General features: G+C 38.4%; 1 pseudogene; it reads left to right on the top strand.

The window, feature by feature from the left end:
• Positions 1-24,600: 24,600 nt before the first annotated feature.
• Positions 24,601-57,813, top strand: LOC123610328 (annotated as a pseudogene).
• The last annotated feature ends 14,276 nt before the right edge of the window (positions 57,814-72,089 follow it).

Here is a 72,089-nt window from a genome sequence, read left to right as displayed (position 1 = left end):
TATATCAATTCCTAATCCCTCTTCTTTAGGAAATCAGCGACTATTAATCAGTGTGGCCAAGAAAATAATTGTTTCCACTGTGGACAATCTGATTTTTCTCCTTCTACATATTGCTGATAAAATTTCAGGTATCTCATAGATTCTTATGCCATATATGTCTATTGTCTCTGTGCCATGACTGGTAAGATAGCAGAACATAAATCCTTGGTATGGTCTATTCCCATACCTGTGGAGGGCTTCGTATTCCACTCATTTGCAGCTTTTTACAGCAGCTTTATCCACTTGCCAAAGAATGCTCAGCCCATGCTCAGGGGAGTCTGGAGATGGCAGAGAGATGAATGTCTCAAGAGCAGCTCCCAACCACTAACAAAGGGGAAGTTTGTAAATAAACAGCACAGTTTCTTCACTCCTCAGGGGAACAAATCAGAGCTGTGTCCTGCACAATCCAACAGGACTGAGCCCTGCTTTGTCACTGTGGGTAATCTTCTCCTTAGAACATTGGCTTCCTTCTCTTCTCTGCCTCACTTCCCGACTGGTGCTACCCGGGAACACTTCCCCCCTGAAATCCAGCCCTTATGCCTAAAGTAGATAATAGGCCACTTTAGAAATAGTGTTCACTAGTTGATACCATGGAGCCTTGTTTCCTCCACTATGCATAGAAGAACACCAACTCCTAAGTCACACTGCACTAGGATTGGCTTCTGTTTATTTCCTCTGTCCATCAGTTCTCCCCAACTTGTGAGTGCTGTGACAAGGTCTGCACTCTGCATACTGTGGCAAAATTAGGGGCATTTAAAAAATCTTGAGGCAAGAAGAGACATTATCCTGTCTGTGTCCAAGATGAAAATGGATTCCCTTCTACCCTGACCACTGGGGGAGCCTTTGCAGCTCCAATTACTCCTTCCTCTCCAAGCTGCCATCCATCTCTAAGGTTACTATTTAATCACACCATGTCATTGAGTATTTATCATCTTTTTCTTCTGGTAAGCTACACACACACACACACACACACACACACTTTTATTTAATAAATGTATTCATTTCTTACTGCTGCTATACAAATTATCATAAATTTAGTGGCTTAAAACAAAATGACTATCTTACAACTCTGGAGATCAGAAACCTGAAATGAGTCTCACAAGGCTAAAATCAAATTGTTGCCTGGGCTGCATTTCTTCTGGAGACATTAAGTGAAAACCAGTTTTCTTGCCTTTCCCAGCTTCCAGAGGCTACTGACTTCCCTCCTTCCTTGGCCCCATTCCTCTGTCTTCAAAGCCAGCATTGTAAGGCTGAATTCTTATGTTGCCATCTTTCTGATTCTTTCTCTTCTGTTTCCCTATTCCACTTATAAGAACTCTTAGGATTAAATTGGGCCCGCCTGGTATCTCAAGGTCAGCTGACTAGCAACTTTAATTCCATCTGTGACCTTAATTGCCCTTGCCATATAACCTAGCATCATCACACTTTCTGGGGATTAAGATGTAGACATCTTTTGGGAGGGAAGGTAATATTGTACCTATCACAGTAAGTTTTTAAACATGCTAATTATGTTATCTACTGCTATTAGGCTTAAATTAAATTACTCTAGATATTACATATAAGGATTACCTCACTCACTCTAAGAATAACATCTCCTCAAACACTGAATACTCTCCTTGTGAGCTGACAGTACCAGTAGCTGCCATCATTGAGAACTTGTGATGTGTCAAGTATCTGATACACTAAGTGATGATTAACAGCTACAGCATGGCCTTCAGAATCATACTGGTCTGGATCTGAATCAGTGCTTTGCCACCTACTAAGTGGATTTGACTCAGAACAAGTTGATTAACCCCTCTGAATCTTGTTCTATTGAGTGTTAAAGAAACAATACACCTCTTTCACAGTGATGAGTTGGTCACTTTATTAGTTTAATAGCAGATACCAGAATTCCTCATTGAAAGGGCTGTCATTGTTGGGAAAAAATGAGAATATTTGGTTATATATAGAATCACCACAAAATTCATTTTAATCTGTCCAAAATTACACCGAAATGACAGATTAAATAATTAGCATGTATTAACCCATAACATAGAGAATGAGAGAGAAGGAAACAATGAGAGGAATTATTTCAACAATATTTGAAAAAGAAAAAGTAGATGGAGGAGTGATAAGTGACATGTCAGATACAGAAAGTTAAAGCCTACATCACATCACAGGACACCAAAACAGAAACCAGCCAGTGAACCTGACAATACACCTGCAAGCTCAGCTTCCAAAATCAGCACTACAAGAACAGGAATGAGTTGGAATGAACATGGAGAAACAGTTAAAGGCCTACACTCATAGCAAGTGGAGATACGGGACTTTCCCACCCAGATTCCCTTTCTTTCTCTGTGCACCCAGGCAACCTCAGCAATGTGAGAGGCAGGATATGTTTTCCTCTGGAGAAATGGGAGTCAATAAGGCCCCTACTGGGAACAACAGACACACTGAAAAAGGGGTGATTCGTGATACTGAAAAGGCAGGAATTATATATAAGTTCACATACTCAACTATAGGTTTCTCAGAACTCCATCCCTATCAGGAATTAAACTACAGAATTTTTGTGTAGAGTAACTAAACTTACACACACTAACGTTTGGGTGACACTCAATAAAATAACTGGCTCTATGCTAAAGGCCATGAGATGACAAGTCTATCCACCCTTAAACAGAACTTCTGATTGGAATTTTGGTGACATAATTTTTAATATAAATGAAACACCAAAAATTACCAGACGTTTGAGAAAAATCTCCAAAGTGAAAGATCAAAACAAACAGAAACAAACAAACAAGAGGATAAAGGCAATGATGAAGAAAGTTAACCCCACAGATAAATGTTGAGAAACACTGGTCTTTCTATAAAACTAGAAAATGATGCACTGAAAACAGAACTGTCCTACAATTAAAAAAAGAGCTCCTGAAAATTAAAGATATTATAACAGATTTTTTTAATCAAAAGTGGAGATGGAAGTTAAAGTTGAGAAATACAGGAAAATAAGCTAAAATGTAAAAATAAGATAAAATATAAAAAAGACATAATAACAAAAAGAGAACTTCACTCTACTTTCCAGCATCTAACAGAAGTTCCAGAAAACCTGAATATAGAAATTATCAAAAAAATAATATTAGACTTCTCTGAACTGAAAGAAATAATCTTCCAGAAAGAGAGTGTTCAGGAATACCCAGAAAAGTAAGCAAAAAACGTCATTAGAAATTTTATCAAGAGGTAAGAGAAGATTCTAAAAGCTTATAGGATAACACACACACACACACACACACACACACACACACTCACTCACACACACATCCTTGTAATATAATAGGCATCACAGGACATCAGCAACACTAGATACTCAATCACAGTGAAATCAAATATCTAACTTCTTATGCAAAATTATTCTTATCTAGTATTCCATACTAATTGTATCAGTCTTAAATGCAAACAAGAAAAGGCACACTGTAGGCTAAGAAAAATTAATTTTCTAAAGTACAGAAGAAAGTTCACTGAATCATTGGCAGGCTAGAAAAATAAGCTCAAGATCACAGCCCCAGTACCAAGGTCCAGAACCACAATGCAGAACCACTGTGATAGGGAAACTGTTCTATTTTATCCCTCCACCAACCATGCACTGGGATTCACTGCAACTACTCCTGCCACCAGCACTGATGACACCACCACCCCTGAATACCACATGCCTCTGAACTTTGACCAGCAAAATGGTTGCTTCCTATAAAACCCAAAGCTACTTGCTTCTGAAAGGAAACTTTGTACTGGTTTATCTCATAACATAACTACACCTATAGTTTCAAAGGAGAATGGCGAAAGGAGTATTCTGGCCTGTACCTTGGAAAGACAGAATTTACAAGGTAAAGAATCATGAAAATACAGGGAGATGTTTGAGTGATACTCAATTGGCCACTATTCCAATCAAATGGTAGATGCACACTATTCTAGTTAAACTGTCAATCAAATGTGAAGGTAGCATAAATACATTTTCAGACATGCAAGGATTCAAATAAACTGCTATGTACCCTTTGTCAGAGAGATGCTGGAAGGTGAGCTTCAGCAAAATAAGGGAATAAGCCAATAAACAGGAATACATGGCATCCTAGACATAGGACCAAACACTGAAGAAGACCAAAGGAAGCTCCAGGCTGGACATCTGTCCATGAGGCCTAGAGGGTAACCGGTTGAAGTTGAAGAAGGTAGAAGAAGGTTGATGGGGTTTTCACATGAAAAAATTTAAGGTAAGGAAATTAATTTGTTATCTTTTATATTTTAACATGTGAAAAAATATTAGTGTTGACAGCTTTATTGGAACTTTTTAAAAAATGGAAAATGGAGAATGTAACAAAATAATAAAAATAGTAAAATAATACAGGCACCTGGGTGGTTCAGTCGGATAAGTGTCTGACTTCAGCTTAGATCATGATCTCATAGTTTGTGAGTTTGAGCCCCTGGAACCTGGAACCTGCTTTGGATGCTGTGTCTCCCTCTCTCTCTGCATCTCCCCCACTCATGCTCTGTCCCTCTCTTTCTCAAAAATAAATAAACATTAAAAAAAATTTTTTTAATAGTAAATAATAGAGTAACTGGGAAAGAAGAAGCATAGTATACTATTAGTCTCAACAGTAAATCGTATTTCACTACTCAATAATGTGGAAACTGAGTGGTGAGTTAATTAAATATGTGCTAAACTATACCTTGAGAACAGCATGAGGGAACACATATGTATGTGGGGGGTGGGGAGTCTGTATTAAGAATGATAAATCCTGGGGCGCCTGGGTGGCTCAGTCAGTTGAGCGTCCGACTTCAGCTCAGGTCATGATCTCACGGTTTGTGAGTTCAAGCCCCGTGTGTGGCTCTGTGCTGACAGCTCAGAGCCTGGAGCCTGCTTCGACTTCTGTGTCTCCCTCTCTCTCTCTCTCTCTGCCCCTCCCCGCCCCTGCTCACATTCTGCTTTCTCTCTCTCTTAAAAATAAACATTAAAAAAATGTTAAAGAGTGACAAATCCTGAATTACAAAACAGGAAGTCTAAATAACGCTGATTGATAAATTAAGAAATACTAATACAAATATAAATATTTATAAACAGTTGAAAATTGTAGAATAAACCTGTAAAAGAGAAGAAGTTGATATATTAGGAGAGCAGGACTTGAGAATGAGGAAGTATAGGAGACTACATTTTATTCAAAATACACTCTTTAGACCTATTTGACTTTTAACTATGTGAATGCAGTACATTGATAAATATAGGATTATTTTCAAAAAAGAAATCTACCTTGGCAACTAATAACATAGGAAGTGGGATCTCAAGAGTCTGAATATCATATACCTAAACTAAAAAAAGGATATTTAGTTTTGCATGATAGAAGACAATGAATTTGAAGTTCCCCGAAAATTCTAAGCAGAAAGTAAGTAAAAAGAAGGAGGTAGGGGAGAGAAATTATTGGCAGTAGCCAGCAAAAAGGTGAAATTTCTCACCACACATTATAGAATTCTTTCATACTACAAAACCATCAGGACTCATAAATGATTGGTGTGAGTAATCTCTGCAAGGAGACTGAAGAAGAACTTGTCGTTCTTTCAAACATAGTTTGTATCCAATGAAGAAAGATCCAGTGGGTTGAGTTAACGCTTAGAGAATACTCCTTGAAAGTCAGCGGAAAACCTAGAAGGATTTTAGATTTACAGATTTGATTTTTCTTGGAACTTAAGCAAGGTACCCAACTAATAACTGATTTATTATGAATCACACATAAAACAATGTATCTGATAAGCTTATCACACTGCGGGCACATAGCAAGCATTTTGTTTAACATAAATGCTATATATAATCTCCTATAATCTTCACAACAACCCTTTAAGGTATGCAATAATAATTCCATGCTTCCCAATGAGAAAAAAAAAACTCAGAGATGATTTTTTCATGATCACACAGGCAGTTCATTGTCAAAGGTCTTTGTACAATGACAACAGAATTATCCAGTTCTTCCTCAGGTAGAGGTAGAACCGCACATGCTAAACAGATCATTGGCAACTTACTCTCTGTGTACTATTTTTAAATGAGTATGGCAAAAAGATGAGGAAATATACTCCCTTTTGCTTTGAAACCTCAGATGCTCTAAACTAACCTTAAACAGATTGACTAGGAAAAAACTGGTAGGAGTGGAAATGATCGTGATAATGTAGAGAAATTTTTAAACATGTCCATATTTTATGTAGGAGAGTTGTTTTGTTTTGTTTTCTAACGACAGCTTTTTGTGGGAGGTAACTTATATCTTTACCCTGTTTTAAGAAACTCACTGCCCAAATCACTTAATGTATTAGATCATGAATGTTATTCTGATTCCGTTAAGAACACTAGATCTTCAACTACAGAAATAGAAATTCTGAAATACCAACTAAAATTAACAAATTAAAAAACTGTCATTCAAGTATATTATTTAGAAAGATGCCAGAAAATGTCATTTGGACATGACTCATCAGTACCATCAATCATTGACAGACATGTTGAATAGGTTATACCCTGACAGAATCTTTTGGTGTCTACTGTCCCAATTTACTGAATTTTTCTACTAAATACTGCCAAAGAAAGGAGTCTGTTGGAAACTATTTGCCCTGTGTCTCAGAAATCACTCTTTTCTTCATTTTTTTTTTTTACAAACCATTCATCTTTGCAATGATGTATTCTAAAACTTTGCATAGGATCAATGTCAACAATCTTTTGGACTCTAAACCACAAACGCTTCCAAGAATTAACCAGGGCATAAAATTGGAGAACACAGCAAAAGCAGGTGGAAACTGTGATAAACTATATGTCCCATAAAAGTATTCAGATTCAATAACTTCTTCTGTACCAGACAACAGATTTTGTGCTAGTTTCATTTGTCCTATTGCTACCCTGTGACTTCTAATTGAAAATGTCCCCATTTGCCATCAACATCATTTTCAAAATCAGAGTTGTTATTGGCCTCTTCAGTTCCCGCTGAGTCCTCAAAGGTCACCTACAAAAATTCAGTAAAACCTCTTCATTCCTTGAAGGTGTGCTAAGCCCCAATTACATCCCAGGGGCTATGTTAGTCACCAGGGGAACAGCAGGAAGTCCATCAGACATAGAATCTGGATAGAAAATTAATAACTGATATGACCACACAAATAAATATATGCTTACAGATCATAAAATACACTCTTAAACAGGGTGCTATGAGAATATAACAGGAACATTGATCTATTTGAGATTGTCTTAATCTTCAAGGGCATATTTCATCTAGTAGGAGACCCGAGCTCATTTAGATCTGTTAGGTGCTGTCTCATAATATATTCACCCATATAGATTTAAATTCCCCTGTAACCAATGTTTGTTTTACCGTCTTATGGTCTGAAGATCACTCTATTTGACAGAGAAGACAAAAGCAAAACAAAAACTGAGAGTTTCTGCTTCTCCATATTACTCATCAATATTGTAACGTTGGCCTTAATACACATGTGGTTTCTTCACTGATCTTTTGCCTCAAACACAGCTTTTTAAAAATGCATTTCTGACAGTCTGTAGGCTTGCTCTAGTCTCAGGTCAATTTGGATTTTAAACTTTTGGATACAATTTTTAACAAGCAGCTTAGCTTAGTAAAAAGACAGCTTTGGTTCAGATTTGAATCCTTAAGCACTAACACGTTGTTTTAATATAACAAAATTATTTTGTATCTCTAAGTCTCAGTTTCCTCATTTCAAAAGTGAAAATAATAATTCCTACTCTGCAATTCTATAGTGAGGATCAAATTAGATCACAGAAGCAAAATACCTAGTACAATGCCTGGCACAGAACAAGGAACCACCAAAAAATTGATGGCTATTATTTTTACAGGTCCATGCTATACACAGTGTTTGTTCTCACCTACATTGTGGGTTTCTCAGGGATGGAGACTGAGCCTTATACTTTTTTTTTTCTCTCCCATATAATGTCCATGCACAAGGTGCCTAGCAAGTAGAGCAGGTAGGTATGTCAACCATTAATAACACTGGTGGAAACTTAAAAGGAATTCCACAATTGACAATATTCTTTAGTTTAGCAGGGAAGAATAACTTTTATCTTGTGAATACTAAATTGCATGCTCCTTTTCCAGTTTAAACACATAGTTTGTTTACAACTAATTGTCACCTTAGTGGCTTCTGCTCCAATAGATGTTCATACACTGTGTTTATATATTTACACTTCTAATATCATGGCCCTGTTCCCATAGAATACATACCCTGCATGGCAAAAGCTTATCTCCCTACACCAAACAACCCTCTGCCTGGATGTTTTACTACATCAATCAAAGTGTTCAGTTATTTCGATGCCTGCTGAGCAAAGGTAAATTTCCTCAAACACCATTAGAATGAGGTATAGAAGAGAGAATCTAGTCCTACATATTACAGACTGTTTGTCTATGGCAATGAATTCCTAACTCTAGGTGGGTCTATCAAAGAAGAAAGAAGAGAGCTCTTACTATTATCCAGTTATTAAAGTACTCCTGTAAATATGTGTAACTGTTAAAGGGGAGCCTCACTTTACAAAATAGAAAAGTAAACAGTCTCTATTTTATCAATCAGATAAGTTCTAACAGTTTGGTCTAGCAAATATTTCTCTTGAGGTGCCAGAATAAGACTATGTTCCATATACTAACTAAACTAAACTTGTCTGGGGCTCTATCTTAATAATAGAGATGAGTCCATTCAGCCCCATCCCCTGCCATACCACTTCTGTGCTGACACCAAGAGCTCTGGTGTAGTGGACCCTGTGGGTGTTCTGCTCATCTCCCTCCAGTCCCCTTCACAGTCCCTGTGTGCCCCACCCAGGACTGCTATGCCCCTTTGCATCTAGAACCATGCCTGGGACTCTCTTTGGGGAATCATACATTGCTAGTTTATACTACTACTATTAGACTTAAAATATTTAAGTGCAATTTTAAATGTTACTTATTAAAAAAATTATATTTTAAATTTAAGTGCTAGATATACATTTAACCTTCTAATCCAGAGACTATCCACAATGGTGCCAGAAAAGAGGCTCCCCTACCCTCAGAATAATAGTGACAAGAGCTCCATCAGTGATTTGAACTATCATACGTTCCTACAATATGGCCTTTTGGATCAATGCTACAGATTCCTCAGTAGTACTTGGATCTGAAACCGTAGAAAATCTATACATACAAACATATATACAAATATTTAACACCTCATGTAACTCTAATGTCCACACCAGTGACCATTTTATAGAAGGAACTCCATACATGTGAGACAAATTAAAGAATAAGTGACCAAATGAGTACACAAATAAAATAATGAATTTAACGGCTTCTGTTGAGTATCTTCCATGTGTCAAGAACTGGACAAGGTTCTAGGGATACCATGATCAACAAAAACATTCATAAACCCCATCCTCATGGAGTTTACATTCTAGTGAGGCAGAAATACAGATTCCTCACACATGTGCATGCACACACACACACACACACACACACACACACACACACAAACATACAAACATGGAGAACCAACCGAGTTCTAGAAGGGGATAATGGTTTATATGGACAAGGAAGATCCAATATGGAATCCACCAGCAAAGACAAGAGTGAGCAAAGCTTCTGCCTAGTTTGGAGCTTGCCCTAGTGGTTCCTGGAGCTATGGACACCAATTCATATACACGTATCATTGATAGCTCAAGGATGGGCAGTATTCCCACAAGTGTATATCAAAACAGATGGCTTTACAAAGAAATTCTATTTTCAATAAAGTCTTCAAAGTCATTGTATAGTGAATATTCACACAAAGTAAAGAATCTTCTCTAATTAATTTTGATAATTATCTTTATGGTTTACTTAGAATAAGATGAATCTGCAATGTGATTAAATAATAATGTAGCAAACTGTTAGAACCAAGAATGGCAGGAAAGCTCATAATGAGCTTCAGCAAACGTTGGGAGAATTTGGCTCCCTCCCCAAGAGGCATTTCCTCCTCACTCTTTTGAAACTATGAGAGCTTCTGCACACTGTGGAATAACATGCTAGTATTAACCTGAATATGTTATTTTATAGAATTATGATAATTTTTCTGAAAGAATAAAAATGGTTTAATTCTATTAACTATTTGCTTACTTTAGTAAAAACAGCATTTAGTATGATGCTATGGGAAATTACTTCAACTCCCCTGCAGCTGCACTGGCAAAGCCTATCAACAATTTTACTCATTCTTAGAGAATTTCCTAAATTCAATAGAGTCAGGATTGCTAAAGTAAAGACACCGTGAGTACCATACACAGTAACAGCTCTACTGCTGCAGAAGAAGTGGCTTTGGCAACTCTGTTAAAAACTTACTGAAAAAAAAATTATGAAGATAGAAAATAGCAAATACCACATGCTAAGGAATGAGCTTTACATCTGAAAGCTGTATATTGTTGCTGCAATAATTTCTTACATTTTAGACAAAGGTTGTTCAGATGTCTTGATCCTAAAGCATGAAAACACTGCCATCAACCTGCTGTCAGTCTTCATGGAGATCTGGGTAACAGCTTATTTTCGACATGTCAAAGATAGGTATTACTCATATCTCTTAAAAAAAAGGAGAAGGTACAAGAAAATCTTTAGCCAGCTTTGACATCTTGATTACAGACTGGCTTGTATGGTCCTCTAGTGTCTCTATCACTCACTGAGTCTTCAAACATGAAGACACTATATGTGACAGGCAGTGTGGCATGGTATAGAGAGCACAAGCATCAGATTCAGAAAACTCTGGTTTAAGTTCTGGCTTGGCCACAAAGAAGGTATGCAACATTGAGCACTTAACATTTTGAATATGACTTTCCTCACCTATGAAAGGGAGTAAGAATACATACGTTACACATGGTTAAGAGGGCTAAATGTTATTACGCACGTAAAATTCCTTGCATGGCTGCATGGAAGGTGTTTAATAAATGTTCAAATAAATACATGGTTGCCTTCATCTCACTAAGGAATGAAGAATGGAGATTTGTACAATTGCGGTGACTCCTTGGGGTATAACACTCACCAAGTTCTTCCAACTTCCCTCCTCTTACTTACTTCCAAGTTAGAGAATATTTGGGATCCTCCCCATCTCTGTGGGGATCTGTTTTAACATCAATCCAGCTGTCCAGCTGTTCATAGCCTTTCACATGTCCCATCTACTCTTCCCTTTAGAATCCCATGTACCTCCAGATTAATCCCCATAAAGTTCTATTACATTCTTAATTATTCTACACCCGTAGTGACTACCAAATGTCCACAGAAAATATTAAAATACCAAGCTAGGACACTGAAGACCCTCCATTCTCAATGTGCATGTGTTCATGGAATAAAAATAGAAAATCTATCATTAAAATGACTATAAAAATCTAATACCAATTACAAACCACAGTGCAATATGTTATGCTGAAATATATTGAGAATCAGTTATACAAACATATAGCTAGTCAGTACCAGATGTCTTTGAATCCTGCTCTGTTAAAACTGCTAGAATGTCGGGGCGCCTGGGTGGCGCAGTCGGTTAAGCGTCCGACTTCAGCCAGGTCACGATCTCGTGGTCCGTGAGTTCGAGCCCCGCATCAGGCTCTGGGCTGATGGCTCAGAGCCTGGAGCCTGTTTCCGATTCTGTGTCTCCCTCTCTCTCTGCCCCTCCCCCGTTCATGCTCTGTCTCTCTCTGTCCCAAAAATAAATAAACGTTGAAAAGAAAAAAACTGCTAGAATGTCTCTAAAATATTATGAGCATTTTGTTCCTTTATAGCAAGTAGAGAGGTTATGCTGGGCTGCACAGCAAGGTGGTCTGAAGAATTTAGTGACTTGTAGAGTCTCAGGTAGGTGGAAAAATACCAATAATAATACCAACTATTCAGTAATGCCTATCTCTGCCTAATTTCCCTAGAAAGACTAACTGAAAAATTCATTGCCAACATCTTACTGAGAAGAGCAATTCCAGAGAATAAAAGAAAAAGGTATAAATGAGGGAAAGAACATATAAGGGAGTACATTATTGAAATGCCCATTGCTTTGTAGCAAGGTCTGTTGATTATTTTGTCTCCCTAGATGGCTTTAAAGAGATGTGAAGGACTAACGTGTTTCCAAACAGTCCAGTGAAAAAGGAAAAGGAAGTAATTTATTTGCTGGCTCCTTTTTATCCTGGTTCATGCCCCCTAAATAGTCAATGTTCACACCATGAAGAATTGATTCCCTACATCTTGGTGGGTGGTAGGTAACAACTGAAAGGTTTGCTAAGGATGCCATAGGATCCAAGCCCCTCAACTCAGTGCTTTGTGGCCAGAGTTGGTGAGAGAAGCCAGATTCCTGTTTGAGGTGATGGAGGCAGACTCACTGAGGCCTCATGGAGATGGTAACTAAAATAATGGAATTTTACTAAAACAGGTAGCTAAATGAAATCCATGGTGATGGGCCATAGGATCTCCTCTGTGTCTGTTCAGAATTCATTGGACTTTTTTGTGATAATGTTCATGAATGATAAAAGTGGGAGAAACCACGGGAAAAGTCTTCAGACCACTCAGCAGATTCTTGCCTATAAAAGGAAAGAAGGAAGAAAACAGGCTTAGGTCAGGAGAGCCTCAGGCTGTAATGCAGGTCCATAAAGCCCAAGCCAATCTGATAGGATTCACTGTAGAAAAGACTACTCAGTAGAGGAGTTCATAGACAAACGGCCAGATCCTAATACCCCTACCATGTTCAGTGATGTGCTAAGAGCCACTTGGGAAAAATGCCTGAATGCCATGAAAGATCTCAAAAGTTCTATAGTTGGATGCATGTCTTACAGCCAAAGAATAAATTCCTTTTTGAAGAGAGAAACAAGCACTGCATCTCGATGACCCCACACCCACAGAGACATTGTTTCAAGAGCCCTGGACTGAGCAAATTGAGAGTCTGATGAGACTGATTCTCTAATTGTAAAATTCAATCCATAGTTTTCTTGTTTCAACTTTATTTTTTAATGTGTATTTATTTTTGAGAGAGAGAGAGACAGACAGATTACAGACAGACAGAGAATGAGAGGGGGAGGGACAAAGAGGGAGATCAGAATCCAAGGCAGGTTCCAGGCTCCAAGCTGTCAGTATAGACTCCATTGCAGGGCCCAAACCCACGAACTGTGAGATCATGACCTGAGCCAAAGTTGGATGCTTAACTGACTGAACCACCCAGATGCCCCATCTTGTTTTAACTTTCTGATTTGGGAACTGTTGACCAACCCTTCCTAGTGAACCCTGTCTGGTATCCAGTAAGTATAGTACTTCATAGCAGTAAATGTGGCAGGGAAAAATGGCCAAAGTCATTTACAGGCAATATCAAAACAATATTCAGAGGTATTCACAGATGTCTATAACCGAAGAACCAAAAGTTTCTCATTCTCTTTGCACCAGATCAGTAACACACAGCATGTGACAGGAAAGTGTTCCAAGATGACCAATGGTGATGATTACAGCAAAAACTGATTGATGGAAAAAGGAAAAAAAAAGCATCCATTTGTATAGCCAGTCTGTACAGTAACTGAGAAGGACCAAAGAAGACAGCAAATACTTAGGATATACAACAGGAAGGGAGAAAATACAAGTAGGACAAATGCAAGGGATGTAAGTCCATGCAAAGGAATGAACCTTTATATATAAATAATGAATGTTTGTGCTGAGTAGCAAGAAAAAAACCTTCCTGATCTAGAAGAATCTTATAAAATTCTATTTAAAAGTGTACTAGAAAGAAGCCCAGGTTACAGTAAACAATTTTGTACCATCCCATAGGGGAGTCAACTTATTGGATTTTTCCCATTTCTCGTTTATCTCCTTGTATGTCTATACCACAACCTTCCAGAGACTTTATTAGTGCTCTTGGCAACTCTAGGCTCAAATGAATAACTAATGATTTCCCTGTGGAAGGATCAAATGTCCTTGGAGAATAGGCTGAACTGGAATTTTTTAGGCAACTACCACATTATCTCCTAAAGTGGCAGCTGGTCTGTTGGAAAGAAGTACAGGAAGGCCCCAACCAAAGAAAAAGCTGTGTTCTAAAAGCTGCTGAGTGAAAACTCATAATTCAGTTCCCCGTGGAAAGACTTAAAAATAATTAACCATCATTAGAAAAGTACTACCTGGATCGAGCTTGTTTAACCCCTTCTGTACCAAAAGTGCAGTGGTAATAATTTAACTAAGTCTAACTTCCTATTCACTTGTACCATTCCTCAGTACTTGCTTCCAAACAGCACACCTGTATCTTTTGGATAAATTCCTAGTAGCACTATTGCTGGGTCGTAGGGTAATTCTATTTTTAATTTTTTGAGGAACTTCCACACTGTTTTCCAGAGTGGCTGCAGCGGTTTGTATTACCACCAGCAGTGCAAGAGGGTTCCCCTTTCTCCACATCCTCGCCATCTGTTGTTTCCTAAGTTGTTCATTTCAGCCTGACAGGTGTGAGGTGGTATTTCATTGTGGTTTTGATTTGTATTTCTCTGATCATGAGTGATGTTGAGCATCTTTTAAAAGACTCTTAGGACAAGAAGATTAGCTTTCTAAGTGCACAAGGCATAAAGGATCATAGTCAACTTACCAAGGTCTTTGGTTTTAGGGGAAGGTTATAGCTGTCCCAATGGTGAATCTGACTAAGCTTCAATATGATGAAAGATCATATTCCAAGGACACCCTTCCTTTTCAGATAATTGCTAAAAGTAAAAATAATATGGCAGCTTAATAATGTAGTCTAGATCACAACACCATATAGTACATAGAAAAGAGAAAAAAAAAACAAGAGCTCTCAAACCATACAGACCTAGGATGGATTTCCAGTTTACTTATTTCATAGTTTCATGGGCTTGGAAAACTCATTTAGCCTTAATGAATTTTTCTAACTTTATAAGAAAATGTGAGATAATAACATCCACATACGTTTGTTGGTAAGCATAAATAACCTTATCATATACTGCCTGACACAAAATATGCGCTCAAAAGGAGTAGCTGTTATTATTATTTATTCCCCTCCAGACAAGTTGGCTTACAACATTTGTCTTGCCTTGAAGAGTCGTTTCTATACTGAGTTGACTTTTTTGGCCCAGTAGCCCAGAATCTACAGCTGCCAGTGGCCAAAGGGACAGGCAGCTCCTCCATTTCAGGGTAACAGAACCCATGGAGTAGAAGGGACAATAGTCCCCGTCTTATGCTTGCTCAAGCTTTAGCACCACACTCCCCCCCCCCCACACACACACACATACACAAATACATATCTTTATATGCAACTATTCTGCTGCTTCCTCCTTTTCATCCATCACTGTTTCTAACCCAACACTGGTGTGGCCAATTCCAAGACCAACTCTATTCTCAGGGGATCTTTTTATTTGAGGCACCGCTGTGCATTACAAGAGGGGAAGCATTTTAGTACTTGATTACATGCTGCTTTCAACAGAGTCATTTTGTGTAAGCTACAATTAAACATTTACAATTCATTTAAGAGCAGTAAAAGGGACATGGTTTTAAAACATAATTGTGATGTTGGCTTTGCAGAGTGTTTCTTTATATCTAAATATTTGTAATCATGCAGTGTTGATATCTGTGTAGAAGTTACCACTGGAAGAAGAAAATACTCTATAATTTAATAAGAAGACATTTTGAAGTTTTTGCTATTGCCAAGTTATAAACAATATTTAAAAGATTTTACTATAAGGATTTAGAGTTGTCCATACTTTGAATTGCGATAATTTTGATTCTATGTGTAAATGGTAACAATCAACATCATATTTTCCTAAAAGGACTTTCACCTTCTGACTATAAACTAATGAAATCTGTATAGCAACAGCTTAGTCACTTTGTAGTTAATTAACTATCTCTCAATATAACAATCTAAAAATCTGCCCTTAAAGTGCAAGATTTAATAGTTTTCACAAATTTTTCTAAATCCATCTGCCAACGAAGTTTCCATACTTCTGATTATGTTCCTCACTTCCACATCTGGCACTTCAGTGTACTAGACAAGAGATCCTCAAATATTTTCAAGATGGGAAAGAAAGCCAGCATGGTAAGACATAAAGACAACAACAGGGTTAATAGTCAAAACACATGGGTTCTATTTCCTACTTGCTACATGTTGAATGTTGTTCCCCCTAAATTCCATATGTTGGGTATCTCTAATGCCCAGTGTGATGATGTGAGCAAGTGGGGCCTTTGGGAAGTTATTAAGTCATGAGGGCAGAGTCCTCATGAATGGGCTTAGTGTATTTATAAAAGAGGCCCTAGAGAGATCCCTTCCTTCTTCAACCATGTGAAAATACAAGAAGACTGTGACCCAGAAGAGACTCTTACCCAACCATGCTGGCAACCTGATCTTGGACTTCCAGCCTCCAGAACTGTGAGAAATGAATTTCTGTTGTCTAGTCTGTGATATTTTGTTATAGCAGTCCAAGTGGACTAAGACACTAGTCTTGAATTTACCAGCTTTTGACCTTAAACTAGACACTTCACCTTTCTGAGCCACTTTTTCTTTATTTAAACTTTAGAATATGGCCATGGTAAACTATGAGATCTATACGAGTTATAAATTCCTGTGACCCAGATTTCCTGACACATTATGTTGAGGTAAAGAATTGTTCCACCCACTGCCTTGTCTTTTTGTCTTGGTTTGCTTGCCATATAGTGGGAACAGATTTATTTGTAAATGACATTTTATAAATGTATATTGTAAGGGTACAAATATAGATTTCACTTTTGATAATAGGTATAAATCAGAAACAAGTGTTGAAGTCTAGTATTACAGAACCAGTTCCCTAGCTAATACCCATAGGCCAAGGTAATTTAATTTAATAATCATAAAAGAAGATAGTCTTTTTGTTAAATATATAAATAAATGTAATATGAAATGTATTATATTAATATATGTAATACAAATAATAATATTGAAGGTAGAACAATTCAGAAGTTTCCCTTACTCAACCTCAGGTATCAATTAGGTTAAATATTTTCTTTTTTGTTTGTTTCTTTGTTTGTTTGCTTTGTTTTATTTTATTTTATTTTATTTTATTTTATTTTATTTTATTTTTTAATTTACATCGAAATTAGTTAGCATATAGTGCAACAATGATTTCAGGAGCAGATTCCTTAATTCTCCTTACCCATTTAGCCCATCCCCCTTCCCACCACCCCTCCAGTAACCCTGTTTGTTCTCCGTATTTAAAAGTCTCTTCTGTTTTGTCCCCCTCCCTGTTTTTATATTATTTTTGTTTACCTTCCCTTATGTTCATCTGTTCTGTGTCTTAAAGTCCTCATATGAGTGAAGTCATGTTTGTCCTTCTCTGACTAATTTTTCTTAGCATAATACCCTCTAGTTCCATCCACATAGTTGCAAATGGCAAACTTCATTCTTTTTTGATTGCCAAGTAATACTCCATTGTATACATATACCACATCTCCTTTATCCATTCATCCATCAGTGGACCTTTGGACTCTTTCCATACTTTGGCTATTGTTGATAGTGCTGCTATAAACATGGGGGTGCACGTGTCCCTTCGAAACAGCACACCTGTATCCCTTGGATAAATGCCTAGTAGTGCAATTGCTGGGTCGTAGGGTAGTTCTATTTTTAGTTTTTTGAGGAACCTCCATACTGTTTTCCAGAGTGGCTATACCAGCTTGCATTCCCACCAACAATGCAAAAAAGATCCTCTTTCTCTACAGCCTCGCCAACATCTGTTGTTGCCTGAGTTGTTAATGTTAGCCATTCTGACAGGTATAAGGTGGTATCTCATTGTGGTTTTGATTTGTATTTCCCTGATGATGAGTGATGTTGAGCATTTTTTCATGTGTTGGTTTTCCATCTGGATGTCTTCTTTGGAGAAATGTCTATTCATGTCTTTTGCCCATTTATTCACTGGTTTAATTGTTTTTTGGGTGTTGAGTTTGGTAAGTTCTTTATACATTTTGGATACTAACCCTTTATCTGATGTGTCATTTGCAAATATCTTCTCCCATTCTGTCAGTTGCCTTGGGTTAAATATTTTCTTTTAAGAGCTTGCAAGACTCATCAACTAGGACACAAACTGGAATTCTACTGTGAAGTATGTTCATCTTCAAAATTACATTAATATTTGAAAGCATTTTTGAAATTTATCTGGCATTATTGCTTTCCGATTATTAAATGGACCATACCATATGACATTGCAGACTAGAATGTGCTAACTAGCATTAGGCATGTGTCTGAGACCATCTCAAAACACATTTGGTCAACATCCACCCATCATATTTTAAGATGGCTGTAGCTCACTGCATAAATGAGAAAATAACTATTCTAAGTATTTTTCAACATGGGTGGTAGCCGTTGATGCTGTTATCATAGCAGTAATCAACATGAGCATCTTTACATGGGTGAAAATGAACTTATACTCAGATGTTATAGAAAAAAAATTTTAATGGCAATAAGGGGCTTATGTTCATAAATCCTTGTTCTGGTTTTGGTTTTGGTTTGGGTTTGGGTTTAGGTTTGGGTTTAGGTTTCGGTTTGAGTTTTGGTTTCAGAAAAGCCATACCCTAATTCCTAACCTGGTATTAAGACCCTCCAAAAGTACACCTCACACTTTTTCAATTTCATTTCCAAATATTAATCTCCATTCTGTCCCTCCTTATCTCTCTATTGGCCTTTTCTTTCTCCACACTTTTGTTCATGGTGTCTTCACTTCCTTTCTCTTAACCAAATTCTATCCATTATTTAATACCCAGTTTAAATTCTTCCTCTTCTATAAAATGGTACTAAAATATTTTAGCCCAATATTCACCCTCTTCTATTCCATCTGACATTATGACTTTATCTTACTACTTTTAGAATTAATTATTCACTACCTTATGAGAGATCTATTAATATTAAAGCTAGCTTCTTAGAGTTTTATTGTTTTCCTTTGCCCGTAATTACTGGAACTTTTCTGAGTGACTCTGTGTGTATGTGTGTATGTGTTTTGACAGGAAATTCAAACAAAACATAAATAAGGGAAGGAAAGAGGTAAAATGAAACTTTTTCATTATGTAATTGTTTATATTTATTTCTTTTTTATTTTTTGTAATGTATCATTGCTCATGTTTTGCTCCCTCACTTTGAATGAGAAAAATATATCTTTTTGGGTTTTTTTGAAGTTCCTGGTAACACATAACACAGCAATTCATCCCTACTGGGCAATCAACACTTTTGTTTAACTTAGCAGATACACAAAAACCAAACTACGATTAACACATACAAGCCTAGTGTTAGAGTTGATATTGGGGAAAAAATGAAAAACAAAAATAATAACAACAATGAAAATGTGCATTGCTTTAGTCTGTCATATTTCTCTTGCCTTAAACCCACGTTCAAAGACCTAGGAAAACCTCTTCTTTAGATAGTCAAATAAATACCAACCAAGAAGACTATGCAAGCACATTTCCAGAAAGAAAAAAAAAAACAGTTTTAACAGAAAAAGTAACTGACAAACATAAAAATGAGGAGTAGCCAAAAAGCCCACAATGTTCCCATGTCTTTAAATGTCTCACAAGTATCTCCTTGGGTCAGTCCCCAAGGAAGCTGCTTGAGTCTGTCTCCAAGATCTGTTGTACCTCCTTCAGAGAGGCAGCCCTTGGTGTTCAGCTCACATCTTTGCTGATGTCACCCTTGCCTGTACTCTCTCTATCCAAAAATAATCTTTGGATATTCCTGTGTAAGAATACTGATGGAAGAAGATGAACATTCCTGATCAGTGCTTACAGTTCCCCTTCAGATCCCCTATCTCAGACTGCAGATCTTCCATCTTAATGTGTGTCCTGTTTGGAGAGTTATTGCCTCTGCATTAAAATTTTCATTCACAATGAGGTCGTTCTGTTACTTCCTTGCATTGCCTTGTAGTTCAAATTATGCCTGAGCTGCAATAATAACCTAAAACTCTCTGTCCTGGGGTCCTTCCATTCTCTAAGCATTAGGCATTGGTTTCTTAAACTACTGCTAAATCCTGTCCCCCACATTCACAAACACGCTGAAGGGGATGGGGCTGGGGGCTGGCGACTACATCTCCAGTAACTTTCATTAAGCTCCATATGGGAGCAATCCAATGAGCCTAAGTGAGGTGAGGCACTTTCTTCAGCAACTCCTAGACTGACAATTTTGGACTGTCCCATGACAGCATGGAAGTGCACACACAACATGGGCATCCAAGGGACCAATAAGACAGAAAGAAGTGCTAATTCAGAATGGCCACAGAAAATATGGCTAGATAGAGAATCCAAATCAGAGATAGGGAGGAAGAGAAAGGATCACTGCTGGCAAGACAGCACCAGGACAGTCTGATGAGGTTTATTAAAAAAAAAAAAAAAATATATATATATATATATATATATATATTTTATTGGGGCACCTGGGTGGCTCAGTCAGTTGAGCGTCCGACTTTGGCTCAGGTTATGATTTCATGGTTCGTGAGTTCAAGACCCATATTGGGCTCTGTGCTGACAGCTCAGAGCCTGGAGCCTGCTTTGGATTCTGTGTCTCTCTCTCTGTCCCTCCCCCACTCACGCTCTGTCTCTCTCAAAAATAAACATTAAGGGGCGCCTGGGTGGCGCAGTCGGTTAAGCGTCCGACTTCAGCCAGGTCACGATCTCGCGGTCCGTGAGTTCGAGCCCCGCGTCGGGCTCTGTGCTGATAGCTCAGAGCCTGGAGCCTGTTTCCGATTCTGTGTCTCCCTCTCTCTCTGCCCCTCCCCCGTTCATGCTCTGTCTCTCTCTGTCCCAAAAATAAATAAACGTTGAAAAAAAAAAAATTTTTTAAAATAAACATTAAAAAAAATGTTTTAAAAAAACCTTATCAATCATAAAGGTACAGTACTTGAAAGATAAATGCTCACTATTCATATGATGAACTTACAAACAGTAACTATTTGTATGGCACTTTTTTTTTTTAGAGTGCGAATGTGTGCAAGCAGGGAAGGGGCAGAGGGAGCAAGAGAGAGAGAATCTTAAGCAGGCTCCACACTCAGTGGGGAGCCCAACACAGGGCTTGATCTCACAACTGTGAGATCATGACCTGAGCCAAAATCAAGAGTTGGACATTTAACCAACTGAGCCACCCATGTGCCCCTGTATGGCATTTTATAATATGCACTCATGGATTTCTCACAACTTATGAAGTCAACTGTATTATCATTGCCATGTATCATGAGAAAAGATGGGAGTGCAGTGGGAATGAGTGGCCTGGGCAAGGTCTCACAGAATGCAAGGGGAAAGGGAGGTTACTAATCTATTCTTTCTTCTTGTTCTTCGTAGTGTCAGCTGGACTCCTGCCTCATTCCCAAGAATTTTGGCCCAGTTCTGACATCTAAGCTTCAACCCTTATCCTAGGATCAAGTCCCTACCTTAACATCTGTGTAGACTCCAGCCTCTAGGATGTCCCCCCAGGGACTGGTGCCTGATGCCTGGATTGCAACCTTAGTGGCTGAGCCTCCTACCCTAGGCAGACCTCCCTGATTCACTCTTTCTACAACTTCCTGGAAGCCACCCCAACTCCCCTGGACACATTGGTATTCACAGGCCACCCATCTCCTCCCCTCTTCATCCTTTACACCACCCAGTACTGTTTACCTCATCTAACATGTTGTCTCAGAACCTGTGCAGTAGTGTGGAATGTTTTTTTCTTGTTTTTGTATAAGAACAAAGAGTCCCAAGTACTTGCAATGACATGCATCTCTCTGTCTGCCCCAAATGAGAACTGTATGTTCTGTTACCCAGTCTTCTGATGGTAGCTGAGCCATGCCCTGTCTCATCTGGAAATATCGCAATGGTGACATTAAAGCTTTCCTCTTAAAATTCCAGTTCCGAGGCAAGGTCCACTCCGAGCCACTTCAAAGCAATAAAAAAGTGAATCATCGGAGACTTTTTCAATGGCAAAGGTGTTCACCCCATAGTGCAATCCCTTATGATTTTGAACAATTCTTTTCATAACATTATTTCTCTCTGAGTAAATTTAGAATTTGCCTGATAATAATGTGGTAGGTGCTGGAGGATACTACAAATATCACAGAACAACCTTTAATAAGACATAAAAATTCTCAATATGTGTTGATACTGGTTTCCCCTAAGAACAGATATTTCACAAGAAAAAGGGCAAAGCCGCCAGCTAATCTTTAGATTAGAAGTAGGTACTAGGAGTGTTCCAGCAACTGCACAAAAAGATATCAAAGCTAGCACTTTGTCTTTTGATGAAGTATTGCCCTTTTCCCCAAGTAATATCTAATTATTAATGCTCTGCCCGAGAATAGTAACATCCGTGCCCATGTGCTCATTGTCAGGGGCCTGGAGTACAGAGCAGACACTGGCAAATAATTATAAGAGCTTCTCTATCTCATGAATAAGGAAAAGGTTATTAGCAGGGATATTGTTATTAGGGTGCCATTTCCAGGTGTGCTAAATAAAAGTAGCTCTCAACCCAACAGCCACCTCTTCTAATAAATTGATGTGAGCACAACTGAGCAAATGGTGTGGTTAAAAAAGAGATGGGACATCTGAAAACTAAAATCTGAACCTAATTAATTCTATTGCTTACATTGTTATTGGTATGTACTTGCTTTAAAAATATCTCTATGCCTCAGTCTCCTCACCTGCAGAGTAGGTCCATCAGTACTGCTCAATTTCTTTTTATGAGGATCAAAGGAGTAAAAGTGTACATAACGCATCAAACAATATAAAGCGTTATGCAAACATAAGTAGTTACTCTTCTTATTGACACTCTAAGATAGGGTCTACAAAAAAAGCACAGCTAGATAGGGAATTGCTAGCAGTGAGCAGTATAACTATACTCTTCCCAGAAGTCCCAGGGGTAGCACAGGGGTGACACATAATGATTCAGATAACTTCCTGTCCAAAGACACCTCAACCACAACCGGGATCTCTGGGTAGTAGAGATGTGTCACATTTAAAATATATATATTTAAGCCCCATAAACAATGTCTATCAGAATTAAAGAGCTTGGAGTTTCTTTGTTTGTTTTTTTTTTTTTTTTAAGATTTTATCAAGTAATCTCTACACCCAAGGTGGGACTCAAACTTACAACCCCAAAATCAGGAGTTCCATGCTCCACCAACTGTCAGCCAGGCGCCCCTGAAATTTGTTTTAATAAAATATAAATATGAATGAAATTCATGTATTTCTTTTACCTCTTACCAAATAAATGTACCTGAATGGCTAGAGGCAGAAATATTTTTTTCTGCCATAAAGACAGAAGTTTTTACCTTTTTTTTTTTTTTTAATTTTTTTTTCAACGTTTATTTATTTTTGGGACAGAGAGAGAGCATGAACGGGGGAGGGGCAGAGAGAGAGGGAGACACAGAATTGGAAACAGGCTCCAGGCCCTGAGCCATCGCCCAGAGCCCGACGCGGGGCTCGAACTCACGGACCGCGAGATCGTGACCTAGCTGAAGTCGGACGCTTAACCGACTGCGCCACCCAGGCGCCCCTGAAGTTTTTACCTTTTTTAACTTCTTACTTTCCTGTTTATTTCATTTGAACCAATAAACACAATAAGCATCTAGACTGAGTAATACATTTGAAGGGAAACCATACATGTAATGCATAGATGTCTATCCAAAGACATTCAAATGATCTAATGAAGCAAAGTCAGCTTGTTAGTTCCTCTCGGTCATCACAGACACCTCTATACAGTCACTTATAGTGGCACCTTTTAACCTCAAAGTTATGAACACTTCCAGATATTGTATCAACTGAAGATTGCAGTCTGCCTGTAAGAAAATAATCAGTGAGGATTCAGTCACTTAATGGGCACCTGTTCTATGCCAGGCAGAGTGCCAATCCTTGAGAAGAGAGAAATGAACAATATAGTCAGGTTTCCTGATTGCACATAATCTCCTAACAGATCAATTCATAAGGTTCATCCTCCATCAGCGCCACCATTGTGTGTGCAGTAAGAGATGGAGACAAGCGTGTGGCACGTGGAGGCTGCTTCCAGCATCTTGGCTTTGGTGATTCCAACTATGGCCCTGCTTCCATCTCTTCTCCAGTTCCTAAAGCTTCCCTTCCAAGATGGTCTGCTTTCTGTGTCTGGAAGATCATGTCTCCAGAGATCTATTTCAAACCTTTTTTTCTCATGTAAAAATATCCATGAGTACAAGTGCAAGAGAAAAAGGAACAGGAGAAGGCCTTTCCTGCCTGCTGGGAAAGATGCAGAGGAAATCAGATTTTTTTTCATTTTTTCCATTCATTAAAACAAGAGTTATTGACCATCTAAGGCATTTCCAGACTTATGGAAATGCTAGAGACACAAAGATGGCAAATCTTTATGCTGAAAATCTTTCTGCTGGCAAATCTTTCCACTTTCTGCTGGAAAGCAAGTCTCAGTTCAGTGGCAGGATGCAGATATATAAATTAATAAGTATACTACCTCTGGACAAACAGTACAGTTAACGTGTACGAGGATCATGGGATCATGGAGGAGAATTTTATGGAATGAAGGGATAAGCCTTACTAGACTTTGCAGGGAAGATGGAAAACGGAAAGCCAACAGGGAGGAGACAGGAGTTCCAGGACAAAAAACATGTGCAAAGAAAGGGACACAGTCATGAAAGTCAATGGCACAACCAGGGCCTCCAAATACTCAACATGGCTGTGTGGGACGGAGAGGCCAGAAAGAGGCTGGGAAGGTGAGTGGAGCCATTACTTGAAAGATTTGAACAGTAGAATAATATGGGGTTTGGACTGTATTATCTGAGGAAAATAATTTAAAGCAAAGAAGTGACTAGTTCAAACCTTAGTTTGGGTAAGATTCTTCTGAAGATTGTGTGGACAATGTTTGGACTGTAAAATAGAAAACAGATTTGGTTAAGGATTTATTATATGAATAGAAACAATGACATAGGTGAGAAAATAAAAAGAATAAATGTACTTGCAAGGCATTTCAGAGATAAAATCAACAGTTCCTCAAGGCAAAGTGAATATGGGGAGTGAGCAGGAGGCAGAAATCAATAACTCACAGATTTCTCTCTAAGACAACTGATTAAGTTGCAACACCATTAACTGAGATAGGAAGAAAAGCATTTCCGGGAAAGGAAGTGGTAAAGAAAAAATAATATGAATTTGGTTAAAAGTTCATCGAGTTTGAAGTACCTAAGACCATCTACCTGCCATTTAAGAGCAGTTGGAGGGGCGCCTGGGTGGCTCAGTCGGTTAAGCGGCCGACTTCGGCTCAGGTCATGATCTCACGGTCCGTGAGTTCGAGCCCCGCGTCGGGCTCTGTGCTGACAGCTCAGAGCCTGGAGCCTGTTTCAGATTCTGTGTCTCCCTCTCTCTGACCCTCCCCCGTTCATGCTCTGTCTCTCTCTGTCTCAAAAATAAATAAACGTTAAAAAAAAAAAAAAAAGCAGTTGGAATTACAGGTCTGGGGATCTGGAGAATACCAGCTAAAAATATTAACTGTAGCCATCATTCACATAAATATTTCATGATGGAAGCCAGGGGAGTGAATGAAATCATCTAGGAAAATATAAGACAGCAAGAAAAAAAATTTCCAGGGAACCCCAAATGAGCAGCAAGGTGAATGAGGAGTAGGGGGAACTTATTCCATAGTCATAGCCAAGACCAGTGGGGTCATAAGGATAGGAGTATTCCATGTCACAAGACCATTCTCCAAGAAGCCAAAAATCCTCCCAAGGAAAAAGGTAAACTGAACAAAAAGCAGGCTGCAGGATGTTATGTTTCTTTCTTTCTCTAATCGTTTCATCCAAAGAAATTTTAAATGCACATCTATTTTGTTTGTCTTTAAAATACTTATTCTTTGATTCCTTTGTCAAATAGAAACCGCACAGTTCCACGGTACTGATATAAGCCACCATCTAGTGGCCCAATCTGGTAGCTGCATGCTTGTGCACTTGGGGGTGAAGGGAACAATTCTCCAGGTAGTTTCCTGGCAGTTGTAAGGATTATGTTCAGGGAAAAGTAGGTATCAGTCTGTAATGGAGAACATGAAGGAGCAGGTTTTCTCTATTTTTTTCTGAGTATGAATTATAGAAAATTATAAACAATTTACATATTTTTAATGTTGTTCCTTTGAGCACTATAGGGAACTATGGAATAAGCCACAGCTTCTGCAGGGTTATCAGGCTTTAGATGATATGGCAATACTTGATTAGACTGATGGAAACATGATCAGTAGCCATAACCAGTTTTTAAAATCCAAAATCTTGGGTGCCTGGGTGGCTCAGTCAGTTAGGTGTTTGACTCTTGATATCGGCTCAGGTTGTAGGTGACAGATTGAGCTCTTCAATGGGCTCCACGTTTCTTTCTCTCTGCCTTTCTCTCCTCTCTCTCTCTCTCTCAAAAATAAAATAAACTTAAAAAAAATAAAAATAAAAAAATAAAATCCAAAATCTTTATCACATCCTCCAAATCCTTACAGGATCTAGCCCCTGGCCCTCTCCCTCCAGCCTCATCACTTTCCACTTTGATCCTTGATCATTAAAATGCAGCCATGGTAGCCTCCTTGCTATTATTACTTGAAACTAAATTCATTCCTGCCTCAGGGCCTTTGCACTTACTGTTTCAGCTCTTCCACCAATTCTACCACCTTCTCTTTCTCATCTTAGGTCTCTGTTTAAATACTTCATTCTCAGAGAATGACAACTGTAACTCTAAAACCCTCTCTAAAACCCTCTCCCCCCAGTAATTTTATTCTTGGCACTTACCACTATGTGAATTGTATCATCTGACCTATTTGCTCAAAGATAAAATCTTCAAATCTACAATGCGAATTCCATGAGGAAAGGAATTTTATGTTTAATGTTTGCTAGCACCTAGAGGACTGCTATCACATAAAAGGTGTTCAACAGTTGAGAACTGAATGAATTAACCCAGAGGGTGCCTGGGCAGTGTTTGGGTAAAAGGTGTTGTCGGGCAGATTAAAATCTACATACAATCATATGATGGCAAGATTGAGGCCAAAGATTATGATCTATAAGCAAGAGGGCCCAGCATATTATGAATAAATCCTGCATAAAGTTTGATAACCAAATGGGACCATAGTAGAGACAGCAGAGACCATGAACTTGAGACTTAATCAACAGTCAGGAATCAGGGTTCAAATAATAGATTGGGGGCGGGGAGGGTTAGCCTAGAGACTCCAAGCTTCATAGATAACAGGTCTTCAACTCCCTAGAAGCAATTTCCTGATCACTCAAAGACCTGAATAATGTTAACAAGGACTTATGGAATACATACTTTTTAAATTCAATAATGTAGAAACATCCTCTGAGATGACAGGTATGAAGGGCTACGTAAAAATGGGGAGTCCTCCACAGAACAGATGAACATAAGGGAAGGGAAGCAAAAATAATATAAAAACAGGGAGGGGACAAAACATAAGACACTCAAATATGGAAAATAAACAAAGGGTTACTGGAGGGGCTGTGGGGGGGATGGGCTAAATGGATAAGGGGCATTAAGGGATCTATGAATCTGAAATCTGAAATCATTGTTGCACTATACGCTAACTAATTTGGGTGTAAATAAAAAAAAAGTATTAAAAAAATGGAGAGTCCTCTGGGATACACTGCCATCATATCTGATTCCATATGTCTGTGGAACTCTGCAACTGTATTTTCAATACATCGGGTAAGTCTGATGTGGATACCCTGGAGATATATATTTTTAAAAATATACTTGGGGCGCCTGGGTGGCGCAGTCGGTTAAGCGTCCGACTTCAGCCAGGTCACGATCTCGCGGTCCGTGAGTTCGAGCCCCGCGTCGGGCTCTGGGCTGATGGCTCAGAGCCTGGAGCCTGTTTCCGATTCTGTGTCTCCCTCTCTCTCTGCCCCTCGCCCATTCATGCTCTGTCTCTCTCTGTCCCAAAAATAAATAAACGTTGAAAAAAAAAAACAAAAACGAAAACAAAAAAAAAATATACTTGCTCTTGTCGTTTACTATTCACAAAACACTTTTACACATTATCTTCTGTGAGTCTCACCTATAACTCTGCTGAGAAAGAGGCAGAGCCAGTTTTTATTTTCACTTATTATATTTTTTTAAGTTTTTTTTTAATGTTTATTTATATTTGAGAGAGTGAGAGAGACAAATAGAAACGATCCAAAGAGGGCTCTGCGCTGACAGCAAAGAGCCCAATGTGGGGCTCAAACTCAAAGAAAGATCATAACCTGAGCCAAAGTCAGATGCCTTAACCAACTGAGCCACCCAAGTGCCCCTCACTTACTATATTTTAAAAGCTTTATTATAGAATACTTCAAATACATGTGGAAAATATCATAATGAACTTCCATGTACCTACCACCCAACTTCAACAGTTATCAACTTAGTCAATTCCTTGTTCCATACAAACATGTACAGTATATTAAGTTCTAATCAAATCTCAGAAATATCTGAGATCAGTGTGGATCAGAGGAGAGATTATAATTTTTGTTTTATTCATAGGATCCTGCCTCACAGAGATGATGATTTGTCTAAGATTATATACCTGGTCTTAGAACTAAGGCCAGAACTTAGTTACTTACAGTGTGACAGTGAGGGAGGGGATGCTAAGTATACTAACAGCTCTATCCTTCACTAAACTTTGAGGTGTACGACGATTCTTTCGTTTTCTTGTGTGTGTGCATGTGTTTTAAAAGATGGTAGGCAGGGGCGCCTGGGTGGCGCAGTCGGTTAAGCGTCCGGCTTCAGCCAGGTCACAATCTCGCGGTCCGTGAGTTCGAGCCCCGCGTCAGGCTCTGGGCTGATGGCTCAGAGCCTGGAGCCTGTTTCCGATTCTGTGTCTCCCTCTCTCTCTGCCCCTCCCCCGTTCATGCTCTGTCTCTCTCTGTCCCAAAAATGAATAAACGTTGAAAAAAAAAAATTTTTTTTAAAAATAAATAAAAGATGGTAGGCAGCTATCTCTTTAGAATGACTTCTGCTCAGTCAAATCTGGGGGCCCCTGCAGGTCTTCGATTCTAGTGCAACTAAATGCTATCCCAACCAACACAAACCCCAGTGTGCTCGGAGACCTTATGTTATGAGCAAATGGCTGTGAAGATGCACCAGAGAAAAGCAGTTAGCCAAGGGCAAGTGAGCTGTAGCTGGCCTTACAACCAACTGCACTGTCAAGAAAACAAATGCAACTGAACCACGAGTTCCCATTTGATAGTGTGGCTGGCAAAACAGGGCTCCGCCTTGGGCTATTGAGACAATGACAAGTGAAATGTTGGTTGATCCCCCATTTATTTTATCTTTAAAGTGTTTGCCAATACTGGAACAGCCCTGGTTGTTTTGGACTGCCATGCCTCCAGCAGTACTGCAATTCCCTTCACTGTGCTAGGAGTCCCGTATGATCTCAGTTACATTGTTTCCTACCTTTCCCAGTAATGACCCAATTAGGAGACTGTCTAAAAGTGAGTAGGCAAAGATTCAGATTGGCTAAATTGCAGGTATTACAGTGAATCCATCTGGAAAATATGGCATGGGAGCTCTTAGTGTCCTCCTTAATAAGCACATGGTTAGATTCTGTCAGGGCATTTTTGTAGTTCTAGAATTCCCTTTTTGGTCAGGTCCTCTCAAATGTACAGACGTTTGTAGTGGCCAAAGCAAAGACATATGTGCTCCTTGGTGAAAGTCTTCCCAAAACAGTCCACAAATGAACACTGCTATGCCAAGAAAAATGAAAGCACTTAGAAGAATATTTAGCACTTCTGATGCAAAGCATTTTGTAATTCTCCATTTGCCAAACCTCTCTTGAGAGGAGGTCAGTAATTTTCTCATTATCCTGCTAAGGAAAATAAGTCAGCTGTTCTTCCCAAAGTAACACATGGTCAATCAATATCTGGAATTAGAACACAACCATTCTCCATCCAGGGATCATGCTCAGCCAACAAAACATTTGGGTGTAAGAGTATTGTAAGCTTTGGAGGCAACCAAAACGATGAAATCATTCCCTGATGAGAGGATATGCATAATATGTGTAAAGTCAAGATAAGACAGGAATTCTCCACCACATTTTAAGCCAGACATTTGTTCATTTGAGCTATATAGGGTTCTTAATAATCACGAATTGAAGGAAATGAAGTGTACTATGTAAAAGAGAGGGGAAAAGAGACTAGAAAATATTATGTCAGAAATTTCAAAGTAAAAATAGATTCTGAAATACATAAAACTAGTTTAGTCATTCTTTAACAGCTCTCCCTGTCTTAGAAAATAGAGGTTTCAGAATACCTCGTACAAAAACATCTTACTAAAATATGACAATAAATGTCATACCATAAATTTAGTCTCCAAAGAGAATATATCAAATAAATAAAAGCATGCTACTTTGTTGCTCTGATTCAGAATATCAAGATTGTCAAGATATTAAGTTAGAGATATGAAAAAAATTTCTATTCTTATTTGCCATTCAGGTTAAGAAAAATACATATATACCCCTACAACCATCACCACGACCACCACCACCACCACCACCACCACCACACACACACACACACACACACACACACACACACACACTAAACAACACCTTTAGAATCATTCCTGACATCACCACACTACTGTTACCCTTGAATGAGTCTATATCCTTTCTTTGCCTTGTGTGTTGTCAATCTAATGGATTTCTGCTGTAATTTCACCCATTAAAATCTTATCTTCTTTGCAATTTTTAACATTTCATATGCATTTTTATTAGAAACTAACTGAATACTAAACAAAAAACCCAAAAAATAATATTTCAAAAACAATCATACTCTCTTCCTTTTAGCCTAAAAAAAAGTCAAGTCCTCCAAACCCAAATCATACACATTAAATATGCACAGCTTCTTGTACATAAAGTAATTTAAAAATATTTAAACATCATACACAGTTCAAAAATAAATTTAAAAAGTTTTAAAAATCACGTGGCCTCTCTTAGTTGCAGGGTGTGGTAGGACGAAGGTTTATTTCATGCGAACCCTCTAATAACTTCTTGTGTTATTCTAAAACAAACTCATATCACCTAATTCATCATTTTCAAAAGATTCATATTATTTTTAGAAATTACCAAGTTGATTTTGGTGGGGGGATCTTTTCAGTTATTTGGGGTTGAGAGATAATCTGTGTGTCTTACTTAATATTTCTTGATGAATAACTGGCCCAAATTTAAACTGGTTATCTCAACAGTATCTAGGTCATCTCATGAGCAATTAACTTAGACCACTCCCTATCAAAAAAAAAATAAAAATCTTGGTTAATGGTTTCCGTCTTAGTAGCCGGGAATCTCATATCCAAGAATGATCTGTGAGTAGCAAAAATAAGAGATGAATTTTTTTTTTTTTGCCTCTGAAAACTAAGCACTGTCTCCTTCGAGATTTGCTCTCTGCTTGCTTAAAGAAGGTGGCTCCGTGCATGCTAAACTAAGTGCCATTCTTCTAGATTCTAGAAGACTTAGTTGACATGATCAGGTATGCAAATAAATCCTGGCTCTGCAGCTGCTTTCCTCATTTTTACTAATCTCAATAGAGATTGACTCTGAGGCCTCAGCACCAAACAAGAGGCAATCCAAAGACTGCTGAGGAATTATTTCACAAGGCATATATTCTACAAATATAGGCTGATAATTGCATTCCCTTTGTAAATACACCCGCAAAGTGGCTAGATGTTGTCTGCCGATTTTCTTTTTTCTTTCAATATGGTCTGCGAAGTTGTTTGATGACAGGGAAATTGCTACGGGAGATTCTAAATCTGTCCCTAGGTATCAATGATGGGTTATAAACACATGAATCACAGGCCCTACTGCTTAAAAACATGTATGAAATAAACTGTCTATCTTCAGTTATCTCTGCTCTAAATTTACCTAGAGTGAAATCCTCACAACATGGAGAGATCGGGCAGTTCAGAATTTACCCTCCAAAGTGAATATACCAAATTAATAAGAGCTCACTTTGTTCCTTTACGCTGACCTAGAATAGCAAAATTTGTAAGACATGAAGTTAATACAAGGAAGTAAATGAAAAATCCTTCTCTTTTTATTTACCATTTTGTTTCAGAGCAACATAGAAGAGTTAAGCAGTCTCTTTGGGGCTGAGCACTAAATAAACACAGCACTTTGTCGTATGCAGTGCCTGCCTAGGCCATGGGCCAAATCACGTTCTCTGAAAATAACTCCCATGAATACAGTGAGGTAGGCTCCTGGCAGCTCTGTTTTACCACATGACCCTGATGTCTCTCATCCCTGCCCATAGCTATCTGGGACAAAGGTGGACATCGATTCAAACTGCTCAGCTTTTCTCTCCTGAGATTCCTGATTTGGCCAAAGAGGAAGCCACCCACAGTTCATGGAACTATAACATAGAAACATGTGAGCTGTGAGGTGACCTATTTTGCCATGTGATGGACAAGGAGAGACCAGAGCACAAGAGAGAAGCAGTCAAAACCCAGAGCTCTGCACTGATCCTGATGGCTTTCGTTTTCCTGCCTCCTGGCTTCTGAAGTCTGGCTTCATACCTGCCTTTAATTTTCATGCATTATCCCTACTTTCTTATAATAACCCTCATTTTTTTTTCTTAATCTAGCTTCAGTTGGTTTCTGATACCCTTACCTATCACAAAGGAGGTCAATGTATATTAAAAAGAAAAAAGTCCTTAAATACATATAAACCACACGGAATTGAACTAGGCCACCTTCACTAAGCCACATCATTTGGGAATTGCAGATTCCTCCTTTATCTCCACCCACAATACTTTTTCACTTTCAGGCAATCCTTAGTTCCCATTTTATATTACAGGGAATAAATTAGGAAATTCGCATTAGATTCTCAGTACTTCACTGTGCATAGAGGAACAGAGTTGGCCTATCTTATTCTTCATGAGGGACGAAGTAAACACAAAGATTTCTATTAGCTGATGAACCTGCTTTGTGTTTATGCTTTCTCTCCCTGTTTTTATTATTTTTCTCAGTCCTTAAATGCTCACTAGAACTCCCACATTGCACATTGATTTGGAGAGAAAGCTTGTTATAGGATGCATTACTATTTTTTCTTAAGTCTAAACAAATAAATTGACCTTCACAATAGGAGATTTTAAAAACCTTTTCTTTCCTTTGGAACATATCTGCATATCTGTACCATGCTGGCACTCAGTAAATGTTAAAAATCTATCATAGATATTATACTACAGTAATGCTCATTAATAAAAATAAAATCTGAATCAAAAGAAGCAAAAGTGAGATGGCAGAGCTGACCCAAGGGCCCTGGTCTCCTCAGTATCTTGCTCTCCTGACACCTAGGCCAGTGCCTTCTTGTTACCCTCAGGGTGCTGCACTCAGTCTCCTGGAATATGTATTAACACTGCAGCTTCCAGAAAGGCTTCTTCCTGCCCTCTCTCCCATTAAATCTTGCAGTTTCTCAGTTCTAACTATTTTTATTGTTATGCCCCACTTAGCCCACCAATGATTTAAGGACACTTATGAAAGTGTGTTTATAAAACATATTTTTTAATTAATTGTTAGATCCAAGAAAATACACTTAACTGCAAGAATTACACCTCTCCTGCAATTTCCCCATAGACCAAGGAGAAAGACAGCAACTTTTCTAAAATATCTCATCAGATCTTTAAAAGCAGCTACACAAACCTTCAAATGAAAGAGAACAAAAATGTCTCTCTTAAGCTCTGTGTTATTTTGGGCCTTTATTACTTGAAGCTTAACTTATCTCTCCCAATATCAGAGGCTGGTCTCTCACAAGATCCATCTTCTATTCCTCTGCAACACATTTATCCAAATCTGAGCCATCCAATCTGGTACAATGTCATGGAACCTCTACCATGGCAACCCAGGCTGGACACTCGAATAGTTCGGTGGATGTGGTCTTTCCAAGTCTGGTTCCTTCTGAGTACAATCTGATGCTCTGATGCTATGTTCTTCTGATATCTAATAAATAAGGGTTAGAACACACACATATACAAACACATGGTCTTCCCCCAAAAAAGTCAGAATTCAATCTAAACTGAAATCAACAAATATTTATTGAATAGTTTTTATGTGGCAAGCACTGCCCAAACACACTTTATTCATCTTTTTCATTATTCTGTACACTCATCTTTTCAGATTGGTACTATTTTCTTATTATCCTCCATAGATGACCTACATTCCCAGGGTCATCTCATTGTCCACAATGGCAACTAGAAACTTTGATAATACATTTATATCCGAACAGACAGGAGAAGCAACAAACAAGAGCGTACCCACTTCCTTATGAAGTGCATGTAAGATGCATGCACTACTGCTCACATCACATGGGTATACTCACAGCAAGGAAATCTGGGAAAGTGATCTTTATTATAGGCAGATATATATCTCGCTAACTACCAAAGATTCTACTACTGAGGAACAAGATGAAACAAAGAGCAGATAACTAGCAGTCTTTGCAATGGGAGTCATGTCTCAAAATTGATCCTGATGAGGAAATGATGCGGAAAAGCAACTAACACCTGAATGACTCAGAGGATGATGGAAATACTTCTCCCTTTACTGGTACATACATTAAGATGGCAAACCTGGACATGAGTAAGAGGAGCCTGATGCTTGGGTTACACACGCATAGAAGGTTAAGGCTTACAAGAAAGTTATAAGGGAAAAAAGCAGCCTAAAGTTTCCATCACTACTAAACTAGTCATACCTATGGTTCCCCTTTCTCATAAGGAAACAAAAACAGTTTATCTAAGTGAACCAAGTTGTTTCCTGTTGCTGAGGCTTGGGACATAAGAACAAATCTCCTGGTGGACACTGATACAGGAGACACTGAGACATGTGACATCAAGTCCTTCCCAGTCTACACAATTTTCAGTGGAAGGAAATTATGTTAACTGTATTTAGCTAAGGTATAAATAAAAGGTAACTTATCTTAATGTATTATAATCTCCCCAAATATTTATATGTTGAGAGATAAATGTGGTATTACATCTAATAGGAAGATATTTTTCATATGTGATACAACAAAAGAGTTCCCTGGGTGCTCTTCAAATTATACCCTTTGTGATGCACATCAAGTCATTAAAGTCACTATAGATCCAGAACAAGAACTTCCTCCTCATATTCTTACTGTCAACTGAAATGATACCCACCCTTAAAGATCCAGTTCAAGTTTCACCTCCCCCAAAGCCTTATTTGACTTCATTAGCTTTCATTTACCTTCCTCTTCTCTGAAATTCCCATTATACTTAACAGCCTGTGTCAGATAATTTAACAGTTAATTATATGTTGCCTGCTAATGTTTCATGTGTGCTAAGATCCTAGAGGACATAGGTGTCTTGTGTTTCTCTGCAAACCCCCATGGCCTCTAGAGTATTGAGTACTAATAAATATGTGTTGTATATTTTATTTGCCTTTTGTTTAGAGCCTAGAATAGTTACCGAAGTGATGTGTACCTAAACCTAGTTAGGGTGGGTTCATCTGCTGAGTATCATGGAAAGAGGGAGGTAGGATCGCCAGGAAGTGGAAAAAAAAAGTGTGTGTGTGTGCACATGTGTGCATTCACATGCACATTCCCTTTAATATGAATAATAAATAGCAAAAGACTCAGCTAAAGATTATTACTGGCATTGTGTGTGTATGTAGACATTTAGAATATATACAGTTTGAACAAGTGACCATTTATGTTTTATAATTTGGAAGGTACTTCTTAGCTGCTATGAAAAAACAAAACAAAATTCCAGTCCCATTAGGCTTAAAGTTTCATCATTAGCACCACAAAGTTTGAATAACAAAGCAAGAACAGGTTACGTGGGGGAAGATGGCGGCGTAGGAGGATGCTGGGCTCACCGCACGTCCTGCTGATCACTTAGATTCCACCCACACCTGCCTAAATAACCCAGAAGACTAGCAGAATGGACTCTCTGGAGCCAAGCATAGACAAGAGGCCCATGGAAGAGGGTAGGAAGGGCAGAGAGGCGGTGCACGCTACAGGGACTGGCAGGAGGGAGCCGGGGTGGAAGGGCAGCCTGCCGGCCAAGCAGAGCCCCCGAGTCTGGCTTGCAAAAGCAGAGGGCCGGACGGAGTGTGTTCTGACAGCAAGTGGGACTTAACATCTGGGAGGTTATAAGTTAACAGCTCTGCTTAGAGAACAGGAGGGCTTGAGGACAACGGGACGAAAAGTTGTTGAGCCCCGGACGACAGAGCTCAGCTTGGCGGGGAACAAAGGTGCTCGCCAGTGCCATCTCCCTCACCCATCCCCCAGACAAAATCCCAAAGGGAACCAGTTCCTGTCAGGGAACGTGCTTGCACCACGCAAACACCCAACGCTGTGCTTCTGTGGATCCATCCCTCCGGCGGGTCTGACTCCCTCCTGGCCCCTCCCGAAGTGGATCTCCAAAGGAAAAGCAAGCTGAGCCTACCCCTCCCACCCCTGTGCACCTTGCCGATCCACCCCAACTAATACACCAGATCCCCAGCACCACAAGCCTGGCAGTGTGCAAGTAGCCCAGATGGGCCACGCCACCCCACAGTGAATCCCGCCCCTAAGAGAGGGAAAGAGAAGGCACACACCGGTCTGACTGTGGCCCCAGCGGTGGGCTGGGGGCAGACATAAGGTCTGACTGTGGCACCGCCCACCAATGCAAGTTATTCAAGATAGCACAGGGGATGTGCCCCGCAGTCCCACACCACTCCAGGGACTATCCAAAATGACGAAACAGAAGAAATCCCCTCAAAAAAATGTCCAGGAAGTAACGACAGCTAACGAACTGATCAAAAATGATTTAAACAATATAACAGAAAGGAAATTTAGAATCATAGTCATAAAATTAATCGCTGGGCTTGAAAACAGTATAAAGGACAGCAGAGAATCTATTGCTACAGAGATCAAGGGACTAAGGAACAGCCAGGAGGAGCTAAAAAATGCTATTAATGAGCTGCAAAATAATATGGAGATGACCACGGCCTGGATTGAAGAGGCAGAGGAGAGAATAGGTGAACTAGAAGATAAAATTATGGAAAAAGAAGAAGCTGAGAAAAAGAGAGATAAAAAAAATCCAGGAGTATGAGGGGAAAATTAGAGAACTAAGTGATGCACTAAAGAGAAATAATCTACACATAATTGGTGTTCCAGAGGAGGAAGAGAGAGGGAAAGGTGCTGAAGGTATACTTGAAGAAATAATAGCTGAGAACTTCCCTGATCTGGGGAAGGAAAAAGGCATTGAAACCAAGAGGCACAGAGAACCCCCTTTAGTCATAACTTGAATCGATCTTCTCATGACATATCACAGTGAAACTGGCAAAATACAAGGATAAAGAGAAAATTCTGAAAGCAGCTAGGGATAAAAGTGCTCTACCATATAAAGAGAGACTTATAAGACTCCCGACCCATCTCTCTACTGAAACTTGGCAGGCCAGAAAGGAATGGCAGGAGATCTTCAATGTGATGAACAGAAAAAATATGCAGCCGAGAATCCTTTATCCAGAAGTCTGTCATTTAGAATAGAAGGAGAGATAAAGGTCTTCCCAAACAAACAAAAACTGAAGGAATTCATCACCACTAAACTAGCCCTACAAGAGATCCTAAGGGGGATCCTGTGAGACAAAGTACCAGAGACATCGCTATAAGCATGAAACCTATGGACATCACAATGACTCTAAACCCGTATCTTTCTATAATAACACTGAATGTAAATGGATTAAATGCGCCAACCAAAAGATACAGGGTATCAGAATGGATAAAAAAAACAAGACCCATCTATTTGCTGTCTACAAGAGACTCATTTTAGACCTGAGGACACCTTCAGATTGAGAGTGAGAGGATGGAAAACTATTTATCATGCCACTGGAAGTCAAAAGAAAGCTGGAGTAGCCATACTTACATCAGACAAACTAGACTTTAAATTAAAGGCTGTAACAAGAGAAGAAGAAGGGCATTATATAATAATTACAGGCTCTATCCATCAGGAAGAGCTAACAATTATAAATGTCTATGCACCGAATACGGGAGTCCCCAAATATATAAAACAATTACTCACAAACATAAGCAACCTTATTGATAAGAATGTGGTAATTGCAGGGGACTTTAACACTCCACTTACAGCAATGGAGAGATCATCTAGACACATGGTCAATAAAGAAACAAGGGCACTGAATGATACATTGGATCAGATGGACTTGACAGATATATTTAGAACTCTGCATCCCAAAGCAACAGAATATACTTTCTTATCGAGTGCACATGGAACATTCTCCAAGATAGATCACATACTGGGTCACAAAACAGCCCTTCATAAGTATACAAGAATTGAAAGCATACCATGCATGCTTTCAGACCACAATGCTATGAAGCTTGAAATCAACCACAGGAAAAAGTCTGGAAAACCTCCAAAAGCATGGGGGTTAAAGACCACCCTACTAAAGAATGAATTGGCCAACGAGGCAATTAGAGAAGAAATTAAAAAATATATGGAAACAAATGAAAATGAAAATACAACAATCCAAACGCTTTGGGATGCAGCAAAGGGAGTCCTGAGAGGAAAATACGTTGCAATCCAGGCCTATCTCAAGAAACAAGAAAAATCCCAAATACAAAATCTAAAAGCACACCTAAAGGAAACAGAAGCAGAACAAAGCAGAAGCAAAGACAGCCTAAACCCAGCAGAAGAAGAGAAATAATAAAGATCAGAGCAGAAATAAACAATATAGAATCTAAAAAAACTGTAGAGCAGATCAACGAAACCGAGAGTTGGTTTTTTGAAAAAATAAACAAAATTGATAAACCTCTTGCCAGGCTTCTCAAAAAGAAAAGGGAGATGACCCAAATAGATAAAATCATGAATGAAAGTGGAATTATTACAACCAATCCCTCAGAGATACAAGCAGTTATCAGGTAATACTATGAAAAATTATATGCCAACAAACTGGACAACCTGGAAGAAATGGACAAATTCCTAAACACCCACACACTTCCAAAACTCAATCAGGAGGAAATAGAAAGCTTGAACAGACCCATAACCAGCGAAGAAATTGAATCGGCTATCAAAAATCTCCCAACAAATAAGAGTCCAGGACCAGATGGCTTCCCAGGGGAGTTTTACCAGACGTTTAAAGAAGAGATAATACCTATCCTTCTCAAGCTATTCCAAGAAATAGAAAGGGAAGGAAAACTTCCAGACTCATTCTATGAAGCCAGCATTACTTTGATGCCTAAACCAGGCAGAGACCCAGTAAAAAAAGAGAACTACAGGCCAATATCCCTGATGAATATGGATGCAAAAATTCTCAATAAGATACTAGCAAATCGAATTCAACGGCATATAAAAAGAATTATTCACCATGATCAAGTGGGATTCATTCCTGGGATGTAGGGCTAGTACAACATTCGCAAATCAATCAACGTGATACATCACATTAATAAAAAAAAAAAGAGAAGAACCATATGATCCTGTCAATCGATGCAGAAAAGGTCTTTGACAAAATCCAGCACCCTTTCTTAATAAAAACCCTTGAGAAAGTCGGGATAGAAGGAACATACTTAAACATCATAAAAGCCATTTATGAAAAGCCCACAGCTAACATCATCCTCAATGGGGAAAAACTGACAGCTTTTTCCCTGAGATCAGGAACACGACAGGGATGCCCACTCTCACCACTGTTGTTTAACATAGTGTTGGAAGTTCTAGCATCAGCAATCAGACAACAAAAGGAAATCAAAGGCATCAAAATTGGCAAAGATGAAGTCAAGCTTTCGCTTTTTGCAGATGACATGATATTATACATGGAAAATCCGATAGACTCCACCAAAAGTCTGCTAGAACTGATACATGAATTCAGCAAAGTTGCAGGATACAAAATCAACGTACAGAAATCAGTTGCATTCTTATACACTAACAATGAAGCAACAGAAAGACAAATAAAGAAACTGATCCCATTCACAATTGCACCAAGAATCATAAAATACCTAGGGATAAATCTAACCAAAGATGTAAAGGATCTGTATGCTGAAAACTATAGAAAGCTTATGAAGGAAATTGAAGAAGATATAAAGAAATGGAAAAACATTCCGTGGTCATGGATTTGAAGAATAAATATTGTCAAAATGTCAATACTACCCAAAGCTATCTACACATTCAATGCAATCCCAATCAAAATTGCACCAGCATTCTTCTCAAAACTAGAACAAGCAATCCTAAAATTCATATGGAACCACAAAAGGCCCCGAATAGCCAAAGGAATTTTGAAGAAGACCAAAGCAGGAGGCATCACAATCCCAGACTTTAGCCTCTACCACAAATCTGTAATCATCAAGACAGCATGGTATTGGCACAAAAACAGACACATAGACCAATGAATAGAATAGAAACCCAAGAACTAGACCCGCAAACGTATGGCCAACAAATGTTTGACAAAGCAGGAAAGAACATCCAATGGAAAAAAGACAGTCTCTTTAACAAATGGTGCTGGGAGAACTGGACAGCAACATGCAGAAGAATGAAACTAGACCACTTTCTCACACCATTCACAAAAATAAACTCAAAATGGATAAGGACCTGAAGGTGAGACAGGAAACCATCAAAACCCTAGAGGAGAAAACAGGAAAAGACCTCTCTGACCTCAGCCGTAGCAATTTCTTACTTGACACATCCCCAAAGGCAAGGGAACTAAAAGCAAAAATGAACTACTGGGACCTTATGAAGATAAAAAGCTTCTGCACTGCCAAGGAAACAACCAACCAAAACTAAAAGGCAACCAACGGAGTGGGAAGGAAAAGATATTTGCAAATGACATATCAGACAAAGGGCTAGTATCCAAAATCTATAAAGAGCTCACCAAACTCCACACCCGAAAAACAAATAATCCAGTGAAGAAATGGGCAGAAAACATGAATAGACACTTCTCTAAAGAAGACATCCGGATGGCCAACAGGCACATGAAAAGACTCAATGTCGCTCCTCATCAGGGAAATACAAATCAAAACCACACTCAGATATCACCTCACGCCAGTCAGAGTGGCCAAAATGAACAAATCAGGAGACTGTAGATGCTGAAGAGGATGTGGAGAAACGGGAACCCTCTTGCACTGTTTGTAGGAATGCAAACTGGTGCAGCCGCTCTAGAAAACAGTGTGGAGGTTCCTCAAAAAATTAAAAATAGACCTACCCTATGACCCAGCAATAGCACTGCTAGGAATTTACCCAAGGGATACAGGAGTACTGATGCATAGGGGCACTTGTACCCCATTGTTTATAGCAGCACTCCCAACAATAGCCAAAATATGGAAAGAGCCTACATGTCCATCAAGTGACAAATGGATAAAGAAATTGTGGCTTATATACACAATGGAGTACTACGTGGCAATGAGAAAGAATGAAATATGGCCCTTTGTAGCAACGTGGATGGAACTGGAGAGTGTTGTGCTAAGTGAAATAAGCCATACAGAGAAAGACAGATACCATATGGTTTCACTCTTATGTGGATCCTGAGAAACTTAACAGAAACCCATGGGGGAGGGGAAGGAAAAAAAAAAGAGGTTAGAGTGGGAGAGAGCCAAAGCATAAGAGACTCTTAAAAATTGAGAACAAACTGAGGGTTGATGGGGGGTGAGAGGGAGGGGAGGGTGGGTGATGGGTATTGAGGAGGGCACCTTTTAGGATGAGTACTGAGCATTGTATGGAAAGCAATTTGACAATAAATTTCATATATTGAAAAAAAAAGAAAACAAAAACATTGTCTCTCTCCAAAAGTCCAAGGAAATTCATGTTATTTTGAAACTATCCTTAGCTCTCTCTGGAAGGTGACAGATTATTAGAATAACAGGCAAATGAAAGTAAGGCCAGACTGCTGTAAGGGAGTGCCAGGGAGGAACTGGTTTCAAAAATGAATCCTGCCTTCCTCAAGACATATTTTGAACCAATTCCATAAGGTAAAACATGGTATAAGACTAAAGTAGAAACACTTCCCAGCACCAAGAAGAAACTCTGCATCCTTGGCATTCCCTTACCCCAGAAGCCAACCCTGCTACCCCTCTACAGAATCTCAAGGTGAATAGGAGCAGAGTATGAACACCACAGCTCCAGTTCGAACCTTTCACTTCACACATTAACAACTTATTCTCTGATTTTACAGGTCAGAAGGTAACTCAGTAGAAACACCAAAAGTAAATCACGGTTCTTTTCATTCTCAGTCAAATGCTTTTTCCACTGTGTTCTTGATTCCTGAGAGCACAAGTGACCTCCATTACATTCAGGGTATACACGAGTGCAGAAGTGTAAGTGTCTGCAGTTTGGCCCTCCATCTTCCACGGGCACAATGGTCAACTCTTGAGAGGCAGATTTGCATAGACATTAGCAAAGGGAGCAGTAGCTTTGAATCCTGCCATTCAAATTCTGAGTTCAAATTCTAGCTACCTCTACTTCTAGTTGTACGATTTGGGACAACTTACCTAAACTCTGGTTTTGGGTTTCCAACCTGCAAATGGGAAAAATAGCATAGAGTTATTGCAAGGTATGTATTGCGAGGTAATCTATGTAAAGGATTTCTGGCAGTATAGTAAATAGAATCTAAGCATATACTAACTGTTCTCTTTAACCATAGAGATACATGAAAAGAGTATCAAGTATAACTAAACTTCAAAAATCTTTAAATTAATATATCCCAGCTTCCCTAATGAGCAATGTCTGTGTAAATGAGTACTGAGTATTGAGCACTGAGTACTGAGTATTAAGCATTAACTTTTAGAGATTAAGAAATTTAAATCTCTTGGCATGACTTTCATTTCAGAGGCATACAGCTAGGGAGAAATGAGTGACCAGACAGACTCCCACCACCAAAAAAAAAACATGCTTTATATACCAATGTCTTGCCAACTCTGATCGGTATCCCAATTAGAAAAGTTGGTCTGTATCAGTGGGAAAACTTCTGAAAAGCCCACAAAGTTTTCTTTCTGTAGGGCATTAAGGATTAAAATGCCCATCTGTCCCAAAGCAGATACTTCTTCTTCTGTCTTGCGATTTCTAAACAATGAAAATGATACCAGTAACAATGACCTCAATGCCAAGGTCTTCCCCTATTAAAATTGGTGGAAATGAAGTGGTACCATTCATCATCCCTAGGCAAAAAGGACAGTGGGTACCCTGAGGGTGTGGGGGTTATTTTCTTCAGTTTAAAGGTGGCAGGTGGCAGCAAAATGGGTCCAGTTAAAGTTGCAAGTCAGAAGGGCACCCCCTCACAGAGGAACAGTGAGTTAGCAGTACAGGAAATAGTGAGTGGTCCAGGTTCAGAAGTGGCCATCATAAGGGAGCCACCTTAGAGTGATGGGCAAGAGCTATTCACCTAGATTCTGGTGTACCCTCTGTATAGGAGGTCTTATAGGATCATGTGTGTTTATTCCAAAACCTACTATGACTGTCATTTATAGCTTTTATCAAACTCATCATTAATAGCCAAATGGTAAAAGAAATCTTATGGAGATTCTAAATGCTTATAATAATAAATACTCTCATAAGATAAGGTTTTGTTTTTTGTTTTTGTTTTTTGAGATCTCATCTCTCATTTCAACACTGCAAGAGCGGTCTTAAAAATAATGTTTTGGGGAACAAAACAGTCTAGACTTAAAGGCATAGATCATGTCAGTCTCTACAACCTAGACTCTACCAATTTCTAGAGTCAATAACATCAAATTAAAGTTCTGGGGATATCTTTAGATTTTCCTCCAGGAAACTGACAGGCATATCCTGAGCTTCAGACTACAAGCCTCTCACCACTATGGGTAGGTATGGTTTCTCCTCTCGAGCCTTATGATAGATACACAGAAAATGGGATGAAATTAAAAATAAGACTTCAATCACAAGTTCTTAAATTAACTTATATAACAACTCACCCTTTCATTCATTTATTCAAATAAATTGTTATGCCACACACTATAATGTGTAGTTGTGAACTACATAGGTTCATCCAATTGTTAATTCAACAAATATGTTCAATTGCTACTTCGAACCATACATTTTTCCTGGTGCTGGTAACACAGCAAGAGGAACTAAAAAGCATGACCTTGGGGCCCCTGGGTGGCTCAGTCGGTTGGGTGGCTGACTTCAGCTCAGGTCATGATCTCACGGTCCGTGAGTTCAAGCCCCGCGTCGGGCTCTGTGCTGACTGCTCAGAGCCTGGAGCCTGTTTCAGATTCTGTGTCTCCCTCTCTCTCTGACCCTCCCCCATTCATGCTCTCTCTGTCTCAAAAATAAATAAACGTTAAAAAAAAAAAAATTTTTTTTTAAAAATAAAAAGCATGACCTTTTTTTTCACAAAGCACACTTTTTTTTTAATGTTTATTTATTTTTGAGACAGAGGGAGACAGAGCACGAGCAGGGGAGGGGCAGAGAGAGAGGGAGATACAGAATCCGAAGCAGGCTCCAGGCTCTGAGCTGTCAGCACAGAGCCTGATGCGGGGCTCGAACCCACGAACCGTGAGATCATGACCTGAGCTGAAGTCAGACGCTTAACCAACTGAGCCACCCAGGTGCCCCTACAAAGCATACTTTATGATACAGGAGAAAGAAAATAAATACATAACATTTCATACAGTATGTATTATGAAGAAGAAAAAAACATAGTATCATAAAACAACTTAAGACAGAGTGGTCATGGAAGAGCTCTCTGAGGAACTAATTTTTATCCTGAAACCTAACTAACAAGCACAACTTAGTTGCATAGAAATCCAAAAGATCATGGGGCGCCTGGGTGGCGCAGTCGGTTAAGCGTCCAACCTCAGCCAGGTCACGATCTCGCGGTCCGTGAGTTCGAGCCCCGCGTCGGGCTCTGGGCTGATGGCTCAGAGCCTGGAGCCTGCTTCCAATTCTGTGTCTCTCTCTCTCTCTCTGCCCCTCCCCCGTTCATGCTATGTCTCTCTCTGTCCCAAAAATAAATAAACGTTGAAAAAAAAAAAATTAAAAAAAAAAAAAAAAAAAAAAAAAGAAATCCAAAAGATCAGGCCTAGCATGAAATGACCATGAACCGGGTATCCTAGGACATGTAAAGCAGACATGGGTGGTGGGACTATAGTGAGTAAGTGAAATGGATAGTGGAAGAAACAAGAGTATGGGGTAGGCTGAGGTCAGAAACTCCTAGGGTCTACAGGATCCAGTAAGCAATTTGGATCTTACTGGACATCACTATAGACTTTAAAGAAGGAAGATGACATAAGATAATTTATATTTTTTTAAATATCATTTTTGCATCTATATGGAGAATGAATTATAGTCTGTGGTGTACTAATAAATGTTTAACAATTAGCTCTCTGGAAAATATACATTATAAAAAGTCCTGATTTGTATAGCATATTCCAATTTCTGTGCTGTAAGTATTCCCACTATGGCCAATTTCAAGCTACCAAGGTGGAGGTGAAGTTGGAAAGTGATGGGCACAGCTGGCTCTTGATAGCCCAAACAAGGCAGCCCTAGCACACACCACTGACTAAAGGGCAGCAGCGTGTGGAAACAGGAAAAACAGCCACGAGGCTTCAGCAGCCATCCAAGCAAGAGAGATGGCAGTCTGGTACCACAGACTCGGCAACCATAGATGGTGTTAAAAGAAATGGACAAAGGTGTTTATGAGAGAAAAGAGGCCAGATTTGCTCATGGCACACTTGAGCAGATCAGTCTCTGTCCATGTTAGCATCAGTGTGAGCATGGTTGGTGCCCAGGCATTTAGAAAAAAGGAGAAGAGAGTGTTAAGAGACAGTCATCCTCTTTCCCAGCTGATCTCTAAGTCTACTATTTCAAATGTGAATCTGGCAAGGAATATTGAAGTCTCCTTCATTATCCCCAATTGTATGAGAAGATAGTGGACTGTTTGATAAAAATCCATTTTTAACTAAGCACCTTTCCATGGTGTTTTAAAATCTGTCACCTACCATTTTTAGTTTGCTGTGCAAGTTTTTTAATCATTGTGGTCACTTTCCCACAGTCTATGATCAAGTTTTGCATTACATCTCTCACGTTTCAACCAGCTATCTCAAGAGAAACAAACTGTGAGTTTTCAAATACTTTAATAAGTACATTATACTGGGCCAACCTTATAAAGGGACTCCCTCTCTCTTAATGTGACTGACTGAACAACACTGAGTGACCCAGAAACTGGCAGAACATTTTATCAATTAAGACTATTTGTCATCACAGCTTTCAAAAGAAACAAGAGGACCAATGAAGAGCTGAATGTCAGAAATAGTGAATGTCACTCTTTTTTATTGCAACGGATAAATAGGCACATCCAAGGTATTCTTTCCATCAAACCATTTTCCCTTACTTTCCTGTTGTATATGTATGAGACAAGTCCACTAAAAAGGACTTTATTTTTTGCCCTTCAGTAATGTAGATACTGAATTTATTGTTATAATGATTTATTTTGTCCAGACATAATTGCAGATTGCAATACCAATAGAATTTCCAATACAATGTTGAAATTCATCACTGGAATAGTAACATAGGGGAAAGGTCATTGAACTATAAGCAGAAGATCTGGGTTTCAGGTTTTCTAGTGATTTGCTGTTTGACCCTAGGAGATACACCACTGGTCTTTCCTGACTTTACCCATTTACATGATGAAGCACTTTTTTAGTGGCATTTTTAAAATTCTCCTTAGGTATTAAGATAGTTGAAACATTCTTTTTTTTTTCTTTTTTTAGAAACCTGCGTCTAGCATGTATAGGCTCATACACAGTACCAAATCATTGTATGCTACCTCTTTTTACTTCTGCATTACTCAACTATGCAGAATAATAGTAATATACTACTACTAGTGTATTACTGCCTACACGTTAGTCAGGACTCAACTGCAACTAGCTTATGAAAAAAAAGGAGGGGAGTGGGAAAGATATTGGCTCATATAGCTGGGAAGGAGAGCAGGGGTCCAAGCACTGAAATGACACTCTCTGATCTTTTACTCTCTCATCCTGGCTACTCTTTGGATTTTGACTATTTTCTCCTACTTCAGATGGCTTCCGGCATGAGAGCAGATGGGTGGCATATAACCAGAAGTAACTCCAACTTTATATCATTCTAGATTATAAGCCAGAGAAGGAGAGATTTTTGTCACCAACTTTTGCATATAAAATCCCAGGAAGACTCAACTGGCTCAGAAAGGAATCTACCTAGCTCAATCACTGTGATCAGAGAAATAACTGGTCATATTCACTTTCCTATGACTCAGAGGGTGATAAGAGGGCACAGTTCACTGAGTTGCAGCCCCATCTCAGATATTACATGTAAGAGAAGGTTCCTCAGAAGAAGGTGGTAATATTCTTTCAGGAACCAAAAGAAGGATACTACAATGAGAAAAATTGGCATAAATACCAGAGTCCGTACTGCAGTTTACCCTCACAACAACAAAGAATTTTCTTTTGATCTTTAGTATGGACCTTGGTTCTTTCTGTTGATATATGCAAGGATGTTAAAAGTCTAACTGGATTGTCACATCACCTGGAGAAGAGATTGTGCAATTTCGTTATTTGCAACCAATGTACCTTATTCAAGTAGTTATTCAATAAATATTTGGTGATAATTAAGAAGCTCTAGTTGCTATAAGCCAGTTTCATTTTACATGTAACTTTTTATATTATCTACTTCTGCTATTTTTGGCTCATTATTGTGGAAGAGTGTACTGTTCCTAGACACTTAATCTGTGTCAGCTTTAGCAAGCTTTTTTTGTTCATTAGGCAGTGCTTGATCTCTTCTGACAGCTTCAATCCTATAATGCTCTTCCCCAAAGGCTGTACTTAAAGTCTAGATATCTCTATACATCATAGAGGTTCAAGTTCATGACTTCACTTCTTATTAGACTCTTAGTAAAACTCCAAGGATCCTAGATATTTGTTACATACCTATCATCTATAAGCACTATTATTAAAGACTTTGCAGTACCTGGCCAGAATTTTTAAACCTGTAAGGTCACAGAATGGGTTTAGTAACTGAATCATTATATTCCTTTTCTTTCCATTGATCCTCAGGAGTGAGAGATCATATGCATAAATCCATATTCCTCCACCTAGCCTGTGATTTATAAATAAAGTGAAACAATTTTACTGATGGGGAGTAAGCTCTATATAAAACAAAAATGATGGTTATTGTTTCTTTGCCTGACAATTATCCTTCATTTAATTAAATCAGGTTGAGTTTATGATAATAATATAGAAAATGCATCTTTCCATGTATCAAGTGTGCTTTGTTCTATACCTTTATCACATTTGAATACATCCATAGAACAATAATTAAAAGGTATTTACTAGGTCAATGAAAATTTCCCCCAAGATAATTTTTACACAAAATTTAGTACATTACAGTGCAGGGAAGATCTGCAATATAACTATATCCACAAATGTTTTTCTATTTTTTTTGTTTTTGTTTTATGCTAAATGTAGCTAATTTTCTTAGATGTCTGTAATACTTCACACAATAATCTGTGGTGATTGTTATGCTTCCTACAAGTTACAACTATATATATTTTTTAAGACATGCTTTTTCTACTATATAGTGGGCATGACTGGCAAGACTATTGTAAAAAACATTTAAAGTCGAAGGCTGTATAGAAGAAAATAGGCTTCATGGTTATACATTATGCTGCAGCACATCTTCCCTGAATCCATGCTCCTTCTGGTTGCTACAGTATTTCTGTTAATATTTGTAGGGAATGTCCTTGAAAGAGTGTTGGGTATTCCTTTCTTACTTTGAATTTTCTGCCTTTAATTCCTATATTTCTATTCCCTCATAAATACACTCTATTAGGCTTTTTCTTCACTACTCTCCTGAACACATTCTTTTTTTTTAAGTGTTTATTTTAATCACCGGAACTCATCACAAATGCTCTCCTTTATCCCCATCACCCATTTAGTGCCCCCCCCTCTGGCAACCATCACTTTGTTTTCTATAGGTAAGAGTCTGTTTCTTAGTTTCTCTCTTTTCCCCCTTTGCTAATTTGTTTTGTTTCTTAAACTCCACATATGAGTGAAATCATGGTATTTGTCTTTCTCTGAGTAACGTATTTCTTTTGCCATTATATTCTCTAGGTCTGTCCATATTACTGGAAATGGCAAGATTTCTTCCTTTTTTCTGGCTGAGTAATATTCCTTGGTATATATACCACATCTTCTTTATCTGTTCATCTGTCAATGGACACTTGGGTTGCTTTCACACTTTGGCTATAGTACATAATGCTGCTATAAACATAGGGGTGCATATATCCCTTTGAATTAGTGTTTTTGTATTCTTTGGGTAAATACCCAGTAGTACAATTGCAGAATCTTAGGAAAGTTCTATTTTTAACTTTTTGAGAAAACTCCATGCAATTTTTCACAGTGGATGCACCAGTTAGTACTCCCAACAGTGCACAAGGGTTACTTTTTCTCCACCTCCTTGCCAACACTTGTTTCTTGTGTTTCTTGTGCCTCCAGCTTTGTTTTTCAAGATTACTTTGATGTGGATCTGCTTTTGTTGATTTTGTTGGGCATTCTCTGTGCCTCCTGGATCTGGATATCTGTTTCCTTCCCCAGATTGGGGAAGTTTTCAGCCATTATTTCTTCAGATAAATTCTCTGCCCCCTTTTCTCTCTTTTTCTTCTCGTGGGACTCTTATAATATGAATGTATTGTTCAAGGGAGTCTCTCAGTTCCCTAAGTCTGTTCTCATTTTGCATAATTTTCTCTCTCCTTTGTTCAGCTTGATTACTTTCCATATTCTGTCTTCTAAGTCATTAATTTGTTCCTCTGCTTCTTCCAGTCTGCTGTTCCTTCCATCAAGTGTATTTCTCATTTCATTTATTGAGCACTTTATCACTATTTTCTTCTTCATCTCTGTGTTAAGGGTCTCATTCATGTCTTCCACTCTTTTCTCAAACCCAGTGGGCATCCTTATGATCATTGCTTTAAATTTTCCATCAGGCATGTTACTTATATCTGTTTCTTTTAGGTCTCCAACACTGGCCTTGTCTTGTTCTTTCATTTGGACAAATTCCTCTGTTTTCCAATTTTGTCTAAGTCTCTGTGTCTGCTTCTGTGTGTTTGGAAAGTGAGCGGCATCTCCTGTTCTTCAGAGTAATGGTTTTAGGAAGAAAACGTCCTGTAGTGCCCTTCCATGTAGTGTCCCCTGTTCCCCAGGGCCTGGCACTTCCAGAAATGTCTCCAATGTGTGCTGTGTGTGCTCTGCTGTTGTGTCCTAGATACTTTATCCTTCAGGTTAGTCATCTCCAGAGGTTCTCTTTGCCTATTGTGGGCGGTGCTTGGTCCATGGCCTGAATGTGACACATTTTAACTAGGTGTGCTCTCTGGTCTACTTGTGAAATGAGACCTGTCACCATCATCACTGGGACTGAGGCCTCACAAAATTCCTTGGTTGAGATATGCAATGATGGAAGGGGGTTAGGCCGGTCTTCTTGGGGAGGGAAACTGCCATGTTGCCTGAGGCAAGTGTGACTAGGAGCAGCAGTTCCACCTGGGCTTGGTATAAGCAAATTAGGTACCAAGTATTGGCACTACGCTGGTTCCCACAAGTGGCTCTGTGTTTATGCTGAGGGGCAGGGGAAGGAAATGACACCTGCCAGTTCCTTTGTTCATGTAGTGAATGCTGCCTCTTTGGGACATGCTCCAAGATGAGCAACTAACCTCCTCACTGTGTCCTCCAGGCACTCTTCAGATCACTGTTTCCACACAGTATGTCTGCGGGCTCTAAGCCCTGCCTTCTTTCCAAGAGGAGCCCCAAAGTCCTCCAACCTCTCCCAGAGACAAGCACTCTGACCTTCAGAACTCCAACCTTAGGTGGCTCAGTCAGTTGAACATCTGAATCTTGATTTCAGTTCAGGTCATGATGCCAAGGTCATGGGATTGAGCCCTGCATCAGGCTCCACATTGGGCATAGAGCCTGCTTAAGATTCTCTCTTTCTCTCCTTCTGCCCCTCATCCATGCTCACACTAATAAAAATTAAAAAACAAAAAATAAAAATAAAATACATACAACATACAAAATATGTATTAATTGACTGCTTATGCTATCAGTAATTCTACCAGTCAACAACAACCTATTAGTAGTTAAGTTTTGGGAGTGTCAAAACTTATACATAGATTTTCGACTGTACAGGGGGTAGGTGCCCCAACCACGGCATTATTCAAGCATCAACTATATACCATTCTCCTGCTCAAAATTCTCTAATGGCTTTCCATCATAATCAGAATAAATTCCAAAATCCATTCCATCATTTACAAGATCCTCTGGGATCTGATTACTGCTTCCCTCTATGAATTCACTTCTCATCACTCTTTGCCCCACTCCAGTCCCTGACTTGAACTCTTTACTTCCAGTACTTCATTTGGCTTTCTCTCTCACTTCATTCAGACCTCTACTCATATATTATTTCCTCAGAAAGACTGTCCCTGACATGCTACCTAAAAAAGTAACTCCTTTCTTATATTCTATCTATAAAAAAAAAACTTGCACTTTTTTTAAATGGTATTAAGCGCTTGTAAACTTATTTATTAATTGCACCTTGCACAAGAATATTACCTTTGTCATAAGGAGACTCATTCTCTCTGTATGTCTTTATACTTGTATCTCAGTACCTGGAATAGATCTTATTGGTGTATAAATGAAAAAGAACTAACTGATTGATGAATATAAGGGAAAATGACCACAGATTCTTGCCATAGTAAGTTTTAATAAAACTGTATTGAATCTCCTATTCAATATATGTTAAGGTTGTTCCTCAATATTCATTTTGGAAAATCATAATCCATGGGCTGATATGTTTATCAATGAAGATCTTGAATACTCTGCATGTATTACTAATGTACTTTGTATTTATAATTATTCCATTTAGAAAACCACACGCATACACACACATACACACACACACACACACACACACACACACTTAAACACATACATGAACACTTCAAACATTTGATTTTCCCAGCCTGCTGAAATGTTTTATTAGGCATCATATTTAAGATCATTCTCTGAAACTTCTGGTGATAAAACTGTAAGTTTAGTTTTAATGTATGTTTATATTTTGTTGAATACTTATTATTACAGAATATATCTATATATTGAATATGTATTATTGCAAAATTATTTTACATATATTGAAAATTTATTGATATGTATTATTGTAGAATAGTAAGTCAATTTCATTATCTTAAATATACTTAAATGCATTTATCTTAAACATAGTCAATTACATTATTCTGCAATGTCTTTTCTAAAGCATGTGATTTTATCCTACTTAAATACTTTATTCTTTCAAGTTTTCATTTTGTATACTTTTTTTAAATAAAAAGGAAAAACATAATTTTCAAAAATTACAAAGGAGTAAAATGACATTAGAATATTCTATGAATGAATTATATCAGGCTAAAGAGCAGATACTGACAATATTACTGTTATACTATAAGCTTATTCAAGTATTTCACATCTTTTTTCTCTTTTAATGCATTATCCTAGCACAAGATAAAAACAGTGTACTGGGGAGTGCCTGGGTGGCTCCATCAGTAAAGTGTCCAACTTTGGCTCACGTCATAATCTCACAGTTCATGAGTTCGAGCCCGGCACTGGGCTCTGTGCTGACAGCTCAGAGCCAGGAGCCTGCTTTGGATTCTGTGTCTCCCTTTCTCTCTGCCCCTCCCATGCTTGCACTCTGTCTCTGTCTCTGTCTCTCTCTCTCTCTCTCTCTCTTAAAAATAAATAAACAGTTTTTTAAACAGTGTAGTGGATATAAGGTGAAATCTCAGCAAACCCAGATGACAAGTTTTCTCTCTTCATAAAAAAAAAAAAGTGTTATGAAAAAACTCATCTTCTCTTGTCTCTGCCTTCAACAAGGCTGAAAACGGTGAAGCTCAGGCCAAGGGCAAACACAGGGCCTCCTCCAGGCAGCAGATGTTCATCGATCCACATTCAAGAGGATCCAGACAATTGACTCTACCTTGAAAATCTGCCCTCCCTCACCAGTTTTGATCCCTGTCCCTTCTTCTCCCCATATCCCAGGAGATCACTGAACAACTTAAATTATTCCAATAAATAAATTATCCAAGTGGGGAAAGAATACTAAAGAAAGAAGGAATAAAACAAAGACAAGACATTTACTTGGGCCCCAAGCTTTGGCTGAGGCTGGAGCTGGCCACCCCCTATCGCAACAGGTACTACCTTTGCTCCCAGGAATAGGAGAGAGGGTAAAAGAGGCCTGTGCCCTAACTGGTACAAAAGATGGCCAGAGGTCCCTTTCACATGGACCAACCTAAGGAAGAAGGACAGGTGTAATCAAGAGAATAGAACAAATGGAGAGGTCTGAGGCAGAGTTACCACTCTGTTTTCTCAGGTTTGGGGATCCCACTGGGAGAGGGGAGTGGGGTTAATACTAGCTATAGAGACCTATTCTGCTTCATTTTTTACCTCAAATTTTGTAAAGTTCTCATTGAGTTTTTACATTTTCATATTTTCCCCCTTCATATTCAACAGCCATGGCTCTCCCATTGATCCCACCTTTTCTACCCTAAGTTCTACAAATAGCATTCAAAGTCCTCCAGTACCTTTATAGCCTTCACTTCATTCTTCTAGAGCCAAACCATAACCACTGTCTCTTCACCACACACACTATGTTTCCCTGTCTCTTTGTCAATATTCCCATCTTCCCTACAGACTGGACACTCCTTCCCACTCCTTCCATCCACATTCAGTTTCTAGGTGTAAGAAAACTTCCACACATTTTTAAATGTTCCTTTCTGATATCCACCTCATCAGAAAAAAGTCGCCTCCAAACTCTTCAAAATACACTTTATCTGTATTGTCTCTAAATGCACTCAGCACCTTACTGCATTTTAATTTTTGTGTATGTATATTATCTTCCCATCTAGATGTGAATTTCTTAAGGGTAGGTTCTGTTTCTTAAAGATCAATATACATCAACACCACAGTCTTAGACAAAGTAACTTCTCAATAATGAATTAATAGTTATATATTGTAATGTAAATTGATTCATATTGAAAAAAATTTTTAGCATATTTCATAACTATGGCTATTTAAACTATTATTTTTAAATATTTTTTAATGTTTTATTCTATTTTTGAGAAAGAGAGAGCATGCACATGAGCATGAGTAGGGGAGGAGCAGAGAGAGAGGGGTGAGAGAGAGTATCCCAAGCAGGTTGCACACAGTCAGTGCAGAGCTGGACACAGGGCTGGAACTCACAAACCGTGAGATCATGACCTGAGCCAGTTAACCGACTGAGACACCAAGGTGCCCCTAACTATTCTTATTTAATATATTCTGTTGACCAATCTTTCATTTACTGCCTTCTATCCAATATTTTGCAGTAGTTCACAGTGTGGCTGAGCAAACAGTAACAATAATAATGATAAAAATAACAGGGGCACCTGGGTAGCTAAGTCGGTTGAGTGTCTGACTTCATCTCAGGCATGATCTTGCAGTTTGTGAGTTTGAGCTCCACGTCAGGCTCTGTGCTGACAGCGCAGAGCCTGAAGCCTGCTTTGGATTCTGTGTCTCCTCTCTCTGCCTCTCTCCAACTCAGGCTAATGCCCTCGTTCTCTCTCTCTCTAAAAGCTAAAATAAACATTCAAAACAATTTTAATAATAACAACAACAATAACAATAGTAAAACAGAACAGAGAATGGAAGGTTGACACTTGGAGCCAAACTGTCACTAAGTGCATCACTGAATCTGAAGGAAATACAAGTCACTCAGGAAAGCATAATGTTGGGAAAATGCAAGCAATATTTAAAATGGTGTTTGGGTGTGCCTGGGTGGTTCAGTTGGTTAAGCATCCAACTCCTGATTTTGGCTCAGGTTATGATCTCACAGTTTGTGAGATCAAACCCTGCATCAGGCTCCCTGTTGATAATGTGGAGCCTGCTTGGGATTCTATTTCTCCCTCTCACTGCCCCTCCCCTGCTTTTGCAATCTCTCTCTCTTTCTCTCTCTCTCCTTCTCTGTCTCTCTCTCTCAAAATAAATAAATCAACTTTTAAAAATAATAATAATAATGGTGTGAATTTGTGTAAAAGTGGCTACTAAACATCTCAATCTTGAAGTCCTCACTGTGTTGAGAGATAATTCTTCATGGGTCTTTCATGTTCTGCATTCTGCACACCATGTGAGCAGAGAACCCAAATGATTTTTCATATGGATATTTTTGTTCAAAGATGTTTGGATACAGGCATACCTACTGCACTTCACCATACTGTGCTTAGCAGACAGTCCAGTTTTACAAATTGAAAGTTTTTGGCAACCCTGAGTCAAGTAAGTCTATCAGCACCATTTTTCCAATAGCATTTGCTCATTTCTTGTCTCTCTGTCTTATTTTAGAATCCTCACAATACTTTAATTTTTTTTCATTATCATTATATTTGCTGTGGTGATCTGTTAAAGTACTGATAACAGTAACTTTAATGTTACTGTAATTGTTTAGGGAAGCCACGAACTGCACCCACATAAGAGAGCAAACTTCATAAATGTTGCGTGTGTGTCTTACCTGCTCCACTGACCAGCTGTTCCCTACCTCTCTCCCTTTCCTTGGGACTCCCTATTCCCTGAGACAAAATAATATTGAAATTAGGTCAATATATAATCCTACAAGGTCTTCTGAGTGTTCATGTGAAAAGAATAGTAGGACTTCTCTAACTTTAAGTCAGAAGCTAGTAATGATTACGTTTGGTGAGGAAGGCAAGTTGGAAGCCAAGACAGACTGAAAGCTAGGCCACTTGTGCCAAATAGTTACCCAAGTTGTGAAAGCAAAGGAAAAAGTCTTGAAGGAAATTACAAGTGCTAATCCAGTACACACACAAATATTAAGAAAGCAAAACAGCCTTGTTAATGATACGGAGGAAGTTTTAGTGGCCTGAGAAGATCAAACCAGTCATAATATTCCCTTAAATCAGAGCATAATCCAGAGCAAAGCCCTAACTCTCTTTAAGTTTACATAGCCTGAGAGAGGGAGGAAGCTGCAAAAGAAAAGCCTGAAGCTAGCAACGGTTGGTTCATGAGGTTTAAGAAGTCATCTCCATAACATAAAAATGCAAGGTAAAGCAACAATGCTGATGCAGAAGTTGCAAGTTATGCAGAAGATGAGACGTAGTGAAGGTAATGCATGAAGTTGGCTACACTAAACAACAGATTTTCAATGTAGACAAAATAACCTTCTATTGGAAAAAGATGCCATCTAGGACTTTAATACCTAGAGAGAAGAAGTCAATGCTTGGCTTCAAAGCTTCAAAGGACAGACTGACTCTCTGGTTAAGGCGTAATGCAGCTGGTAACTGAAAGTTGAAGCCCATGCTCACTTATCCCTCCAAAAATCCTAGGGATCTTAAGAATTATATTAAGTCTACTCTGCCTGTGCTCTATAAATGGAACAACAAATCCTGGATAGCATCACATCTGTTTACAACATGGTTTACTGAATATTTTAAAACTTAACAGAAGACCGTGGGGGAGGGGAAGGAAAAAAAAAGTTAGAGAGGGAGAGAGCCAAACCATAAGAGACTCTTAAAAACTGAAAATAAACTGATGGCTGATGGGGAGATGGAGGGAGGGGAGGGTGGATGATGGGCATTGAGGAGGACACCTGTTGGGATGAGCACTGGCTGTTGTATGGAAACCAATTTGACAATAAATTTCATATTAAAAAAAAAAACAGCTGTAAGACCTTTTGTCAGAAAAAAAGATTCAAAACATTACTGTTTACTGGCAATGCACCTGGCCACCCAAGAGCTTTGATGGAGATGGACAACAAGAATTATGTTGTTTTCATGCCTGCTAACACAACATCCATTCTGCAGCCCATGGATCAAGGAGTAATTGTGGCTTCCAAGTGTTATTATTTAAGAAATACATTTTTTTTTTAATTTTTTTTTCAATGTTTATTTATTTTTGGGACAGAGAGAGACAGAGCATGAACGGGGTAGGGGCAGAGAGAGAGGGAGACACAGAATCGGAAACAGGCTCCAGGCTCTGAGCCATCAGCCCAGAGCCTGACGCAGGGCTCGAACTCCCAGACCGCGAGATCGTGACCTGGCTGAAGTCGGACGCTTAACCGACTGCGCCACCCAGGCGCCCCAAGAAATACATTCTTTAAGACTACAGCTGCCATGGACAGTGATTCCTCTGATGGATCTGGACAAAGTACATTGAAAACTTGCTGGAAAGGATTCACCATTCCAGATGCCTTTAAGAACATTTATGATTCACTGGAAGAAGTGACAATATCAATATTAACAGGAATTTTTAAAAAGTTGATTTCAACCCTCATAGATGACCTGGAGGGGTTCAATGCTTTAGTGCAGGAAGTCATGGCAGATATGTTAGTAACAGCAAGAGAATTAACATTAGAAGTGGAGCCTGAAGATGTGACTGAATGGCTGCAATTTCATGATACAATTTTAATGGACAAGGAGTTGCTTCTTATGGTTGAACAAAGAAACTGTTTTCCTGAGGTGGAATCTACTCCTGGTGAAGATGTTGTGAAGACTGTCGAAATGACAGCAAAGGATTTAGAATGTTATATAAACTTAGTTGATAAAGCAGTGACAGCGTTTGAGAGGATTAACTCCAATTTTGAAATAAGTTCTACTGAGGATAAAATGCTATCAAACAGCATCACAGGCTACAGAGAAATCATTCGTGAAAGGAAGCCTCAGTCAGTGTGGCAAGCTTCACTGTTATCTTAAGAAGCTGCCACAGCCACCTCAACCAGCAGCAACCACCACCCTGATTAGTCAGCAGCCATCGACATCAAGGCAAGACCCTCCACCAGCAAAAGATGACAACTCACTAAAAGCTCAGATGGTGTTAGCATTTTTTTAATGAATAAAGTATTTTTTATTTAGGACATGTACTTAGGGGGGTTTTCGATATAATGCCTTTACACACTTAATAGACTACAAGGTACTATAAACATAATTTTTATATGCACCGAGAAACAAAAAAATTCATTTGATGGCTTATTGTGATACTTGCTTTATTATGGTGGTCTGGATCTTAATCTACAATATTTCTCAGGCACGACTGTAGTGAACAGCTTTAGAAGATAATGTCTCTCTCCAGAGCACAGGCAAGTTTGTTTGCTGCCTATCATAAAAGTTTCAGGTTTCCTATACTCAGGGTAACTCAGCTGTGACATACACCTATTGTGACTGTAGCATCTAACTAGGTATCATCATGTTGCTTCTTTGGGACTTGAGGGGCAAGGTAAATTGACACAAATAGGATACTCATGATGTTTCTGTGTCATGCGTAATAAAGTCATTTGTCACAGAATCAGAAGGTTCATGTTACTTTGTTAAAAATACGTGAAACCAATTCTAGTTAAGGAAGTTGGAGGGTGCTGTACTTATTAGAAGCACACAGTGGAGAATTCACAAAATTGAAGAAGAGTTGAGCAGTTAAATTTCATGAAAGATGAGTCTGGGGATCTGAATAGCATGGACACTTGAAGAGTCATTTTCTGATTCTGACACATAATTTATCAGTATTAATGAGCCATTTCATATCCCACATGTTTGAAAAAGCAAACTCCTAGAAGAAATTATATGATTAGGTTGGTCAGAGGAAGTGGGACCACATAATTCACATTCCCACCAATCAGACTGAGAGAAGCAGTAAATCAATAACCAATCAATGAACAATCAATTGATAATTAGATCAATAAATAAACAAAACAGAGACATCCCCTTCTCCTTAAGCAAAGGATTTTCTCATCTGAAGAAACTGCAGTTGTCTCTTGGGAGGACAGTGGATGGCACAAAACTTATTATACTGCCCTGTTTGTTTTGACTACCAGATAACCAAAAATTCAGCTGAATGTTAGTAACTGTGTAAGACCAAATTCTTTACATTTCTCTTGTCCTTCCGCCCTGACATTATTTTCTTGATGTAATCTTTAAGACAACTGCACACTTTATATGTGGGAAATAAACAAACAACACCATGTAAAGATCCCCAAATAAACACGTTCTGCTATTTCACTCTTCTACAACTTTGCGTGTGTTGGTCCTTTTACTAACATCTCTTCTCCATTTTGTCCACCACTCAAGTCTACTTGCTGAGAAACACAGTTGCATATAGCTTGTTGCCCCTTGCACAGGTGCATAAGAGTGGCCATGAGCCTAGAACATTTTTTTGCAAAGAAATAAGGAGCCATCACAGCCTCTGTTGGATATGTCTGTTTGCTTAGAAATATCTTCCCCTATTCCAGACTTGGTGTGTATGTCTTTGCTCTGCTTAAGCCTGGGTGTCATACAATACCATGTGGTACCCACTGCCATATCTGTGGGGAGAGAATGGAGTCCTTCACCTGCAGTATAGAGAGACATATGCAGACCATCTCTTTGCATCAGCTGTGAGTTAGACCCACTGGCAATGGGGACAGACACTCATAGTTGAAGCTGATCTTGCTCTGTCTCTTCTCTTTATCAGTAAAGTGTTGTTGCATCTAGTGTTTGTGTGAGTTGTGTCTTCCTTACCTGACACCTGAAAACCATGCAGCGGGCTGACATCGGGGACTGTGGCTCCTGTGGGCAGCACCTAAAGCTCTTTGCTGTCCCCAACTCAGAACTCCTCTTCTAAAGGCAGTAACAGGTGTTGTTCAATAGAATTCATCATTTAGATGTAGGCAAAGTTATCTATCCTGTTCCTTCTGCTCCTGATGTACTTTTACTTACCTGTGGAATCCAACCTATCTTAACATTACCTGCATTCTTTGTTTAAATATCTATATTTGCTAGTAGATAGACATTTCTTTGGATAGATCTGTATCTTAGTCATGATTGTATCACTAACACCTATTCTGTTTCCTGACATTTAAGAGGAGTTAAATGAAGCCTTGTTATTTAACTCAGTTAATAAATGGACAAATGAATTAGAGGCAGCAGAGAAACAAGGAGATCTGAGTGCTTCTCGGAAGGAGGTACCATAGACTCCATTTTGGTTTTGTTTCAGGTTTTTCTTCTTTTCATCTATCTCTCTACTAGTCTCTAGAACACTGACCTTTTCTTGCTCTTCATAATATAATACTAAATTTAATACTCAACTCCTCTTGAGAAACTATATAGTCAGATTTTCACTGTAAATGCCAATTTATCCCTTTTCTAATATTGAAGAGTCTATCATGCTGTTTCCACAGTTCTATTTAATTTTGTTCACAACACTTTGGGAATGTATATTCCTCACTACAGTCAAAGCCTACATAGTTCACCTAACCAGTTAGCGGTAGGCTGAGACTTTCAAACCATCACAATACTACCTAAAAGGTTTCTTTTTCCACTGGACTAGATATTATCCCACAAGCTCAAAGAAGTAACATCTCTTCCCACATTGCATAAGTTCAGGCAAAACTGGGGTTATCTTCTTCATTATATAAGCAAATGCCCAATATTTCTCCTAGGATTTTAATAAGCAGAACAGGAAGCATGTAAGTTTAGGAGGTGTAAGACCCATTAATACTCATGAAAAACCTGACTCCCTATTAATGTCATTTGAGAATTCTTCCCTGAAATTTTGTTTCAAATCACTTTGCCAATGCCAAATAATGTGTTTTCTTGCTTTTAGTTGCTTTCTTTGAAACCACCCCCCCCCAAAAAATTATATGCTTACAATGTCACCTCACTTTCAGAACTCCTAAGGAAAAAAATGCTTTCTTCTTTGTTTGCTTATTTTTAAATGATTGAAACACTGTCTCTCTCTTGCTAATTGAGCCCATTCACCTGTGACAAATGCAAGCTGTGCTACCGTTAAGACAATACAAGTTTGTCAGCAGGGTCACTCACAGAATGCCCTTTGCCAGGGCAAAACTGCTGATGTTCCAGCTTATTCTTAGTTGTTAAATTCTAACAGATGAGCAAAAACAAACAGCTCCATTTATTCAAAAAAGGGAAAGAGTTGAAAGGGAGTGGAGATGTGACAACTGCTATTTCCACCCTCTTGCAAAGTCAACCAGATTCTTTACAGCATAATAAATCCATTATACATGATATATCTATTCCATGGCAGAAACAGACTAGTTTAAAGCTTCTTACACATTTTTTTTAATTTAGTTCTCTATGCTGTTCCTTTATGTATGCTCATCTAGAGCAACGAACTGAGAAGGAAAAAAATCAAGTAAAAATATAATGACACCATAACTATTCACTATAACAACACTACCTTTCATATATTCATTCCCTCATTCTCTGTATACCCCTTATTTCATAGATGGCTCAAAGTGAGGTGAACTGCTAAAGCACTTAACAATTTGTGCTACTTATTCATCACTTACAGTTGCATCTTCAACACATATGATCATATGATTACCAATACATCAGAAGGAGTTGAGAGAGCTTTGCTACTTCAAGGAGAAAATGGATGAATAAATGAATGTGAATGAATTACTTCTCCCTAACTAGCACTTTAATGTTAGTTTCAAGAGATTAATTTTTCCTTGTATTTCTATATAAATTAGCAAACATGCTTCCTTATCTTTCCTTTATGAGACACACCTCTGAAAACAGTAAATTTGAATAAAAATGCATTGGTTGTATTAATTCTAAAAAGCTTTATTAGTTATAAAAATTCTATTGGGTCACTACATAGTCAAGACCTCAAAGCCTTTGTAAATGTATTTCAACTCCTTCTGAGAAGCCAGTGACACACCATTCTGTCCTTTAGAATAGCAAATGAAAAAGGCAAAAGTAATCAAGAGAACCTAAATCCTCCCATTCCTCTCCCTAATAGATACCTGGAAACTCCAGGAAAGAGTTATTACTTCTTAGATTACATTATTTAGATATATGGGGGAAGCACTTATGAAGAGTAGTATGTTGTGCTGGAGTTCTGCTTTCACTCGCAACCCTAGCCACCTCTACTGTCATGGTGCCCTGACTTGAACTTTGCAGTCCTGGATCTCCCTAAGTTTCAGCCATGAACTTGTTCCCAAAAGAAATAATGGGGATTATGTCACGGGCAAATCTATTCCAGCATCTGGAATAGAGAGAACTGTTCCCAGAGCTGAAGTATTCTTATAATCTATACTCAAATTAGGACAATTTTTAAAACACTGTTCTTGTCAAAGACATTTCTCATGAGGCTTCCTCAAGACCAGTGATGTGTTCATAGAAGTTGGATATAGAACCAGTAATGCCATTAAAGGGGGGGGGGGGGGAAAGAAAGAAAGAAAAGAAAAACAGTTGTCCATGAACTTGATCTAGGCTAGTGGCTGAACATCAGATTTCTTTAATAACTCTGGCATGCAAATATCTAATATTGTTGGATGATGTGTTGAAATTAGATTTGCCTTCCTTTGATAAGACAAGGTAAATCTGCTTTACCAGGTTTTGTTCCCTTCTTCAAACTATTGCTATATAAAACTGTTTTAGATGTTTTACTCTTATCTTCCAAAGACATTTTGTCTGTCCTCCAATTGGTTGCAAACAAAATATGGTCTATGATGGAGACCTTTTATTAATCTTCAATTGTTAGTGCTTACAAAAATTTAATGAAAGTCAGAAAAAATGAGTTCAAGGGGCGCCTGGGTGGCTTAGTCAGTTAAGCGTCCAATTCTTGATCTTGACTCAAGTCATGATCTCACAGTTTGTGGGATCGAGTCCTATGTCTGACTCTCCACTGACAGCACAGAGCCTGCTTGGGATTCTCTCTCTATCCCTGCCCCTCTCACTGCCCCTCTTCCACTTGCAGATGGTCACTCTCTCTCTCTCAAAATAAATAAATTTTTTTAAAAACGTAAAAAAAAAAAAAAAAGAAGTTCAAGCTTCACCCAAGGAAAAATTCAGAGTTTTAAGGATAGAACACAAGAATAGACCAGCATCTACAAATTTCCAAGAACAGGATGGGATGGTCTAGAAAAATCAAGATACTGTCCACTATCTTTCAGTTGAGAAAAATAAAATCAGCTGTTGGGAGGTACATATTGACTGTTCATTATGATACCAGAAAATTTTAGTGCAGCAAATAAAACTGAAAAGTTTCTAACAAAGGTAAATTGTAGAGACAACTAGGAGCCTGGCATGGAAATAAATGACTTCATTAAGTTACTACATGGTTCAAGACAAAGGAATCCATTTACCTTAGCTATCCACAAAGCAGAACTTTCTGAAGTCAAGAAAATAAACAGATTTTATGTTTTCACAATAATTGATGAGAAGACCCAACGCTGTATGCAACAGACACAGTGAGTATTTTATGTGATTTTTTTATTGTTGCTTTTAGCAGGACTATTTCTTATTTTGAATCTTTAAAGAAATAAAATTGTTGTGTTTTTATAATAAGTGCTACATACATATATCACTTGGCATGATTCAACCCACATATATTAACCTTCAAGTTCTACAGACACAGATAAAGTCCCCTTGTACATTTCAGTTCTAAATTTTATCTGTATGAATATGTTAAAAGTCTACTAGTTTCAACTATAATAATGATATAACTTGCCCATTGTTGGAAATATTGGCTCTTATCTTCAAGTGAGAAAAAAATTATTTTATTGATCATACTGTCACTTGTGTATGGCTTCCTTTTTTTGACATTCACTTAGACAGTCAAATAATTGTTAAATAGTTATTTGCTCCTGTTTGCATCTCTTTTATGTCTGTCCACTTCATTTCTATTTACTCCTCTTTGCCCTTTTCTTGCTTAGCTATTCTACAATGATCATGGAAGGCCTTGACTAAGAGATCAGAAGACAGTATAAGCCAGAACTTAACTGTACTTAATCATGTAGTTTATTTTCTCCCTGTACGTATTTACTACCTATAAAATGAGGAGGTCTGATTTTGACTAAATCAAAATTGAATGTAAAATTCTGTGTTTACATGCATTTTTCTTAAGGAGAAGAGTCATCATATATCAGTTGTTCAGAACAGATTTTTAAACCATAGCTGATTTGCTACTTAGACTAGCCAACCAACATTCTGTTCTCTCTTATGTCCTAAAACAACCCAGGCAATAAAAGAGTCATTTTCTCCAATACAGTCTCAAAAAATGTTCATATGTTTCTGAAGAATGAAAATTCCCTATGATGTGTGTGTGTGTGTGTTTATGTGTGTGTTTTTCTAACTCTGGTTTTAAATTATTTTAATGCTATCAGGTAAAGGAATTTAATGGGTATCAACAATAAAACTTACTAGAAACTATGCTGTTTTGGGTTGGATTTTTTTTTGGGGGGGGCTTTGGGGGTTTTTTGTTGTTGTTGCTGTTGTTGTTTTTGAGAGAGAAAGAGCACATGAGCAGGAGAGGGAGAGAGAAGGGGAGAAAGAGAGAGAGACTGAGAGAGACAGAATCTTAAGCAGGCTCCATGCCCAGCACAGAGCCCAACGTGGGGCCTTATGACCTGAGCCTAAATCAAGAGTCTGAAGTTTAGGGGCACCTGGGTGGCTCAGTTGGTTGAGCATCCGACTCTGGCTCAGGTCATGATCTCATGGCTCATGGGTTCAAGCCCCGCGTCGGGCTCTGTGCTGACAGCTCGGAGCCTGGGGCCTGCTTCGGATTCTGTGTCTCCCTCTCTCTCTCTACCCTCCTGTGCTTATTCTCTGTCTCTCTCTGTCTCAAAAATAAATAAACATTAAAAAAATTTTAAAAAAAGAGTCCAAAGCTTAACTGACTGAGCCATCCAGGCATCCCTGGAAACTACTTTTAAGTAAAATCTGGGTGATGTTAAGAATACCACTAATGGCCTTAAATAAAAAATGTAATAGTTAGGAGGCAGTTCACCATAGTGGTGTTAAGAAAAAACTGAAAATACCTCCCCCAAGGGACACAACAAATCTACAGCCATATATGGAACAATTCCCTCTGAAAAAGACCTGAAAACTAGCTGAACAGCTCTTCCACAACAAAGAATTTTAAACGGGTCACACAGAAACATATATGAAGGACAAAGATCTGGTCTTACGAAAACTCCACCAACAAGTGCCACAAGCAGGCAGGATCTTGCAAACACAGACCTTCTCTCTGAGGATGAGGGGATTTGTGCCCCACATCAGGCACCCCAACATTTGTAACCAGTACCAGAGAGACAAGCCCCAGAAATGTCAGGCTTTCGAAATCAATGAGGCTACGTCCAGGAGAACCACAGGGCTGTAAGAAATGAAGATTACACTCTTAAAGGGTATATGCACAGACTCACTTGCCCTAGGAACCAGCAAAAAAAAAAAAAAAAAAAAAAGCAGTTTGAAAAGCACCTAAATCGTATGTGAATAAAATTAATTTGTTAAACTAAAAGTATCTGCTGGGGGTGCCTGGGTGGCTCAGTCAGTTAAGCATCAGCTTCGGCTCAGGTCATTCATTATCTCACAGTTTGTGGGTTCAAGCCCCGCATCAGGCTCTGTACTGACAGCTCAGAGTCTGAAGCCTGCTTCAGATTCTGTGTCTCCCTCTCTCTCTCTGCCCCTCTCCTTCTCATACTCTGTCTCCCTATATCAAAAAGTAAATAAACATAAAAAATATAAAAGTATCTGCTGGAAGGGCAGAAGCCTGTTGTGACTGGCTACAGAGATGGAAGAACTGGCAGGTGCCATCTTGAGGTTTCCTTCCACCTTGTTGATGCCAACACGGGCAGGAACCATACTGCACTCTCCCTCTAACCTCCTAGAACGAGTGGGCATGTTCCACTCCTGCTCCACTACTATTGCCACACCAAAGCCACTCCATGTTGATAGCTCACACGGGAGATGCCCCAAGAGTGCCTCACTCTAGTTGCCAGGGGGATTACATTTCTGAGCCAAACAGATCTGAAACAATCAAAGAGACAGTTCTTGGTAGATTACCACTCTCAGGGCACTGCATAGAGGGCAGACTGAAACATATTAACAGTCTTCCTGTGCAAAAAAGGCCTATTCACTTTGTCTGTAAGCTTCAGCCTGAGGGGCAAGCCTCAGGTTTACCATGTATCCACAGGTTACAGAGGTACTCACAGGGAACAAAGATCAGAGGATGTATCTTTGCACTCCCTCATGGCCTTCCTTCAGGTCACCAGTACCTCCCAGAAAGGAGTTCATATACTTGTCTAAAACCCTGCTTTTGGGGATGCCTGGGTGACTCAGCCAGTTGAGTGTCTAACTCTTGATTTTGGCTTGGACCGTGATCCCAAGGTTGTAGGATCAAGCCCCATGTCAGGCTCTGTGCTGAGTGTGGAGCTGCCTGAGATTCTCTTCCTCTCCTTCTGCTCCTCTCCCCACTCACGCTCTCTCTTCCTCTAGATAGATAGATAGATAGATCAATCAATCAATCAATCAATCAATCCCTGCTTTTTACAACTGTTGCCAAGGAAATACCTGCAGATCACCCGGTCAGGAGACCAGCAGGGTTTACAATTGCAGAACCACAGGACTATATATTTGCATGCTTCAAAAGCTTCTGCCTGATGGACTAGCTTCCAATTAGCTTGAAACTAGGTGCTGACTGAGAAACCTCCCTCTGGAACACAGGTCTTAGCATATCCTCAACAACTGGGACCTATCAATAATAAATCATGCTGCTTAGACAATCACAAAGGTTCAAAAGACAACCAAGAACTACAGCAAGGTTCAATGTTATGGTTCATCTCCTGTACAAAGCCACTCCTTCAAGACTGGGAGAGAGAGCTTTCACCTAATCCATAGAAACAAACACAGAGAATCAAGCAAAATGGGGAAATGGAAGAATATGTTCCAAATGAAAGAAGAAAACAAAACCCCAGAAAAAATCTTAATGAAACAGAGGGAAACAATGTACATGATACAGAGTTCAAAATAATAGTCCTAAAGATGTTTACTGAACTCATAAAAAGAATGGATAAATACAGTTGAGAACTTCGACAAAGAGATAGAAAATACAAGAAAGTGCCAAACAGAAGTCACAGAGCTGAAGAATACCGTAATTGAAATGAAAAATACAGTAGAAGGGTTCAAAAAAAGACCAGAAGAAGCAGAAGAAAGAATCAGTGATCTAAAAGACAGGGAAGTGGAACTCATTCAAACAGAGTAGAAAGGAGAAAAAAATGAATCTTGAAAAGTGAAGATATGTTTAAGGGACTATAGGACAAATGCAAACAAACTAACATTCGCATTATGGGGTCTCAAATGGAAAAAAGGAAGAAAAATGGATAAAAAAACATATTTAAAGAAATTATGGTTGAAAAAGTCCGTAACCTTGGGGAAAAAATAGACATTCAGATAGAGGAAACTCAGAGAGTTTGAAATTAGATGAGCCCAAAGAGACCTACACCAAGACACATCATGACTAAAATATCAACTTAGAGAATCCTAAAAGCAGCAAGAGGAAAAAAAAAGTTATATACAGGGGAAGAAATCAATAAGACTACCAGCAGATTTCTCAGCAGAAACTAGGCAGGCCATAGGGAAGAGAATGACATATTCAAAATGCTAAAAGGTAAAAAAATTCAAACCAAGAATACTCTACACAGCAAAGTTATTATTCAAAATTGAAGGAAAGATAAAGGGTTTTCCAGATAAGCAAAAGCTAAAAAAGTTTAACACAACTAAATCTGCCTTATAAGAAATATTAAAGGGATTTCTTTAAACTGAAAAGGAAGAGCAAGTAACAAGTAACAAGAAAACATGAAGGTAAAAATCTCATTATTAATCTCACTATTTCATAAACATAAAGTAAGGGTAGAGGATTAATCACTTGTAAGGCTAGTATGAAGATCCAAAGACAAAAGTAGCAAAAATAACTACAACTACAATAATTAGTTAATGGCACAAAAACAGATACTCAGATCAATGGAACAGAATAAAGCAGGAAATAACACCCATTGGAATAAAGACAGTCTCTTCAGCAAGTAGTGCTGGGAAAACTGGACAGCGACATGCAGAAAAATGACCCTGGACCACTTTCTTACACCATACACAAAAATAAACTCAAAATGGATGAAAGACCTAAATGTAAGACAGGAAGCCATCAAAATCCTCGAGGAGAAACCAGGCAAAAACATCTTTGACCTAGGCCACAGAAACTTCTTACTCAACACGTCTCTGGAGGCAAGGGAAACAAAAGCAAAAATGAACTATTGGGACCTCATCAAAATAAAAAGCTTCTGCACAGCAAAGGAAACAATCAGCAAAATTAAAAGGCAACCGGCAGAATGGGAAAAGATATTTGCAAACATCATATCAAATAAAGGGTTAGTATCCAAAATCTATAAAGAACTTATCAAACTCAACACCCAAAAAACAAATAATCCAGTGAAGAAATGGGCAAAAGACATGAATAGACACTTCTCCAAAGAAGACATCCAGATGGCCAACCGACCCATGAAAAAATGCTCAACATCACTCATCATCAGGCAAGTACAAATCAAAACTACAATGAGATATAACCTCACACCTGTCAGAATGGCTAACATTAACAACTCAGGCAACAACAGATGTTGGCGAGGCTGAGGAGAAAGAGGATCTCTTTTATACTGCTGGTGGGAATGCAAACTGGGGGTGCAGCCACTCTGGAAAACAGTATGGAGGTTCCTCAAAAAATTAAAAATAGAACCACCCTATGACCCAGCAATTACACTACCAGGTATTTATCCAAAGGATACAGGTATGCTGTTTCAAAGGGACACATACACTAATGTTTACAGTAGCACTATGAACAGTAGCCAAAGTATGGAAAGAGCCAAAATGTCCATCGATGGATGAATGGATAAAGACGACGTGGTATATATATGTATGTATATATATATATATATATATATATATATATATATATACATATATATATATATATATATATATATATATACACACACACAGACACACACAGACACACACACACACAATGGAGTATTACTCAGCAATCAAAAAGAATGAAATCTTGCCATTTGCAACTACATAGATGGAATTAGAGAGTATTATGCTAAGGGAAATTAGAGAAAGACAAATATATGACTTTATTCATATGAGGACTTTAAGATACAAAACATATGAACACAAGAGAAGGGAAGCAAAAAGAATATCAAAACAGGGAGGGGGACAAAACATAAGAGACTCTTAAATATGGAGAACAAACAGAGGGTTACTGTAGGGTTGTGGGAGGGGATGGGCTAAATGGGTAAGGGGTATTAAGAAATCTACTCCTGAAATCATTGTTGTACTATATGCTAACTAACTTAGTTGTAAATTAAAAAAATAAATTAAACAAAATGGTAAACATAAGGTAAAGGTTCTATAAGGGCCCTTAAGGACACAAGGAATTAAAAAAAAAAACTTGGGAGTATAAGAAATATAAAAATAATGTAGTAAAATATGAACTAACAAAGATCAAGCCCTTAAAAATAGGAACCCTATCTTGGGAGTAACATAAGGATAATCTACAAAGAGCTAGAGTTAAATGAGAAATATGGGGACATTGCACTAAAACAGTTGTTTATGTTAAATACAGTATGATGTGATAGAGTATTAAAGAAGTGAAAGAGAGAAAAAATAATAATTAGTTAAGGAGTATATAAAATTAAAACGTGAAATGTGATATCACGAACATAAAACACGGAGGGGTGTTAAAAATATAATTTTTTAAATATGTTGAAACTTAACTTGATATCAATTTAAAATATAAGTTTATATAGACACACACTGTTGTACGTAACATTCATGGCAACCACAAAGCAAAAACCTACATTAAATATACAAAGGATAACGAGAAAAAAAATCTAAGCATAATAATACAGAAACTTATCAAAACACAAGGAGAAAAAAAATAAGAGAAACTATAAAACAGCCAGCAAACAACAAAATGGCGATAAATACGTAGCTATCAGTAATTACTTTAAATGTACATGGATAGAATGCTACAATCAAGACATAGTGGCTGAATGAATTTTTAGAAAAAAGGTATATCTATATGCTGCCTATAAGAGACTCACTTCAGATGCAAAGGCACACATAAACTGAAAGTGAATGGATGGAATTTTGTCTTCATTCAAATGGAAACCAAAAGCTGGGGTAGTATAATTATATCAGAGAAAACAAAATTTAAAACAAAGACAGTAACAAGAGAGAAAGGTGAATATTACATAATGATAAACAGTCAGTCCAACAAGATGATATAGTATTTGTAAATCTCTATGCACCCAACATAGAATCACCTAAATATATAAAGCAAATATTAACAGCCTTAAAGGGTGAAATTGGCAGCAATATAGTAATAGTAGGGTACATCAATATCCCACTTACTAAGTGGATAGATCATCCCAACAGAAGATCAATAAGGAAACATAAGCCTTAGATGACACTTTAGACCCCCAGTATTTATCAGACATATACATAACATCCCATCCAAAAGGCAGCAGAATACACATTCTTCTCAAGTGTACACAGAACATTCTCTAAGATAAATCCTATGTTTGGCCACAAAGCAAGACTCAATAAATTTAAGAACAATGAAATTATATCAAGCATCTTTTCTGATCACAATGGTATAAAACTAGAAATCAATTATAGGAATAAAAGTGGGAAAATCACAAATATGTAAAGATTAAACAATATGATACAAAACCACCAGTGCATCAACAAAGAAATCTAAGGAGAAATCAAAAAACAACCTGAGACAAATGAAATGGAAATACAACATATCAAAATCTATGGGATGCTGCCAAAGCATTCTAAAAAGGAAGTTTGTAGTGATACAGCCCTATCTCAAGAAAAGACAAATCTCAAATAAACAGTCTAACTTTCCACCTAAATGAACTAGAAAAGAGAACAAATGAAGCCTGAAGGTAGTAGAATCAAGGAAATAATTAAGATCAGAGCTGAAATAAATGAAATAGAGATTTAAAAAAAGCAGAAAGGATCAATGAAACATTTTTCTTGAAAAGATAAACAAAACTGACAAATCTTTAGCTAGACTAAGAAAAAGCTCAAATAAAATCAGTTTTAAAAGAGAAGTTAAAACTGATACTATAGAGTACAAAGGATCATAATAGATTATATGAACCAATATATGCCAAAATATTGGAAAACCCAGAAAAAAATGCATAATTTCCTAGAAACATACAATATTCCAAAATTGAATCATGCAAAAATAGAAAACATTCAGCCCAGTTACTAGTAAGGAAAATGAATCAGTATTCAAAATCTTTCCAAAACAAAAGTCCAGTACCATACGGCTTCACTCGTCAATGCTAACAAACATTCAAAGAAGATTTAATACCTACCCTTTTCTTTTTTTTTTTTTTTTTAATTTTTTTTTTCAACGTTTATTCACTTTTGGGACAGAGAGAGACAGAGCATGAACGGGGGAGGGGCAGAGAGAGAGGGAGACACAGAATCGGAAACAGGCTCCAGGCTCTGAGCCATCAGCCCAGAGCCTGACGCGGGGCTCGAACTCACGGAGCGTGAGATCGTGACCTGGCTGAAGTCGGACGCTTAACTGACTGCGCCACCCAGGCGCCCCAATACCTACCCTTTTCAAACTTCCCCCCACAACCCCCCCAAAAAATAAGTAAGAGAGAATACTTCTAATCTCATTTTATGAGGCAGAATCACCCTGACACCAAAACCAGGCAAAGATCCCTCTCTCTCTCTCTCTCTCTCACACACGGAAAGAAAGAAAAAGGAAAAAAGAAAGAAAACAAAAAGAAAAAAAGAAATGACAGGCCAGTATCCCTGATGACCACAGATGCAAAAATCCTCAATAAAATATTAGCAAATGAAATTCAACAATACAGTAAAAATATCATATACCATAATCATGTGGGATTTATTTCAGAAATCCTAGGATGGTGCAACATCTACAAATCAATCCATGTGACACACCACATGAACAAAATGAAAGATAAAAATCATATAACCATATCAATAAACGTAAAAAATGCAACTGACAAAACTCAACGTTCATTTATGATAAAAACTCTCAACAAAGTGGCTACAGACAGAACGTACCTCAATAAAGGCCATATTTGGTAAGATTTTATTTATACTCAATGGTGAAAGCTGAAAATTCTTCCTCTAAGATCAGGAAGAAGACAAGGATATCCACTCTCTTTTACTCAACACACTATTGGAATACCTAGCCAGAGCAATTAGGCAGGATAAATAAATAAAAGACATACAAATTGGAAGTAAAACTATCACTACTTGAAGATGACATGATTTTATATA

The sequence above is a fragment of the Leopardus geoffroyi genome, chromosome C2, assembly GCF_018350155.1.
Source record: "Leopardus geoffroyi isolate Oge1 chromosome C2, O.geoffroyi_Oge1_pat1.0, whole genome shotgun sequence".
NCBI lineage: Eukaryota > Metazoa > Chordata > Mammalia > Carnivora > Felidae > Leopardus > Leopardus geoffroyi.
This window is presented reverse-complemented; position numbering and strand designations above follow the sequence as displayed.